Source organism: Melospiza melodia, chromosome 4, assembly GCF_035770615.1.
Source record: "Melospiza melodia melodia isolate bMelMel2 chromosome 4, bMelMel2.pri, whole genome shotgun sequence".
Classification (NCBI taxonomy): Eukaryota; Metazoa; Chordata; class Aves; order Passeriformes; family Passerellidae; genus Melospiza; species Melospiza melodia.
This window is the reverse complement of record NC_086197.1, coordinates 97,044,624-97,116,712: the sequence shown is the minus strand read 5'-3', so window position 1 is coordinate 97,116,712 and position 72,089 is coordinate 97,044,624. Positions and strand designations below refer to the sequence as shown.

Here is a 72,089-nt window from a genome sequence, read left to right as displayed (position 1 = left end):
GCCACCAAAAAGGAATACAAAATTCTCTAGGGAAGCCTCTTCCCTGCCCCTTCTTCTTCACATGGAAAAGGGCTGTATGTGCCTGCCACACCTGTAAATTCCCAGAGCCAGGGGGTGATGGCCAGCAGGACTGTCACAAAGCTGCTCATGGTGACAAAACCCTTTTGTCACAAACCCTTCTGTCTGGTTCTGCCAGCCCAGCCTTGCCCAGCTGACACAGCCCCAGCACATCCCCCAGGCTGGGGATGGGTTAATCCCAGAGGTGCCTTAAACAGCTGGAACAGAGGCTAGACAGAGTTAAGGGGAATAAAAGGATATTTACTGAAGAGCTTTCAAAGGCCACACCCTGGCAGTACCAGAGCCACACTTGTGGCTCTGCCTGGATGGTTCCAAGATGGAAGGAAAGGAGGGTTTGGTCACAAGATCTCACATTTTTATAAGTTTTGTCCATTTGTATATTGCAGTTCATTGTCCCATCCCAGCTTTAGCCCAGGCAGTCCCACCCTGCTTGTTTTTCTCTCTCCAGCCCACGGGGTTTGTGCTCCTGGGCTGAGATTTGGATAATTTGTCCTTGGTGCCCAGCTGGAACAGGAATTGTTTTGTCTCCCTGCTCTGTGCTCAGAGCTCACCATCCCCTAATATAAAACCCAGACCCACACACCGAAGCAACACAGAATCAGAAAAGGAAAAATAAATTAAAATAAAATAAAAGCTAAAACCCCGAGGTATCACCAGGACAAGAGGAGTTTGTGACAAATCAAGAGCCAGCCTGAGAATCCCGAGCGGAATTTTAACGTGTCTGGCCTGGGATCCTCAATCGCTGATAATGACAGGCATTACCTGACCCAGCCAGCTCGGGGATCGCAGAGCTGTTCTCAAGAATTTGCAAATCCTTCTCCAGTTCCTGGCTCCTTCCCTCTGACTATCTTGGCAGCCTGTTCTGGCAGCCAGACTATCTCACCTAAGACTTCTCCAGCTGGTGAAGCATCTTGGCGCTCCTGCCTCTCCATGCCCACACACTTTCATCAACTTCAGCAGTAACCCTTTTAAGTGTTATCTCTTAGCAGCCCTAATTACTTCAAATACATTTTCTACAGCCGTCGTGGGACAGGTGGAAACTGAGCGCCATCTATTGCTGACTGAGAGAGGAAAGGCTGCTCTGCTGGGGATGGAGAAGCAGCACGGAGCTCCTGCGATCCAGCAGCAGCGTCCAGAAACAATTCCACTCTCAACTGATGCTTAAAGCCTTGCTGTTTTACAGAAAATACACCCATACATTCGGGATGTGTCCCTAGCTAATTTTTTCAACCTGGAAATATTGTGAGAACCAGCTTTCCCGTAATATTTGTGTAATTATGTCATTATTTTTGCCCTGAAATATTATGGCAGGAAACTCTCTCTGGTGATTATATTTGACACAGGTGAACTATAGAGCTGGTCTTTACACACTTTGCAATCCCAACACTGGCTGTACCCCCTTTGCAACTGTGAGCAACTGATGTGGAAGAAGGGAGTAATCCCCAAGGCAAGCATCTTCCCCTTCCATTTTCCTTGGCTCTTTCCAGCCCAGGAGCACTCCAAAAAGCTGAGGAACAGAGCAGTGGGCAGCACTGCCACTGCTGGGAGGAGGATTTGGTTTGTAACAAGGCTTCAATGTGAAGCCAAAGGTCATTTTCTTGTCAAAGGTCTTGGGGCTTCCCTGCATGATATGAAATAATTTACAAACCATCCCCAACAGGACAAAAACTCTGGAAATACTATCAAGAGCCTAGGGTGGGTAGAATTGCACGACAAAAGCAAAAGCTGTATCTTTTCTGAGTCTCACTCACAGCTTTTGAATGTATCTGAAGGGATGCTATTTGTTAGCACTGAGGATGATGCTGTTAATTTCTGCTTCTCACTTTAAGCAGCTAATGCAATCTTTTGCACAAAAACGCAAAGGTTTGTAGTGGGGACAAAGTTAGGAGAACTGATGGGAGGAGATCTGAAAACACTAAAGCAAAGTGCTGCTGTACACAAGCTGCAAAGACCAGGAGCATGTTGTCTAACTCTGTGATGTTTCCAATGATCTGGCTGCAAAGATTCCTGAGAAAAGGAGAGGGTAAAGATGACAAAAAAGATGAGCAACACCACTTCAAAGTATCTGCAGCCATAAAGTTTGGACATCATCAAACTTAGAAAAAAAATATCCCTGATACAGTGTAAACAGCTGTGTTTGTTGCAAGCTCGATAATACCTGCTACCTTTTTTTCTAAAGCTCTACATGCCTTAGAAGGGAATAAATTATTTTTAAACATCATTTTTTAGCACATATGATGGAGATGAAAGGTGAAATATTTGTATCAGGCAGTTTAAAAACAGTGAAGCCAAGGAAGACAGATGTTGGCTTTACTTAGCAAAATATCCTTAGGATTTTCAAGGTTGTTCTGAAGGGTTCTAAAACCTTGCCTATGATTTTGGCTTAGGCTTTATTAGTGATTCAAAAGTCAACTTAAACTGTATAATCAGCGCATAATAAGTCAGGTATAGTAAGTCAGGAAATGACTCCTTGCTTTTTGCAAATGAATGAAACTGGTTTTCCTCATAAATAACAGAAAGGGAAGCAAGAAATTTTAAAAAAATAATTAAATCATTCAAATTCAGGTGTGTTCTCCTTGAGCCTCTGGGATTCCCTCAATTTTATATCCTGTAGCCCAGATAATGATTCACTGCTGCCTAGAAGGTAGGAGACCACTTTTATCTCCCAAAATGTGCTAAGAGAACATGGCCTGGCTCACGTTTGCCTGAGGCTGAGCCTTTCCAAGCTCTGACTCTGCTCCATCCCCTGCTCCTTGCCTGAGCCCTGCGGCAGGGGCAGCAATCAGACTGCGCTGCCAGCAGTGCCAGGAGCAGAGCAGGTGTGAGCACAGCTGCATCAGGGGCAGATCCCACCCACCCACAGCTGGAATTGGAGCAATACAAGGGACAAGGCAGGTGTGAGCATTCACCTGCACTTGGTGCATTTCTATAAACACCAAAGGCAGCTTCGCTGGCGATCTGCAGGGAAAATTTGTCCCAGTCTTTATCCCAGTCTCTAAGTGGCTGCTCCTTCTAGCCGAGGAGAGGGGTGGTCCTTAGACAGGACCCCAGTGGGATGAGGGGACTCTGGAGGGCAGGGATGTGTTCAGGACACCACACATTGGCCCAGCTGTGACACACAGCCGGTACAGCCTCACAAAGGTGCTTGGCCAATCCTCCTCCCTGGCAGACAAGCACAGAGGGCTCAGGAGCAGCAGCCCCCCCATGTCTTTTCACCAGGAAAACATCACTGAACACACCATGAGAAGGGCTGGACTTAGCTGAAATCCAACCAGCAAAGAATTAAAAGTTATTTTGTTATGACTCTGAATGCTGCTGGGCAATAACCTGGGGAGTAGCGATGAAAAAACAGACAATGTGGTATAAGAAAATAAATTTACAAGGTAGCACTCTGGAGGTTAAGATGATGGTGCTTGTGCTCCACTCTTAGGTAGACTGTCTCAAATGCTCCCTTTTGTACATTATTTCAGTATAAGAGGAATTTTATATTGGTTTTTATTTGGTTTGGAAGGAACATAGTACTAAAGCTTTTAAATAAGTACAAAATTAATTAATACTGTTGTGTTTCTTGGCAGGACGAATATAGAAGTTTTAATGTTGAAATACACAACCTCTGTTCTCTGTATTTGGTTTTGCCTTTTTTTTTTCTTTTTTTCTTTTTTTTTTTTTTTTTTTTTTTTTAAGAGGACAGGGTGCTGGATGGAAAGGAAAAGAGAATATTTTTTTGTTTGGAGAGTTGACCTGTTTTTTTTCTACAGCACATTAAAGCCTGGAAGGTAACCAGAACAAGATCCAATTTCCCAACCTATTCCAAATTCTGGTATCAGATAAATAATTGGTTATGGGTTAAAGCAAAAATGGTTACAAATGAGCTTCTGGAGAGGTACTGCAGTCTGCTCCAGAAAGGAACGTGGTAGGAGCACTTAGGGATGAAGGAAGGATATTCTGGTTTGAAACAAATCACAGAACATTAGAAAAGCTCTGCAAAGCCTGCTCTAGCTCACACAAGCTCCCAGGGCTGTCAGGAAAGCACCAAAGGCCTGAGTTGCCTGGGATCAGTGAGTTTAAAGGCAATCTGTTCTTCCTGAGCTGGGAGAGCCCTGTGAGACTGGGACTCTGTTCCAAACTTCTGCTAACAGCCATGCCAGCTAGGAGCATGGTGAATTGTGATTTTTGTGATTTCCCCAGCATAGCTGTGCCAGCCAAAGCCCCAAATGACTCCGTTGTTCTTGCAAAGAAAAAAAGAAGAAAAAAGCCAAAAAAGTGAATTTCCTTGTACAACTTTTCCTGCGTGGGGCTGTGGCCAGGTATGGCTTTACTGTGCAAACAGCAAATGCAGCTCCAGTGGCAGATCTGCAGCGCTCTGTGGGCACTGATGGAATGGCCCTAAGCACTGGCACAATGTCACACTTGGGCTGTAAGCAGGGCTGAAGGCTGATTATGTACAGCAGGTCTCACAATCCTCACAGAGGCTTTGCTGTTCTCTTTGTGGCTGTTGTGTCGTGAGCTTAAAATGTGCAAGGTTATCCTGTTTTTCTTTTGTACGCAGGAAACAACTTCTTTCATCTTTTCTTCTACAATTTCTAGGGGAGGAGACAACTGCACACAGCCTTCCATGGATGTCTTTCTTCACGTAGAAGAGCCAAGCAGGCATCTCAAGTGAAAGGAATAATTTGCTTAGAGAGTTAGAATTGTGATAAAGAACCTAGAGTCATCCTGCCGGTGGAGATCAGAGGGGTCACAACATGATTGCTGGAGACAAGGCAGGTTTTAGGTGCAAGCTGAAGGAAGAAAAGTTGGGAGTTCAGTGTTCCATCAGGGAACAAATGTTCCTGCAGTTCAGGCACTTAAAATCGCATTAACCTGGAAAAGCAAAAGCAGGAACAAGACAGACATGGATGTAATAGACACTGACTGCAGGGGCTCCAGGGCAGATGCCAGCTCTTGCTTCTGCAGTGGAGGTCACAGAAGAACCTTTCTGATCCTTTTTCCTCCTTTTTTCTTTCAAACCAGCATTACATTGTGTGTTTAAGCCACAAAAATAATTCACTGGTGAGCAGGAAAGAAGAGGCCAAGCACAGGTCTCACTCTGTGTCACTGTCACATTTCTGGAAAATCCCTTCACCAGGATTTCTGCTCCTGGGAAGCTGAGAAGCCTCAGAGAGAAATGAAAACAATAATTATCTGATTGCTTCTCCTGTGTTTTCTGCTTTGCAATGTGGTCTGGAGATTGTTTATCCAACATGTGAATTGTTTTAACTTAATGACCAATCCCAGCCAAGCTGTGTTGGGACTCCAGAAGCAGTCACAAGTTTTTAATTGGTATCTTGTTAAGCCTTCTGTAAGGATCCTTTCTCTATTCCCTAGTATAGTTTCAGTATAGTATTCTTTAATATAAGCACATAAAATAATAAATTAGCCTTCTAAGAACATGGAGTCAGATCCTCCATTCTCCTTCGTCCTGGGGACCCCAAAAATACCTCAACTCTGTCTCAGCCACTTCCCCACATCTTGCACACCCAGAGATTAATTATCTGGTCAGTTGGACGCGTGTGGTGACGCATAAAGGAGCAAGAAGGCAGCCATGGAATAACCTCCTTGTGCAGGCACAGTGAGCAGAGCCAGGCAAGAGCCACAATCCCCAATTCTTCACTAACACACTCAGGCTCCTGTGGTATTTTCAGGGTCCCCAGGATAAAGGAGGAATTGATGATTTTGACTCCATGTTCTTAGAAGGCTAATTTATTATTTTCTTACACTATATTATGTTAAAGAATGCTATACTGAAACTATACTAAGGAATAGAGAAAGAATACATACACAAGGCTTAATAAGAATGATAATGAAAACTTGTGACTCTCCAGAGCCTTGACACAGCTGGACATGATTGGTCATTAAGTTAAAACAATTCACATGAAACCAAACAATGACCAGTTGGTAACAATCTCCAGACCACATTCCAAAGCAGCAAAACAGGGAGAAGCAATCAGATAATTATTGTTTTCATTCTTTTCTGAGGCTTCTCATCTTCCCAGGAGAAGAAAACCTGGCAAAGAGGATTTTTCAGAGAGTATGACAGTGACAGGCACCAAAGGGCTCCTGCAGTAACAGCTGCACATGCAGGCAGGCAGTTCTGTAGCTGGAAGGTTTTGGGTAAGTCCCTGAACTGCAGCTCAGCCCATCCTTTCTCTCTGAAGCAATAACTAAAGTGTTTTGCCCACAGATGTCTGCAGGGCTTCCCCATTGTGTGGGCTTGGGTCAAGATCACAAAGCTGAACACAGTAAATGCTTCAAGTCTCACCTGTGTGTATTCTTTTGTGCTGGTCAGTGACATAAAAGATCTTTGTATTTGCAAAACAGCTGGTCCTCAATTAGGAAAAGTGAACATGCAAAAATTATGGGCACCAGAAACCTGAATTTCTGGAACAGACTCCAAAGCCCTCCTTGCAGCTTGCCTTCCTCCCCTGAGGTTCAATTTATGTTTGGTCCCCATGCACAAAGGAGAAGGGATTAAAATGGACATTCTTCTGCAAAAATCATAGCTCTGTGTCCAGATGCCTGCTGCTGGCATCGTTAATTTGCTTCTGAACACTCAGAATCCCAGAAGATGTCACCTGGGGCTGGGATTAGGCAATGCAAACTCTCCCAAGGTTAGGTGAAAATGAGCTGGGTGTTTATTTGTTTAAGCCAGAATCCATACTGTAGGCTGACAAGGAATTCTAGAAGGCTTGGCCATGCATGAGCTTGATTTTTCTCGCATTTAAATGTCACTGTCAGCTGTAGGCAGTGCTCCAGCTTGTGAAGTTTTACTGAAACTGGAGGCAACACTGAACTTGGCAGAGATGTGATCACAAGGTTTAATTGAAAAATAAGCCTACTATTACAAATTAGTGTGGAGAAGGCAGCCATGGTGGAATCTGAATTCAGGTCCATCTGGCCCTCCCCTGCTCGTGGATCACCCAGCCTGCCATGCATCTACCTCTGTCTCCAGGGAGCTGTTACCCCCTTTTACAGCTGGAAACAGCAGCTAGGAGGGTCACTGTGGAAACCCAGGGCACACAGGGAATATTCCTGTGTCTGCTCTGGAGTGCCCTGAACCCAGGGCAGCACTGACTCTGACCCTCGTCCATGGAGAAAGCTTCCTGGACTTCAAGACAGACTGGAACCCACAAAAGTGTGAAATAGATTATAGAGAGCAGTGTAGGTATGTCACTGGGTGAGAAATTGAGGTTTTGGGATTTTTAGTGGGTTATGGATGGAAGCAAGATGGAGGGCACAGGGTGTCATCCTGGGTTTCTTCTTCACACTGCTGCTGCTTCCTCCTTCTCCATGGGTTTGGGTGGCATTTTGTGATTGGGCAGAAAAGTCTGCATTGTGGGCTCTTTGGGATCAGTTATTGGGTTAAAAGGGAAAATAATCCAGGTGTCAGTTCTTAACTGGATAGTTTAGTCTGAAAAGACCTTTTACCAAGAGATTGTTGGCCATTCTGTGCCTTCTAATGAAAAGCTGCTGAACTCACAGCAGTGGGACTGTTTTACAGATAAGAAATAATAAACACCTGAGTGTGAACATGAACTACTGTCTCAGGTGCCTTCAATCCAGACCCAGAAAAACCAACAACTGGTACCCCACAGGTGACCTGTCCTGCTCCAAGGCACAGGAAGGAGCTGAGCAGGGATAACTGCTGATCTTCCCTTCCTTTCCAGATTGCTTGTCATTTTTCCCTAAAGAAAATCACTTCTCTGATAAACTTACATTATGGGTTGCAGAGAAGTGTGTATTATGCACACCAAGAGAAGCAGTGTCTTTTAAAAATAAATCATTACAAGCCATCCTAGTTTTTGCAATTTACTGTAATTGCAGTTTGATTTTCAGTTTTCCCATGAAAGATCTAAAACTTATCATCTGATGACTGAATGAAGTAGTAACTGTTACAATATTCTTGGTTGATTACTGATTATCTGGGGGTCATAATGTTATTTTTTTCCCTGAATTACTTTTTTTTTTTTTTAATGAAAACCATAACACTTTCTGGCTACCAGCTCTACACAAACACAAAATTATTTTTCCTGATGATATCTGTTTTCTCAGAGAAAAAAAACAGGTTAAACAACTCTACAGCAGATTAATTTTGCCCTGAACTTCAAATCTAATTTGATGAGAGTTTCACTGAGTCAAACATTGGCTCTCCTTCATGCTGCTTAAATTGCAGTAACAGATAATAAAGCCTTGTTCATGCTACTTTCTCTTTCCAGGAAAAAGTTGCCATAAAGAGGCTGTGAGGCTTGGCAGGGACATGCACATGTTCAGAAAATAAGGTTGGATTTTTAATATGATCTTATCCTGTAAAACTGGGGAAACTTTCCCTTTTTTCAGGCTGAAACTTTCATTTATTGACACCTCTCTTAACTCCTGGCTTGTTTTAGTACTAAAAAGCTTGACAATATTACAGGCATGCAAAAATGGGTAAATAACACAGATGTTGATGTTCTGTTGCTGTTGAAATATGAAGGAAATGTGGAATAAGGAGTCTTCCTTTGTGCCACTCAGATATACCATAAGGGAATGTCCTCAAGGGACCCTGAGAGCCAAAGAGGAACCATCAAGCTCTAAGATTCACCCCAGGAGATGTAAGAAATTGCAAGGTAGGAACTCAACAGCAATTACCTCTCCAAACCAGGCAGCCATCTGACCTAAAACTGTGCTGATTGCTGATGGCCCATATGCACAATACCAGTCTCAGTTACAAGGCTTTCATGCACATATTGTTAAATAAGCCTCTGCCCAGGCTGGCAGATTGCAATCTGGATTCCCTGAAGTCACAAAATTAAATATACAAATTGTGCCTCTTTAGGAAGTCAGACTGCAGAAGGGAAAAAATGCAGCTTTTGGGGTCTCACTGGATTCCTTCCATGGCATCAAAAATACAGGCAGCCAAGCTAGGTAATAGTGTCTTCAACTTCTTTTTTAAAAAGAAGCCTCATTTCAGCAATGTGAGGGGACCAAAAGGTTCCTCAGACAGAATTCTTCCAGTGTGCAATACAAGTAAAGCCCACATCCCCAAAACTGTGTTTCTTTGGTCCTGAGGAAAACACACACAACACAGCTCACTTTGCTTCCCACCTCAGCACACACAGAGCCTACAAACCCAGCAGTCTGAGAGGCCCCTGAGAAATCTGAAGGGTTTTTGATTAGAGACTCAGATTTGGATTAGAGACTCACCTGAGAGCAGCCACCAGCACCTCCCAGCCAGGACAGAGACACCAATGGATGATGGAGACACCAAAGAGAGCCCAGGGAAATGTCATTTCTCTCAGCAGGACAGGGTGTCCCTCCAAGCACCTTTCCACCACCAAAATAATGGCTTTGCAAGGGGAACTGTGAGGTGATTGCAGCCACCTGACAGCAAAGGAAACAAAGTAAAATTCTGACCACAACAAACTGAGCACAGGTGGGATCTGTCCCCACTGACCCACTCCTTCCGTGCATGGAAATGGGATTAGAGAGGATTTTTAACCTTAAAACCTTTCTAACCTTACCCTTAAAAATATTCTACCTGCAAAAGGAGGGAGTAGCAAAGGGTACCTGTGCTATGAGTTGTGCTTACAGATTGGTACATGTGGGAGTGCACTTCTAAGACAGGAATACGAACACCTGACAAACTTCCCAGATTTTCTGTCCTTTGTATGATACAAGGATAGATTCTGCCGTGGAGGGTGGGGATGGTATGAAGGTTTTAAGCATTTAAAGCAATGTGATTCTTAGGAGGATCCAGAACAACAGGATGGTCAGAACCCCATCCCTAGAGGTAACAAATCCTAGGACAGCAGGCTGATCTGTGACATTTTTCTGCAAATGTTAAAGCACTAAGGTTTCCTAAACAGATGGGCATATTTTTCACTGTCTGCTCTAGTCAGTTTTCAGACATGCCCTCATGACACAAAACCTTCAAAAGGTCCTTTCTTATCCAACCTGGGACTTCACAGTAAAGCAAATGTTACAGACTTCACTCACAAGGTTTGTATGAGCTAAAGGAAGGTTAAAAAAAAAATTAACCCAGAATTCAGCAATGACTTAAGCAAGGTCTGGTGCATTAAAGTTTAAGAGCCATAATAAAAGTGTCTGGCACCTGGGATATAAATCCTGATGTGTCATAGGGGCTGATTTCTGACTGGCTGCAGGTCCTTCAGACAAATGCTGCTGTGGGGAGGAGAGCAGCCCTGCTCTCCCTGTGCTGGGCACCTGGGCACGTCCTTTCTGCTTCCTGTGGCCAGGCAGGGATCTGCAGCACCCTGAAGGGACAGCAGGGACAGGCCAGCTGGGGAGGAGGGGAGCTGTTCCCTTCATCACCCTCAGAGCACAGAAATCACCTCAGGTGAGCTTCTGAGCCAACACCAGTTCAGTCTCTGCTGGAATTGGTGTTCCACTGGCTCTGCTGGGTGATGAGCTGTGCAAGTATCACTAAAGAGCAGCTGAGCCCCTGTCTGTTTTATGTATGCAAACCCAGGGCACTGGGAACACTTCTCTGTCTGCTCTGGGGTGCCCTGAACCCAGGGCAGCACTGACTCTGACCCTCATCCATGGAGAAAGTTTTTTCCAGACTTCAAGATAGACTGGAATCCACAAAAACGTGAAACAGATTATAGAGAGCAGTGTAGGTGCATCACTTGGAGAGAAATTGAGGTTTTGGGGTTTTTAGTGTGTTATGGATGGAAGCAAGATGGAGGGCACAGGGTGTCATCCTGGGTTTCTTCTTCACACTGCTTCTTCCTCCTTCTCCATGGGTTTGGGTGGCATTTTGTGATTGGGCAGAAAAGTCCACATTGCAGGATTTTTGGGATCAGTTATTGGGTTAAAAGGGAAAATAATCCATGTGTCAGTTCTTAACTGGATAGTTCAAAAGACCTCGTACCAAGAGATTGTTGGCCATTTTGTGCCTTCTAATGAAAAGCTGCTGAACTCACAGTAGTGAGACTGTTTTACTGATAAGAAATAATAAACACCTGAGTGTGAACATGACCTACTGTCTCAGGTGCCTTCAATCCAGACCCAGAAAAACCAACAACTGGTACCCCCACAGGACTGGTGTGACACAGTGGATGAATTCCAGCCCTGTCACAATGAGTGTCAGAACTGGCCGGGCTGTTTTACAAGGGATGGAGTTTCTGGCAGTGGCAGCCTCCCTGCAGGTATTCAATTTGCACACCTATAAAGGGCAGATATAAAATCAACTCCCTCACACATAACAACCCTGCAGAGCACACAGCTCCAGACCCTGCCACAGCTCCAGCTGCATATCCAGATCAGGGCTTTGCCTACATTGCCTGTGGGCAGACCCTGAATGAACATTTGCTGTGTTCTGAGGATGGGTGGTATGTTCTGGGCATTCTCACAGTGCCACTTCACAGATCCCACACAGCCAATCAGTATTTAATCAGCTTTGTCTCTGAAAGGCTGTGTCTTCTATGCTGGGAATATCCAAACATGCCTTATTCACACAAGTTAACTCAGACAACGTTGTCATCTTATTGGAAAGCTCCCATACCTTCTCAGTGATTTCTCATGTGCAGCTCCTCACAGCACAACAAACTCCAACTCTCTCCTCACCCAGCTCCCCCACTCTTTTGTAGCACTAATCTTCTTATTGGACACAGCTGTGGCCTGTTAAGGGCAGGCCTGTTTCTAATCTTGGTGATTAGTGCAGCTGCAACTCCTCAGGTGTGAGACCACCTTCTGCACCATCTTTATTTTCTTACATTCTATCCCTGCACAAGACAACTTAAAATATTATATTACTTATGTAGTATTGTGCACGTTATTTGCTTTCTGCTTTGCCCTCTCACTGTAAGATTTTAAAACTGTTGGTTTGGTTTTTTCTGGTCACATCAACTTTACAAGTTTGTATCCTGGATCAAAGCCCTCAGAATTGTTACTCTGCGGCCCCAACAACCCAGTGCTGGTGGTGATACTGCAAGTGCTTTACTGGACAGAGCTACTGCCAGCTGCTGAGATGTTTCGAATGGGAGGAAAAAAAAGTCTTTCAAAAAAGGTCCCTGAAGCCCACTCAGCACCTTGTATATCAGTCCTCAACTTACTACTACACAGGAAAAAAGTCAGATTCTATTCTGACATACTAGGTTCATTCTCCCAGCACTAATTAATAACTCTCAGTTATTAATCATACTTACCTATCTACAGCTTCCTTAAAGTGTCTTGTGTCAGCTTTCTCTGGAATCACTGAGAACCAATCCAGGTGGAAAATGTACCCTGATGCCTAATTTACCACAGCATGGATCAGTACTACCTTTAATCACAGTATTCCGTTCTCTGGAAAGGGGGAATACATAAAGTTTTTTTGTAAATATAGCCACCACACATGGCAAATGTCAAGATTTTAATGACACACACTTTCAGTACTTTCCATCTTCAAAAGGCTCCCCACTGGTTAAAATATTTGGGAGTAATGACTGTTGAAAAATGCCCTGTGAAGTAAGTGCTCCAAGTATAAAGCTGTTTTCTGGCATTCTCTCCCTTGACTTCATCACCCCCAAACCCTGAGAATGGGAGCTGCATTCAATCACTGCTACACAGTCCTGGCATATTAAAAACTCCTTCATGGTTAGCCGGTAGGCACTTTTGTTGCGTAATTTGTCCAGCATTTTACTGTAAGTGAGAGAACTGGCTCAGCCTGAAGGCTTGGCAGGGTAGGTGCATGTCTGCCACTGCAGCCTTGCTTTGCTGTCCTTACATGCCACACTTCATCCACATTTTATTTTTTCTTTTAGTCCAACCTTCAAGAATTTATTTCATAGCAGCTCCCATCTCTGGGATAATTACACTTAGTTAGCTGCACTCAACACCCATGATTTCATAAGGTGCCACAAACAGATGCCAATTAAATTCCTTTATTGGAGACAGAAACATTGAATTTGAATACAGAACATTTGAATACAGATCTGATGAAGGAAAACTGCAAATAGTATAGACTGTTTCTACTGCCAGCAAAATACAGTTCTTATAGGATGTACAGACACACAAATATAGTGCTTCTTTCATGCCAGATGGTAACTACGTAACAATGCCATTAGGAGCTCTTAATTGTGCTTCTAAAAACCTTTAGAGAAGAATGAGGTAGAGTTTCCTTTAGTTTATCCAGTACTTTTTCACACATCTGTCCTTTACTGCTTTTATATGCTTCAGATTCTTGTAAAATACCCAGTTAACTTTCAGCATGTGAGAAAACAGAGACCCTTCAGAAGTGTTTACTTCTCCCTCCCTAGGCTGCTAATTTCCCACTACAATTTCAGTAACCACTTCTGCACCCTCCTAAAAGCCTCAAAGCTCAAGTAGGTTGGGACTTCTGGCTTTCCAACAGAAATTGTCTGTAAACAGCTTCAGATGAAACTGTAACTTGTCCTCATTACGGCAAAGAACTTTCTGCATTTTGTCACCCAGTGGCCAAGGTGAGTCCAGGAGACAAAGGGAACAGATCCACCCTTTGTGAACTTTCTGGACTAGGAAATGGTGTTAATGGTGTGTTTGTCTCCTGCTTGCAGCTCCAGTCCACCACTGGGCTTAACACAAATGATGGGAAGAGAATCCACCAGTGACCTGTTAGATGGTTTGGAGCATCAGCTGTTTGACCAAATATTCCACTGTTTTACAAGATATAAAAGTGCTGCAGCTTTCAGTGAAGATATAGGGGCCCAAGCTGAAAATGGAGGCACAGATGGAGGTGTTTGAGCAGGTGAAGAGCATTAACACCAACTTAAATCCCAACATCAGTCTCTGATCCTGCTAGACCTGTGGTGTCTGTCAGTGGACTCACCAAGAGTGGATGTGATGTGCTGCTGCCCTCCTGCCTCACTGGCCTGAGGGGTATTTTCATTTTCCCTCTTGCTCCTCTTCCTGACACAGCAGATTTTCCACTCACTGCTCTGGTCTTTGCTGCCAGCACTCAGTACTCAGTTTAGCACAAGCAGGGTGCAGTTATGTCACCCAAAATGATCACAATTCTAGTGGTGACCAAGTCACAGTGACCAGGGGGTTTGGCATACACAAAGAAGGTGATTACATAAAGAATAAGTATGTTTAAGCTACTGCAATGTGATAGTGTAAGACAACAGTTCAGCAAACACTGCATCAGAACTCTAAAATGAAAAACAAAATTTTTATAAAAGGTGCAAAGTTTAAAAGACTCCATGTTCATACCTCAATCACTTGGATTGTAGGACAGCAAATCTGTTTCTGCAAGACAGGACCACCTGAGAAAAGCTTCTGAGCTCCTCTACCTCCCCCTGAATTCAAGAGGGCTCCTCCTCTAATCAAGCAGCTCTGAGATCAGTCCCAGCTGTTTTTCTGTCTACCTCTTGGAAGACAGACATTTCAAATAACTTGCACTCCAAATGACTTTCAAGTATCACATTTTTCCAAATTCCCATTCCTCATGCCTGAGGATAAATAATAAAACTAATACACAGGAAAGGATCTGTGATATCTCTGTATTGAATTGGGCAAACCCAACAAGAGGTTATGTACAAAGAGGAGGAGTGGCTGATAACTGATTTTGGCTTGAGACAGTTGAACAGGTGTAAACAATGGCTGGGCAGAGAGATCTCACTACCTTGCTTTTGTCTTACCACTCTTCCCTTCTATAGCCCAGAAAAAATTCTGTTTGCTTTGCCCTGCTCTGGACTGACCAGGTTATCTACCCCAGGAACCTTTATCAGCATCCTCACCTGGCTCTGTCCCTGCCATTCTCAAGGAATTTGCCCTCACTGCAGTTAACAGTCTGGTTAAATAATGCCAGTTGCTGAAGCCATAATTATTGGCACCAGAACAACTTGCATGAAATGCCAGTTTCATGAAAACGCTGTTATTTGAAGGACTTTTTTCTTAGTCATGAATCATGCTAACCAAACTTAAGATTAAGGACATGCTCAATACTGAAAATAATAATCAAAAGAATGCAGAGAAGAAAGAACATATTAGATTTCAGTATTATCATTTTAAAGTACAGTGTTTGTAAAACATAAGCATGTGAAAGGCTGAATCTCATTTGATCAACCCAATTAAACATTAAATAATCGCAGCCAATTATGCAAATATCACACAACAATATTAATTTGTTGATATTTTTTTGAACAGTTTCAAATTTTCCTAATGTTAGACTATCTTATGTCTTAAATGATCAATTACCAGAACCATAACTAAGTGATGAAGAATGGATAATTGCCTAGTTATGATGTACCATACTCTTTCTATGTAAATCTGTTGCAATTAAACAAATAGGGCACATGGAGAAAAGATGTGCAGATGTTCTTTTACAATCTGTTACTAGCTCAGGGAATACCACAGCTCCCTCCTAAATTTTACGAGTAAAAACAAGGAGAATGCAATACCAAATACTGATTGTTATTTACACATGTTATTTCTTTCCTTTGGTTAATGGGATAAAATGCACTGCCACAATTCAGAGTAGGACAGCAGGCAACATCAGAAGAATTTCCTGTACTATACTGATCTGTCAGCTCTCTTATTTAGGTTTCAAAGTTTAGAATCTAAAACCTATTCCCCTGGATTCCACTTGGAAACAAGCATGGCCTTGAGCTAACACAGACAGAGCAAGGCAATAAACCAAGATGTTAAAGACAACAATTAACACACACCCACTCCACGTTTTCATTCTTCCCTGGGAGAAAAGACCACTCATTTCTGTGGGTCATTCCACTACCAAATCTCCTCATTTTGAGTCTCCATTAGCAGAAAAAACAGAGGTGTCTGTCTGGTCAGTGCAGGAAACAGTGCAAAACACAACAAATGAAACCATCTGGTTCATGTTAAATAACTTGCAACCAATTTAACAACTTAACCAATTTAACAACTTTCAGGCTTACATTTCAGTAAAGTAATTTTTCTAACTGGTCCTTATTCATTCTGCCTAGTGAATACATTGCTGCTGGTATACTGAGGCCTTCATGGGTATTTCTGATATGTGGTATCATTTATCAGCTCTGTCAAAGCTGAGATGTTCAGGTATTGCACAACCACTTTGCCATGCATCTGAACTTAGGAGATTTTTACTTTTCCATTTGCTGATAAATCAAAGATGAACTTAAGGGAAGGAATAGATTGTTCAGTACCAGTAAGCCACAAATGGCTGCTCATTACAGAATCTTCAGAGAGCTCCACTCCACACTCCGGTCAAAGGCACACTTTAATTTCAATACTGGTCTCATTGGATAAAACTCTCTACCCCATGTTGCACCTTGACATATTCCCCATGTTTATATTCCAGCCATCTAATTAAATAAAAGCAAAGACTACTAGTTAAATAAAAGGAAAGACTACCAGCAGCTTATAACACATAGTAAGATACTGAACAAAGACCAGCACGGGATACAAATTCAAACGTCACAACGCTATGGCTACTATGAGTGAAACAACATTTTGTGCTTGCAGTTTTAGACTAAAGAAAAAATTATCCATCAATTTTTAACAACAGTTACATTGTCAGAGAGAACCTTCAACTGTTCTTCATTAAAAGATCGGATTGGGCTGCAGTCAAAGACAGGAAAAATCATCTGAGGGAGCAGAAGAAAGTGATGGCTAAGGAGGGGTCTTCAGAATGTGATGAAAAATGAACAGGAAGCCATAAGGCTGCTCTTTAACAGCTGCATAAGGCATGGATGGTCCACTAGAAATTGTATTTTACTTTTTAACTATGTTAACAAATGCCAGTAACTACAAAAGAGAGAGATACTGTTGGTCTTAAAAAAATTAAAGTGCTAAATGTTTCCCTTAATACTGGTGCATCTCTACTGCAAACTAGAACAAGAAATGTTTCACTTCTACTTCTTATAGGACTCCAATAAAGTGTCAATAAAGTTCCACCAGTTTTATACTGAAGTAGCACTTTGGAACATCGATAGAGAATATGGTTATCCTTTTTGGCAAGAGGTATCTTAAAGCTGTTCAACAAAGCTGTGTGCAGAAGGAGAGAGCTAATAAATATTACAGGATGGTCGTTGGTGAACATTTGCAGAAGTTACTTCCCCAACTGTGGCTACATGCTCTGTATTGCTTCCAAAGAATCAAGGCTGCATGTGAGAAAGCAGCAGTCTATGAATTATCTGCTTAACTAGAATGAAATCAGGGTTTGAATGAAGCCTCTTTCCTCCCAGACATGTTCTGCTGACAACACTGCTTGCTCCTTAATGGGAAGGCCCTTCTGCAGTACATGTGGCAATAGAGGCTGGATACAGCAAGTATGTGAAAGGGACAAGGAAAACATTTTTGTGATCTAAATTACGTGAGTTGGTGATGGAAGAAGCTCCTCAATCCAAAGGTTTGGCTTCTTTGAAGAATGGTTCAATTTTCACAGCCAAAGTTGTCTAATCTCATTTTTCTGGACACTCACCTGTAAGGTAACACTGTGTCTGCAGAGCCCAGCTCTGCTAGGCCAAAGGGGAACTTTTATCTCATTTTTAAAAGCCTGACACAGCCTTTGAGATCATGCCTAGGAGGATGTACTCAACTCTCAGAGAGAAATGCACTGCCCTAGCAGGAACTGCAAATCCCCACAGAGGGAAGGGCAAGAGGCCAACAGGAACCATCCTGCAGAATTTTGGGCTAAAGAACAAAGTTATTGGATAGAGTAGGAGGGCATCTAACAGGCTAGGCAAACTCAGCAATCTCCCATAGCAGCAGAGTAAGAAAGGATGGAGTGTATGGCTAATTTTGTTTCCCAAACACAGAGCAAAAGGCAGAATAATGTCAACAGAACCCTGTGGGCAGCTAACAGGCAACATCCTCTGTTGGTGGAGGCAGTAAACAAACCAAGCTGAAGAGCAGTTGAAGAGCATTTTACAAGTTTCCAGACTGTATATAAGGAGGCACTAAGAAAACCACTGGGAAAGTTCTACTGCTAACATTTAGCACCTCTACCAAGAAGACAGGCTTCTACCAAGAGGATTACGGTAGAAATCAAAACGATTGTGTTCACGTTTGCCAGATTGTGGAAACAATCATCCTGGGGAGCAAATTGATACTGGGACTATGCTACACACTGGCAGCTACAGAATTTGTCACTGTTCAGATGTCAGGTGTGTCTGGAGGCTCTGGACTCTGCCACCTTCATGGCACCACCATTGCCCAGTCGCTCTCTTCTCTTCCATACTGAAACAAAGCAAAAAATGAAGTTTAAGAATAAAAGTTAAAATAATCAGTGTATGTTTATCGTAACTTTTTAGGTCTATCCATAGAAATGTTCATTTTCACTGCTCTTATAGTAGTTTACATTATTTTTTATGCCTTTACCTGCCGCTGATTTGGGCACAGACTAGAGACAGCTTGCTTTACCCATATTACACTAGCTGATTTAGGAAGGAGCAGAGATGATACTCAGCACACATGACACAGAACAGCCCTGCTTCACTTCCATCAGTTTAATGCAGTTACTCCCTGAGGCCTGCTCACTAATTCACTCAGAAGTATGCCTCTGCTCAAGCTCCAATAAACAAACACATTTCATTTTATTTCTTTTTATTGTCAAGGTGGCTTTTTATTACAGCATTCTGATTGAATGTAAAATAAAACCATCACAAATACCACAGAGTGCAATTAGGGAGAATTGTAATCCAAAATAAAACAAGTTGTCTTTCTGTACACAAGCAAATGGGATCACCAGGCAGAAATGAAGGCAACCTATGGCACGCAGCCACATCCACTTCCAGGGGAGCATTCAGCCCCAAGGCAGCACTTCCGACAGCTAGACTGGTTCCATGTTCTAAAGCTCTGTCAGAAGTCCTGTAAACAATGCTCCAGAGAGACCCCAAAACACACACAGGGCTCAAGCAGGTAAATAATTCAGAGGTGGAGGGGCAGCAGCAGATGGGAGTCCTTTCCCTTAGAGTGTTATATTCAGGGAGCTTAAAAACACCTTCAACCAAGAAATGAAAACTGATTTTAGAGGCTTTATGTAGGCCAAAAAGATCACTTAATTTCTCCAGAGTGGAAAAAAGGACGTTCCTCCAGTACAGGTTCTGCATCAGCAGGAAAAGTGATAACAGGTCACTTAAACAGGGAAAAGACAAAAGCTCCAAGTCAGGATGAGCCAGAAGAAACGCACTTCTAGATCCACAAAGGAAAGATGTTCAGTGGGTTTGTGTTTTAGCCTTACTCTAGCAGGCCAGGCTCTAACTGACCTTCAAAATTATCACATCTACTTCTTCTTTTCATTATTAATTCTGCTGCTCCTTTTCTGCAGCTGCAGTTATCTATAAATTTTGTTATCTTTAGGCAGCAGTATCATCCAATGCTCCAATACAGAAATTGTGGCAGGGACCAGTCTGAGTTGCCATTTGATAGAGTTTGCACCTGCTCCCAGAATTCAACGGAGAATGAAGCTGCAATACCACAATGAAAATAATTTCTTTCTGCAAATAACATCAGATTTAGCTTCCATTTTTAATTCTGTCAAGGGCTTTGTGATCTCAGTCTAGTCAACCGAGTCCCTCTTCCACTGCGCACCACTCCTTGAACAAATTTTAATTTGTAAAAATTAACACGTACATGGTCCTTTCCTGGTTGTTTTTCACTGCCCAGAGAAAGAAAGGGGCTTTGATTAAATGTCTCTTCTCTGCTGTCTTGCCTGCAGTGTTTAAATGTATTTAATATCATGTAGCACAAGCAATATAGCATATTCTCTATCCATCCCTTCCAAGTTGCAGCTTAATCCCTGTCATAAAGGGCACAGCAAAACCTTGCTTATTCTCAAAGCATGGGTGCAAACCCACAGAAACATGAGTGGTATTTCAGTGAGTGTATTCCCACAGAAAAAACCTCATCCCTAAATCTTCTAACTCAAACAGCTATGGGAGAGTGTACTGTTACCAATTCATTCATAAGCACACCATTAATTTATATAATGTATGTTCTTCAATTTGAAGTCTTTATCAGGCTTTAGTAACCATGATATCCATTCAGTGACAGGAAGGGAAATGTGCACTGCAGTGCCACCACTGTCTCTCTCAAGTGGCATGAGAAATTGAATCAGTTCTGCCCATGAGGTTCTAATTTGTCACTCCAGCTCTGGTTGCACTGAGCAGCTGCTCACATCTACAGACATCGCACTGAACAGGGCAGACTTGCAGGAGAGCAGCATGAAACCACACTTGGAAACACAACAATGGAGAGAATATGGAAATAATAAAAGCAGCATGCGGTCTACCCAAGGGAACTGGTATGAAAACAGTGGATATGGAGCCTGCACCTTTGGTCACAGGTTCACATGCAGAACGTGGTGGTGCTGAGAATTTTCACTTTTTTACAAATTCCCATGGTTCAACATGAAATGGATACACTGCCCCAGTTCAGGCCACAAAACAGCACACAGACCAAAGCTGTGTTTGACTGTGATTTCTATTGCACTTTATGCTTCAAAACTGGAAGATTCTTTGGAATAACAGCCTCAGGTTGTCCAAATGATTCGACAATAATCCAGTGATAATGCAAAGAGATCAGTTATTTTTCCTCCTGGTAGAGAATATAGAAGATCTTGGTTGAAGATTCTCCTCTGACATTTTAAGGTTATTATGTAGTCCCTTTTTTATGTCACAGCATTGTTTTCTGCGCAACATCATGGGGTCCTTCTGGATATGAGCCCAGCTCTCCACAGATAGAAGGGTGCAGAAACACAACCAGCAACCACTGATTGACTCTTAATGGGGAAGCAACCACCAACCTCTTTAAAATCAATTATTTTAAAAATGGTTTTCAATGATTATGTGTTCTAACTCTCCTGAGTTTTTTTTTTAAAGAAGGAAGAGAATCCAAAATTAAGCATAGACATAAGAGCCCAGCATTTTCCAGGAGTAACAAATTTACTCCTGGCATGTAACTGATGAACACAGACTGGGTGCACAGCTAAAATGTGAAAAAGTCCATATCAACAGGCAAGTGAAGTGAAAAGGTCCCAGAAAGATAATGTTCAGCAACAATCCACATTTTCCAGCCTCCTCCTGAGCCTTGGCTGGTGGTGGAACACCAAGGTGATAAGGCAAGAGGCAATGGACAGGAACTGATGCCCAGGAAGTTCCACCTGAACATGAGGAAGAAATTTCTTTATTGTGCAGTGACCAAGAACTGGACAGATTGTCCAGAGAGAGTGTGGAGTCTCTCTCACTGGGGATATTCCAAAACTGGACACAATCCTGGGCCATATGCTCTGGGATGACCCTGGTGGGCCCTTCCAGCCTGACCCATTCTGACCTCTGTGATCAGAGAGGGCACAGAAGGACCCTCAGGAAAAAGGCTGGATACCTTTTTGTCTTCCACTGCTCACTGTCTCAAGGGAGAAAGACACAGATCACAGGATTACTGGCAGGAACACAAAAATTTTAGTGGCAAATCTAAGAACACTTGGAGCCAAAATTGTAGAATGGAAACCATCAGAGTCAATTTCAAGAAATCCTGTCAATACTGCCAAGCAACCCCTATCAGATCTTAAATTAAGGGGCTTTGTAACTTGCCAAGCTCTTCTCCTATCCCCAAACTCCCCACATCATAAACTACACTAAATAAGGAAAAAAAACCCCAGGAAACTTTAATAAAAAGGACCATCACTTGCTGCTCACTGACTTCACCTGAAATGGTTTCTGAAATGCCCAGACATGGAGATAAAGCACAGATTCCAAACAGACTTTGATATTTAGCACATGACAGAGGATGGAATTGCTTTAAGAATGAGAAGTGATCGTGTGATTGAAAAGATAATGAGAAAGGGAAATGGTGATGAGCTGGCTGTGCCCAGTGAGTGTTTAACTGCCTCACTGATTAACCTGTACTCATTTGTGATTGTGGTTAAGATGCTTCATAATCCTGTCTTCTTCCCCTAAAAAGCAACCTCTAACAACACTCTTTGATTTCACTGATAACAGTAATATCTTGCAACTCTTACCCACCTTCCAAGACGAGTAGGGGAAAATCACACTATACTTCATCTCTATACTTCATCTCTACCATACTTTCTCCAGGAAAGAAAACTGGCAGAATTATCACATTACACAAAGGATCTACACTATTATATAATGCCATCTCTAGCAGCACTACCAAAAATATTATTTTCCATTCATTTCAAACGTTCACCTTTTATTATTTTACCTGGTTACAGAAGAGGAAACACCTTACCTGGATATCAGTTAGCTTATTCAGGAAACGGGTTGTGACTTCAGGCCCATTCTCCATGGTTGGGATGTGCAAGTGCTGGCATGGAACAAAGGAGAGGAAGAAGGGGAGAGAAAGAGAGCAACATGTTATTACATGTTATTCTTTATAGCCTTACGTATATGAGAATACCTTATGGTTGCCAGAAGTTTTAATAAATATTTATCATGCTGGCCAGCCCTCCTTATGAGTAGGAAAGGGTGGTTAGTTTGGGGTTTTGTGTTGGGTTTTTGGTTGGTTTTTTTAAACAGGAAGGTGTTGCTAAGCCAGTGAAAAGTCAAAGAGTTAAACTGTTATGCTCTTGTTCAAGAAAGGCCAACCTAAGCCTTCCAAGAGGTCTGTCCAAAATGGAGGGAATATTGTGCAGGCAGGAGAGGTAACATTATATACAGCATTTCATTTCAAAGTGTATTGCGAAGAAATACAACACTTATATTTACACTCAGAACCTCCATGTCTCATATTATGTTAGCACCAGGTAATGTCAATACATTTAATCTACTTTATTAATTCAGAAAGTATCACCTAAGAGATATTTATTGTACTTATCATGTTGAGTGGACAAAGCACAACCTTTTATGCAGCTGCACTGCCCCATGTGCTCTGAACTAACTTTGTGCAGACTAAACAGCACCAAATCAGCTTTACAGTCTGAATGCCTGGGGAATTCCACCTGTGCAGGAGAAATCTCCCACACTTGCAAATAACTCTGAGAAAATTCAGAAGAAAGAAGGAAAGGGATAAAAAAAAAAAAAGAGACATTTCCTTACCTTGCCCTTATATAAAATTTTGGAGATGGGACATACAATGCAGGCTGTTCCAGCACCAAACATCTCCTTCACTCTGTTCTTTTCCAAGGCAGCTGTCAGGTCACTCATGGTGATGTATCGCTCAGACACTTTGAATTCTCCCTGCACAAAAAGCAGCAACCATCAAAATTAGAAAAACTTAAAAAAAACCACTACTGTTTTTGTTTTTTCTGAAACATTTCCAATAGGACTTTAGCCTAGTGACAATAAGTCAAATTTTGACTCTGATCTTGTGATGATTTTCAGTCATGCCAGTGTCACACAAGATGGATTTTCATCAAAAGAATGCCCTACTACAAAGGTGCCAGTGGTTTGCCAGATGCAATGCTGATGATTAAGTGGCACTTCCCTCTGGTTTGGTGCAGAGTATCACATTAGGGAATAACAAAGAACAATTGTTATGGGACACTGGATCTCTCTCCTCATGGTCTCTAGCATGTTAGAGTTTGTCCAAAAATCACTAAATTATATCAACTTGCATCCCACTCTCAGATAATTCCTAAGCAAGATACATTCTGTTGATTAATTTCACCTGCCAAGCCAATTTGTGTGATGTATTTTTTTAATCCCTAGTGAAACATTCCACTGTAGCCTGCACACAGCTGTCACATGCAAAAATTAACTGTACTACAGGTATGAATAAAGCCATTTGCACTGCAGTCTTAATACTGGGAGTGTTTTACCTTCTACAAGGGTTGAAGAATGCATAGGAATCAACTGAAGGGATGTGTTTCAGGAAAAAAAATGAATGTCAGACTGTGTAATTTTTATTTCATGTACATGGTACTCCTGTTATCCCACTCCGAGCATAACCCCAGCCCAATCCAGGAGACAGGATCCTGGGCTTGATGAGTCTCTGGCTGTGCAGCATCCTTACCCAGGCTGCAATAAAACCTCTGAACACAGCAAGGCAGAGTTTGCTGCATTTCAAGACATGACCCAGTCCAAATAAGCTCTTGGACTGCTGCACTACAGAACAGGAACAGGAGGCAGACAGATGACTGCAAGACTGTGGCTGGGCAGGCTGCATGCTTGTTAGCAGAAACAAGGTTAGAAGCATGAGAACTAAATGCAGAAATAATGAGCTGATGACTGAAGTGCAGCTATGGTCATGCAGAGTAATTCTTTGTTTCCTTGCTCTAAGTGTTAAATACTGCATGGAGCTGCTTTAACAAGCTTGGTATTGTTGTGTGTGACAGGTGTGGGTGTTCTGGTGATGCTCCTGAGAATCCCTGAATGAGCACACCCTGAGTTCCCTTAGGTTAAAGGACTGAGTGCATGCTCAGCCAGTTCTGTCAGCAGCACCAAGCTGAGTGGAGGGGCTGACAGGCTGAAGGGAAGAGGGGATATCCAGGGGGATGAAACCCCTGAAAGCAGGGTTTCTGCCAGGCTGGACACAGCTCTGAGCAATCTGAGCCAGCGGCAGATGCCCCTGCTCACTGCAGGGAGGCTGGAATAGATGGCCTTCAAAGTCCTTTCCAATGCCAGGCTGGATGGGCTCTGGGCAGCCTGGGACAGTGCAACGTGTCCCTGCCATGGCAGGCGCTGGAATGAGATGATCTTTAAGGTCCCCTCCAACCCAGGCCTTTGTATGATCCTAGGAAGCCAGACTGGTGTATGATTGCATGATATAACCAAATCAGCTGAACTTTCACCAGAAATGTTGACTTCTGCTGAAGTTATAACCTGACAATTGAAACCACTGCTGCCAAAGCACTCACCCAGCTGCGTGCCAGTTCCAAAATGCTCTGCCTTGTCACTCCTGGAAGGATGATGCCATCTAAAGGTGGCGTGGCCAGCTCATTTTCTGCCAAATAAAAAAGCATTGGTTGAAAAACAATCTAAGAAACAAACACAAGTTTACTGATATTACACCAAACACGTGGGTCCCTTCCAGCTCAGGATATTACATGATTCTGTGCCACCAAAAACAATCCCTGCCCTGTAAGATGCAACATTTCTCAGAGTTCTGCAAGAACACAAACAGATACTCAGTTCAGTAAGTTGTTGTTGAGTGTTTAGAACATTTTATATTCACCTTTTATTATAATCTTTAGATATTAATGTATTAAATATGTTTATTCCTCACCTTTTGGGCAGGGAAGAAACATTAAATACATTAATATATACATGCCTAATGCCTTGGAGGTGGTTTGATTCCTCAGTGTATTGTATATATAATTGTGTGACTTTTTAATGCAGCCACCTCTGGATTCATTCATTTGGACTCTCCTATCAGTGCTTCCAAGTTCCTTTTATGAGGATCCATACACACACCAGTAATAGGTGTAACCTGCCATGCCAGAATGTACAGAAATGGTGCCCTAGAACAGCCTGTATGCTCTGCTCTGGTTTCACTACCCCAGTGTCACTCTACAACCTATCCCAGACTTCTATTTCCATCAGCCATCTCTTCTTCCTCATACAGTCAGGAATGACAGCATTCCCTTTTTGGAGTCTGCCTACCATCACTGCTCTTTGTGATGCATGCCTGGTCCATATTCTGGCAAAACTATCACAAGGGAAAGACTTTAAAAACTTCCATGAGCCACAGGACTCACCTGACTCTAAACACTGCAAGCCTGAAATTCTGCATTTGTGACCCAGTCACAATCTAATGCACACCTTTCTTTAGCAGAAAACTTCAGATACTGTGGACTTTGCCACCAAAGACTGATTACACTTCTCTGTCTGGTGATGTTGCCTCAGATCTTGCCCAGGACCTGTTTAAGCTCAGTAACATATATTAATTGATTTGAGCTAGTTTGAAAATGTGCCAGGTCAAGCCAGCTGCCAAACAGCACTGAGCAGACAGGACATGAAAGTCTCAGAATGTTCCCAACAGGCTGCTCTGTAGAATTCTGTAAGAACGCATGTGATGCCTCCCAGCCTGGGGCCAGCCAGGGAACATCTGCTCCCCTGGGATCCGGCAGGGATGGTAACACCATCCAACAAGGCATGCCAAAGCTCATCCTCCCTGGGAACGGATGCCAAAGCAGGCTCCACATGACATCAGTGTGTCCATCTCCCAAAAAACAGACTGTGAGCTCACACACTCCACTTGCCTTCTGAGTTATTTTGATAGGCTTGAGATGTATAGCTGCAAAAAGCAGGAGGAAAGCATCTGAGGGGCAATGTCAGGGTTTCTCTTCAGCTGCCTCCTGTTATTGCTCTGCTAGCAGCACTGCCTGCCCAGTGCCCTGGTACACCTGCTACAGGCTTGCTCTAACAACAGAATTCCGTTAGAGAGTTTAAAGGGGTTTTTTAAATGAGCTCCTCCATGTTACACAACTGCAGCTTTGCCTATGAACACAGAGCAGGCAAGACTGCACTCCTGGGATGCCTTCAGGACTAGCCAGGCAGTAACAAAGCTAAGAAATTCACCCAAATATGTATTTTACCAAAGTGAAACATTCCAAGTGAACTTCAGGATCCAGGACAACCCAGACAGCCCCGTTTTCACTGATATTAACAGCAAATTTCTTCTACCAGCTTGTCCTGGGTCTTTGTCCTTACTTCCCTCAGGCTTTTCTTCAACTCTTCCCTCATGCAATCACCGCTTTGCATCTGTCTGTTAATTTGCCTTCCACAAGTACTTTTTCATCCTTTGCTTTATCTGCCACCTCATGCATTTGCTGCTCTCCCCTCCATTCTGTTGCTGGGGCTCTCTACTAGAGCAGAAGCTGCAATCCCGATTTTGTTAGCACTGTAATTGTACAAGACATTCCTGTGGCACAACTCATGTTCCAACTACAGAATACTTAGCAAACTTGCCTTAAATGTTACCTGATTGTTTCAGAGAATCTTTTAAAATATTTACTTTTTATTTATGTAATTCTGAAGTGGGGACCTTTAATCACCATTTCAATTGCAGCACACAAACATCAAATAATGCCCAAATACTATTCCCAGTGCCTTAACATTAAAGATAGAAGCAGAGCCCAAATGTTTGCAAATCATTTTGAAGGCAGGGAATTTTTCAAAACTGCACACAGATTTCATAGCTAGCAATCTCCAGGTTGGACATATGTTTAAATTTTAAGGTTTTTTAAGGCTTTTTTAAAGCCAAGCCTATGTTCTAGGCAGAAGAACAGACACTGTGAGAGGAAGTGAGTTTCAATGTCAAGAGCCTGCTGGGACAGTTACATGCTCTGAAGAGGCATGTGGAAGGGGGTGACTACATTTTTCACTTAGTGAATATAAACCATAAATAGGATTTGATGGATGAGGTATTTCTGCAATAGCAGGGATGCAGTTTTGGCTGTATTATAATCCTCAGAGCAGCAGTGGGAATACATGAACAGTATGGAATAAGTCATGCTGTTTCACCAAAAACTGAGCAGTTTTTTTCCACTACTCCCCCCTTTATGTTACAAACAAAATATTTTTCCAGGCTCCTCCTGCCATGCAGGACAAGATGTCACCTTTAGGCACAAAGGCTGCAAGAAAACCTACTCCTCATGGCTGTCCTCTAGACCAGGCTTTAGTGGGATAAGCCTCTGCTTATAAACCAAGGAGAGCAGCTCAGCTCCCAGCAGCACCTCAGAGCACACAAGGATGGGCATTTTCTTTTGATGATGATCTGCAGTTTCTGCCTCACTTTTTTGGATCCCTCTCAGCTGCAGCATTTGCAGAACAAAACCAAAGCACAGCCTGAGTGAGTGTCCTTTGTGAAGTGACAGAACACAGTGACAAGCAGTTCCAAATCCCCGTGCCAAGCCACAGGCAGGTATGTGATGGCACTGGGTGATTCCCAGCCAAAGATCCCACACATGAAGAGTGACTCAGCACCCTGGGAGACAGCAAAGTGCTCCATGGGGACAATGCCCATGTCCTGTGAAAGGACAGGTGTGCCAGCATTGAGCCCCTCCTGGGTGGCAGGAATGCCAAGCTGTTTGCCACAGCCACCTGACAATGGCAGCATTGAGCCCTGCCCTGGCAGCTCTTTGGAACAGCACAGGGCTGCATCTGCACCATTCCAGCATACTCCTGCTTCAAGTACAATGAGAACATTGAATTCTAATTATGTCCTTGCTTCAGTGTCCTTCCCTGGGCACAACGAGCCAAAATTCTCGTTTTTATTCTCCTGTTTTTCCAGCTAAGCTCCAATTTGGCCATCTATCGACACTGACAAATCAACTGCTGCTTGCAACAAGAACATGTCTAATATTTATCACTTCATTCATAAAGCTTCACAGACTCACTTATCACTGAGGGACTGTTATCTCCCTTCTTAGAAATGTGGTAAAGGTTTTACAGAAGAACAAGCAACAGAACTGGAGATAGGAATATGTTGCCTTGTTCTTTTAAGTTCTTCTAAGCCTTCTGATGTTTTCATTCTTGTAAAGAAGTTTCTCATGCACTTTTATGTAAATAATTATTGTTTTTACATTCTTCTCTGGAGGAGGAGAAATTTGATGGACTGTTGGTTTGTCCAGTGTCATTGGAGAGGTGGCACTTTCATCCTCCAATCCACTGTCACTTTTGAAAGTCTATAAATGTTGGAGTCAGAAAATAAACTTCCCATCTTTTTACCTGGGAAGTTCCAGGGTGCATGTCGGTTTATTTCATGTCCTATAGCAAGAGGAGTCAGGTAGCTGGATCCCAACCACACTAAATTATCCAAGGCACACTGCTTTCCCCACAAAATGCTGCCTGTTCTCTGCAGAAAGCTGACAGTTCACTAAGGTACCCATGCTATCACAAACACTGAATACTGGCATGCCCAGTGGGTGCTTTTGAGATGCCCATATAGTTGGCTGGTTTTAATAGTTAGTTCTAATAGTTTTAATAGTTTAATCAGCATGTACCTTGCTCAGAGATGACTGTGGGTAGAAAGAGGTAAAAACAGCTTAAAGAATGATGATCCATCTTGAAAGCACCTTTTGAGCATTATTGATACCTGACACCCACTGACGTGTTTCTCTCGCTGCCACCACTGGACAGAACTTTAAATTCTTCAAAGAGTTTTGGACTGCATGCTGCAATACTTCTGGAGATGGTTCAGGAATATCTGACTGGCCAGCAAGTGATGATGAGAGCCACTCACACTCAAAGCTACAGAGCCTGAAGGGTTGCACAGCCCTGAGCTGCCTTTTAGCACGTCTGCACTGCTTCTGAAACAACGGCTCCTGGAGCCCTAACACGCTGCTGGCACCCAGGCTGATGTGTGACCTTGTGCAGGGCTGAATTCTGTCCTTGTGAGCATGGGGACAGCCCAGCAGTTTGGTCTGTTACCAGCAGGCAGCACTCACAGCTGCTCCAGGATCTCCTCTCTCACAAATAACAGCCACCCAGTAACTTTCAGAATGGGCATTCCCTCTAACTTAAACAATCTTCATTAAAAAGATTATCATCTGCATTCTAACAATCATTTTGTGGATTACAGACCCATTAACCTGCTCTGGTAAAGTTCTCACACTTTATGTTACCATACCTCCCTTTTCATTTATCCAGTAGAGAAACAGATTCATTGTTCCAACTTCAGTTATTTGGTGATCTTCTCCATAGAGCCACAAAACCTGCTGGCAGCCCAACTCCACAGCTTCTTGCTGGGCATAAATAGAAGAACCATAATTCCTTCAGGGGAAAAAAGAACCCAAAGAGTTATGAGTACCTGGCTGGGCATCTTCTCAATTTAAACAAGATTTTTTGCGCATCTACCTCATGAGCAAGTGCTCTGCAACAGTCACTGCTTGGCCCTGGGATATTTTCACTAGAAATATTCCAACAGGATTTTATTAGATTGTTTGTACCTACAACCCAAAAACTTTGAAGGGCTGAACAGCACCAACAACTCAAACATATCCATCCAAACTGTATTAAACATACCTCTTGTTCCATGTTCTGGACACTGTAATTATTGCAACTGAAAACCCTCAAAAATTATTTATCTTTATTTAGCAGTTGGCATCCTGGAGAGGGAGCAACAATTCCCCTCCAGGTTTTGGGCTTTTTTGGTGTTTTTCTTGGGCTTTTTGGTTGGTGTTTTTTTAAATTCATCTACCTCATGTCAGGTGGATGATATCCATTAGATGAAACTCTTGGAGCACAAAAAACACCAGAGGTGAGGGGGCTTTTTTCTAATAAAAGATATTAAGAGAACTTTTTCTAATAAAAGATATTAAGAGAACTAGCATCTTCAGGAATTGCAAGGGCAAGAGCCAAAGTATTACATGGACACCAACCAGGTGCACTTCTTCCGCTTGAGATGCTGCAAAAAAATCAACTGGCTGTAATATTCAAACAAAAATATGCAAGTGAGTTGCAAAAATAATATTAGCAAAGTACAATTTTGAACTTTTCGTTGTAGTATGTTGTTTATTTAACTACTAAATTTAATGTCTATGTTTCTGCTGGATTAGATACTTCACTAAAGACCAAATCTGCTTTGGGAGCTGTGTAGAAAAGGCAGGATGATGTTTTCTTACCCTCCCACCTTGCAGTCTCCTGTTCCCCCTTTCCACGCTCTCACATACTTTGGATCTGCCCACAAGGATATTGGATTAAAGGTTCCACTTGCAAAGTAAGGGCCCACAGGGCTCAGAATGACATACAGCAGGGCTTTAGATGGCTTCTTCACTCCAAGGGAAGGCTGAAAATAAAGAAATGGAAACAAATCCAAAGTTACTGGTGTCCTTCAAACATCAGGGGCTGCACCATCAGCTTCTGAAACACTGCTCTCAGTGGGACTGCAGCATGAGAGTGCTTTTACCAGGACACTGCAAAGTGCTGCAATGAATAAAAAATATTTCTGTAACCTTCCCCTTATCCAAGCAGCACACCAACCCTAATTTTATATATACTGTCACCATTCACTTGCAGCCATTCAATTTATCTATAACTTATTCTAGAACTCTCTAATAGTTAAACGTTTTTGAGAACTTAAAGATTAGCTTAACAAAGTGCTAATATATACAATTATATTAATATAATACAATATGATACAAAATAATAGAATGGAATACAATAGAATATAATACTATATATGAATATAATATTAATTGATCATACCAGAAGCTCACAAAGCCTTCTGGGGGAAGGAGTGGCAACAACAGCAGCAACAGCAGTGGAGAAACCACTGTCAGCTGCATTAGTGACAAGAACAGTCCAGTGCCAGCCGGCATTGCCAGAGCTGAGTGCTGGCTCTCTGAATGCCTGAGTGACAGCTGAAATTATTTGCCTACTAAAAACAGCTCACACAACAGCCCAGGAAATAACCAAAAATGTCAGAGTTTTTTCTGCCCCTCCTCTCTCAGAGATTGGTTCTCACACTACAAATCATCATCAATTAAGGTGCAGGTAAGAAGTTCTGGTGCTGGCCAAAGTTCTCCAGGTGCTGAAAGGGCTCCTTTGGTTTCTATCTGCCCTGCTGCTTCAGAAAGACTTCTCACAGGGTTAACTGAGATCTTGGTATTTTTGCTGATGTGATCATTCAAAAGATTGTGGTGCCTGGGTTTCTGATTGATAAAAGCCTAGCAGGACATGCAACCTGGGTTAATGGAAAGGCCACAAGGGTTGGCTGTCCTGAAACAAAGCTCAGAGCAAAAGAATTTCCAAATACAAAACCAGGGGTAAACACCCCAATTTTAATATCAGTACCTTATAGTCACTGAGTGGAGATTCCTTAATCTGAAAATCTGCAACTAGTTTAAAAGTATTAAATTAATGGAGTCCTAGAACCTGTGGGAAATGTAAAATGCTCACTTATGGTAACTACTTACAGATAGGAGTATTGTAGTAGTTTAGTTTATATAGTTTGGAACCTACACTCTTTAGCTTCCTTGTCCTATGCTCTACCATTGTATATTTCTCTCTTGCTACTGCTGAAAAAAAAGAACCCTGAAGGATTTAATGAAATAAACTCTGTTTCTTTATCAACGCTACAGAAATGACTCACACATGAAGCTCAGAGAGGACTCATTAACAGCTATTTGCTAAGGAGGTCAGTTTTCAAGAATAATTGACAGAGGGACTAGTCCTTAGCTCTGCTGAAAGTGTTTCTTCTGAGACATCTTAATTTACAGGGTAAAATCTTTCAAAAACTTCTCTGTTCAGAAATAACTTGAAATTACAAAAATGTACACAGCAAGCTGTGATCCATCATCTTCTCTCTGAATTATTAGGGTTTTAATATTACCATGTCAGATACAACTATCCTTTCAACACAACCCCAATTAACAAGCACTGCTCCATTCCCACTGTGAGTAGTGGGAGGAAACTCCGTTTATTTTCTGTGCTCTGAGCCAGTGTGCCCACTGAGTGGCACTGTGGTCAACCTTAAATTCGTGCTGGGGACTCCCAAGCAAAACCACAAAACCGATCTGCCTTCAAACTTCATCCTGTCACCTACTGACTGCTGAGTATTGCCCGGTGTGGATGGAGGGCTTTGCCTTGTACCTAAATAAACAAAAAAGAAAAAAAAAAAAGGGGAAAGAAAATATTGCACACCTCAGTTCCAATGAGGGTAGGACGGATGTAGAGGCTGGCATCGGTTGAGTAGGGCACCCACTCCTGCTCCAGCTCCACAAGCTTACGGATGCACTCCAACAGCTCCTTCTGGTCAAAAGTCTGGCAAAGAACAGAAAGGGAAAAAACAAATGGAGAAATAAAGCTGGAACACTTTGTGGTCCTCACAGATCCACGTGCTCCAGGGAACACCTCCTCAGGATATGCAACACTGACACACTGCAGAGGTTCACATCTTCTTTGGGTTCATTCCTTACAGAATTTAATATCCCATGGTTTTAGCTACTGTGCCTTTTTGTGCAGTATTCTGAGCGACCTCCTCTGCTCCACAGTGTCCTCCTGAGATGGCAAAAAGGAGCCACTGACCCTTCTTGCCTCCAAAGCATGTGGAGAGCTCCCTGTGCAGCCAGCTCAGCCAGGCATACAGCACCACCTTTTCTACAGGAGAGTGCTCTGCTTTACAGCTCCAAGGGCCAGCAAGTCTCCCAAAGCTCGCAAGGTCTTACAGCAATTAAGCTAACAAGTCTGGGAGGAAGTTCACTGGCCAAGATACAGTTGCTAAAAGCAGTGTTAAGTTACTGGCATGACCAAAACCAAAGGCACTCAAGAGGCTGAACAACTTAACTAAAGTGTAAAGAAGAAAAGGGAGAACATCAGCACCAGAGCAAATCAGACAGCTGCCTGCATGCAAATACCTGCAGAACAGCACCCATCCCTTGTCACTGTCATATTTTCTGGAAAAATCCCGTCACCCAGGATTTCTCTCCTGGGAAGCTGAAAAGCCTCAGAGAAAAAGGAAAACAATAATTATCTGATTGCTTCTCTTGTGTTTTGCTGCTTTGGAATGTGTTTGGAGATTGTTTCATTGGTTTCTGCTGTCAATTATTTTGACTTATTGGCCAATCAGGGTCAAGTTGTGTTGAGGCTCTGGAAAGAGTCATGAGTTTTCATTATTCTCTTTTTAACCTTCTGTAAGTATCCTTTCTGTAATCTTTAGTATAGTACAGTATTCTTTAATATAATATAGTAACATAAAATAATAAATTAGCCTTCTGCGAACATGGAGTCAGATCCATCATTCCTTCCTGCATGGGGCACCCTGCAAATACAATAATACCTCAGAAACACTCTGAGGCAGCAGGGAGGCAACAATGAAAGCAAAACACCCTGTTTCTGATTTCAGCAAAACATCACTACTCTGATTTTAAAACAATCACTTAAAGGGTTTCCTTCAATAAGTAAGATCTGTTAACAAAGTCTGACTGTGCTATCGGACTAAAGAGTGTTTGATAAACGCTACCAGTGCAAAGCTGTAGAGATGTGCCCAGTGACAGTGAGAAGCTGCCCTGAGGAGGCTGTCTGAAGGAGCAGGAGCTGCCCTGGGTACGTACTGGCAGGGTTGTCCTCAGTGCTGACCGTACCATCCTGTCCATGTTGAGGGTGGGCCGGAACAGGCGGATTTTGCCATCCACTCCTCGGTACGCCTTCATCCCTTCGAACAGCTACGAGCCAGGGAGGGGAGAAAGCACACAGTGACTCAGACAGCTCACCCCTGGGGATCCATGCCAGCTGGGGAAAGAAAAGCTTCACCCTCCTGCTCACAGCACCCGAACACCAAAATGCTAACTAGTGAGTTCTGGCAATACACCCCAGTGAGACAGATTTATCTGAAGTACAGGCAGGTCATCTTTGTAATATCAACTTCAATAATATCAATATTTAAAAACTGAAAATCAATAATTCCTCATTATAACCTCATTTTTTTTTCATAATTTGGTTACAGCAATTAAAATTTGTAGCATGTGTTTGACTTAACGATTCCTTCACATACTGACTGATACCTGAGTCAAAGCAGCATTTCTGCTTACATAAGGCATCTATATAATTTTGTTTTATATATATGCTAATTATTTTTAGAGCTCTGGCCAAAACACATCTTTATTAGGAAGTATAGAATAAGGTAATGGAGAGAATTCTTGTAAAGTTCTTGCTGTAGTTGTAGCAGGAGCTGGTCACTTATTTCCCCCTTATGCCCCTATGGTGTGGAATGGGATTTAGCCTGCATGAGAGAGATGCAGCCTTACTCTAAACATAAAATACATGGAAATATTTTCTCTATATACTTTACAGGAAATTTAAACATAGTTACCCCATCAAACTGCAGGATCCAGACAACTGGTGTTGACAATCAGAAACCCTTATCCTATCAATGCTCTCCCAGCATCTCCTAACCACATCAAAAAACTCACCCACCAAATATCCAGTTACTTTCAGCTACAGACTGGTAATTTCTGGTTATACTTATAGACAGAAACCACATGTACTATATAAGCTCACATTAATATATATGTATACACAGCTCTTATTTGGATTAAGTATTAAAGGCTCACTTATGCTTACAGACAAGAGGTCACATTCTCAGAATTTTATCTTCCAAAGCATTTCTTTGTACATTAAATTTCAGTGTAATTTCTATGAATTTAAGTGCATCACTGCTGTCAGTCTCCTCAGGCTTCTCTTTCTCTGACTGTTCCACAAAAAGTGGCTGGAACTGCATCCCTTGTGGTTGGAAGTCTAGACAGGCAGCTTTTTTATTCGGAAAAAATAATCCTATATTTGTGACCAAGTAATTTGAACAGAGTATTTCAGGTTTCACTGTTATCAAATTCTATGCTTTTCCATAAGGATCACTGAAATGCAATCTTTAGAAAACTTGTGTGCAGTTCCATGGCAGAGCTAGGTCCTTCCACATGACAAATTTTAATTGGGTTGTAACTGGGTTGCAGAATCCCAGCAATTTTCCTCAGGCTGTGTGCCAATTATGTAGCAGAACCAGAATTAGAACCCAGAACTTTTTGCCTTCCAAACCTGTCTTAGTCTTATGGCAATGCCAGCCTTATTAAAAGCTTGGCACAATTTTGAAAAAGAAATTGTTCCTAGGGTAGACATTGTAGCCACCAAAAAAAAAAGTCTTTAATAAAGAACAGCATTACATATATCAGATATCATTACATATATTACAGATATCTAGCTGATATTTTGATATGGTTTTTACCGGGCCAGTCACTAACTGACAGCACATGGCTGGAATGATACTTTCTTATCCCAGAACACATTTTTTATCCCCCCACCCTTCTCCCAAACACATTCACAGAACTTTTAATGAGAGGGAAAAGGGAGGAATGTCACTACTAAGAGTTGATCAATGGTTTGACAGAAGTAAGAATCACACCATTACTGAAACACAAAGCCTTCTCAAGATGTTAAATCTTTTTCTCCAAAAATAAATACTTTTCATCTTCCAGAGCTCAGTAAAACCTTCCACTCATTAAAAAAGGGAGACAGAGATGTGTTCCAGAAATGTTCATCTTTAATGAAAGCAACTGCTGTGGTTGCTTGATGGTTGGTTGCTACAGTGGTGTGAGAACAGCACTATCTGACACCTGTACATCACAGGAGCTGGATCTGGAGTTCAGCAGATCCAGATTAGCACACTGCATCATGGAGGGCAAGGAGAAAGGGGAGGGAATGCCAAACTCATCACTTTCATTATACCCACTGTGTATTCATTGAGCCACAGCAATGACACCAGATTCTCCTCTCTCTGTCCTCTTGGCTAGAGGAAACGTGATGCAATAAGGGTAAAAGAATAAAAAAAATGGAAAAAAAAAAAGAGCATATTCATATTAGCAATGATTTCAGACCAGGCCAGAGGCCAAGCATTAAAGCAATGTGCTACTAAGAGTGAAATACAGATTTGGGACTCCAGCGTGGTTTCTGACTTCCTGGGCAGATCAAGAGCTGCAGCCTCAGGCCCAGGGCCTGCTGTAATTTACACAGGACCTGTGGAGGCTTGGTGACTAGATGAGGAAAAAATCAGTCAAAATAAAAATGAAGGCAGGAACTCAGGGAAAACAAGCAGGGAAAGCCTCCCTAGTACAAGTGGTTAAAATACAAAAAAAAAAAAAAAAAAATTAAAGGAAAAAAGGAAAAATAATAATAAAAGCAGCACAAGCAACTCCACAGACTGTGGTGGAGACACTCCCACCTACCCAGAGTTGGGAGAAGTGGGCTTCATTTCAGGTTCTGTGCCCTGCTGGGGCTCCCATAGGTGTGAGCACAGCCCAAGCTGCTCTGCAGGCACCAAAGGCAGCTATGGGTAACAGTCAGCTAAGCACAGAAACTTTAACCACGCTGGTTTCCAGCCTAACATCCCACTTCCCAAAGTTCCCTGCTATCTGTTCTCCTCAAACACACTTGTATTGTATACACTGAGCACATCAGATCCAGCTCTGAGCTCCAGGGACTGGTTCAGAGTTTCAAACAAGCACCTGCCTAGCCTGTCCTGCAATCCAAGCTACCAACCTTTAAACCAGCTGCAAGTGACTTGTACAGAGTGCATGTTCAGCCCCCAGATTAAAGCTACTCTGAGATGCCCTGACACACATCAGAGACAGTAACTGGACCAACCCACTGTCAGGGAACAAGAATGGTTTTTAAGATAAATTTATCACCACTCAAGAATGAGCTCACCTTCCCTAGGCTAGGACCTTAAGTGTGCTGGCATCTCCAGGCCAAGCTGCCTCTGTGTTACATATAACCCTGCTGTAAATACTGCAATTACTCTGGAAGAACACCGCTTAACAGAACAAGATGTAACTCAATATTAATGAAATAAAGGCAGTAATACTCCTTGTATTATAAAGCTGTGGCTTCCATAGCTAATAAAACAAAAAAACATTTGGTTTCCAAATCAATGTACTACTCACTTCTACAGCATAGTGCAGGGCTGAGGCAGCTGGATGTATGGAGAGGTTCTCTAGAGGCCTGATGCAGGGTTTCTCCCATCCTGAAGCCAAGGACCATTCAATTGTCAGCATATTGTCAGTGAACACAGTTCCAAACACCAGACCAGTGGGGTCTGGCTTCTCCTTGAATGTCGTGGCCGGGGTGATAACCAAGTCAGAAGCCTGAAGGAACAAAGAGACAAAAATGAAGTGTATCAAAATAATGAAGTCAGACTCATTTAAAATTATTCTGCATCAGTGAACAAGGACAAGCTTTAATATTTTCTCTGCAGGAAATTAATATTATCTCTGTAGGGATATTTAATGACATGATGGTTAAAGGCAGCTAACCTCTAAGTAGCTGGCAAAATATTCATAAAAGGCACACAAACATATACACAGTGCTGTTGTACAAGTAGCAGCATATTTTGAAATTCTGTTTAAGAATTAAGTTGAAGAAGTAGTACAAGGTACAAACCCAGAAAATGAGCACATGAAATTTCTTGGACACTTAGGTTAACACCCAATTGCTGTACCTCTGAACATAAGCTGATCATCAGAAATTAATCACCATCACAACTAAATACATGTCACACTGATTTTTCTTTAATACATAAAACCAATGTGAGAGATCAGAGCCAGCAGTCAGAAAGTCCCTTATGCCACAATAACTTGCTCATTCAAACACTTCTGACCCTAGAAAGATCCCATTAGCAAAAAAGGCTAAATCCTTCCCTGCACCAGGGACTGCAGACTCTCTTATAAGCCACAACTAGCTGCAGACATGTGCCACAGGGTTTTGCACTGGTTCTGCCTGGGATGGAGTTAATTTTCTCTATGATAGCTCCTGTGGTGTGAATCATCCTGAAGAACAGCAGGAAAATTAGGAATGCAGATCTCTGGCATGTCACTCCCCTTTTATCCACAGGTAGGGGCTGAACAACCAGAGAGGGCTGCAAAGCAGGCAGAGCCTTGAGTTTCCCTCTCCTTTCCCTTCCCGTGCTTCCTTCTGGGCATTTAAACTGCTGCTCAGAGGCCAGGGAGAGTTCAAAAAATCATATTCAAAGCTCCATTTTCCTTCCTAATATAACCCAGAAAGCACTAGCCTTTATTGCAGACTCCCAGGTGAAATCCTGCTCCTCTGTGCTGGGTGCATATGGAATAGACTGGAACAGAGGTAGTCCAGAATACTGATCAAGTGATTTGCACAATTGTTATTTGATCTAAAAAGGTGCTTCTGCAAGAGATCTCAGTGTCTTGAACTTCTCACCCTCTGCATGCATTTTGAAAAAGAGACAAAATCAGTCCCAAGCTTTTGAAGAAGTGTACCCCAATCTCTGTAAATAACCTAATTTTCAAGATGTCTTTAATGAACAAAGACCTGTTTCTTATTGATTAGCTGTTTTGGTTGAGGTTTTTTTGCCTAATGGTTTAGATGTGAAATTAACTTAGAGCAGGAGCACATGAATAGCTAAAAGCTTGTTTCAACTATCTCCAATTATAAGGCTTGTCTAGATATTACAGTGCATTAGTCTGGTTGAATTAATACATAATCTGATGAAACAACAATTACTCTGCTTAACTCTTCCCTTTATTCTTCTGACAGTGAATGTTCCAATGGGAGAAGCACCACCTAATGATGTCCTGAAACTCATTTTACCTGGCAACCTCTTAGCCCTTTTATCAAGCTTTAGGAATAAAAGGTATCAGAGAAGATGTGGATCAGAATAAAAACCACAGAGGTGTGTTTGCAATTATCCACAGCTCAAGAAAACAATTACTGGGGAGCAGGGATGTCAGTGGGGCTTAAGTGAGTGTGTAGAACACAGCTGTATCTCTGGGTTTATCTCTGCAAAGAATCACAGCTGCTAAAGAATTCCCTGTTCCCGTGGTATCAACTGCTTTCCCTAGATTCCAGGCTCCTCAGGTCACTTTCATTAGGGTAATTACGGTACAATAAACTGGCCTGGGCACCATAATTATCATTTGAAGCCTCTTTTCCTAGAATTCCCATCAGTGTGCTGATTTCTGCTTTCATGACTCCCTTTGCTGCCTCCTCAGTGGTGGCAGCACAACTACTTGAAAGGCATCACTTCAAAACAGTTTATTAAATTTGCTGGGGTTAACAATAGCTTTTATTTAAGGATGGGAAAGGATTTTAACCTGGCTCTTCTCATAAATCCACAAGAAGTGTAGAGGGAGCAGCAAGCTGAACAGGTAGAGAAACTCACTCACAGCATTTCAGTTTGGGTCCCTCAAAGGCAGAAAGTTCAGAGAGGCAGAACTCTGACCCTGATCCAGAAAAGAAGCAGACAGCTCCCAGACCACAGAGCTTCCTGGAACTGCACAGTCTGACCAGGAATCCCATTTGTTCTTTCAGAATTTGGGCAAGCCAGCTTTCCTTCAGACACTGTGCCAACACCTGAGCCAACAGAGTCAGGTACAGCACCTGACCCGTAACAATTCCTTCAAACAGCAGGAACAGCCTGGCTAAGACCTTAGAGACATGCTGAACTGCACTGACCAGCAGGGCAACAATCACTCAACAGGCAAAAAGGCAATTTTCTCATTCTTATAATCCTGTGAACCTCTCTGGAGATCCACTTTTTTGGCCACTACTTTCTTAATACCCTTTCCTAGGACTCTATTCCTTCACCCATTATGTCCTTTTCTCAGTTTTTTTTACCAAGCAGTGTAAATTAACAGTGTGCAACAATCTTTCAGAATCTAAATTCTTTTTCTGTCAAGACAGCATCAAGTGCTGCAATGCATTTGGCCTTCTTTTTCCACGGAGGAGAACACACTGGGAGGAGGTTTTGGGGATCATCCTTGGAAAGTCTCTCCCACAGTGTGGTCTGCATGAAGTATTAGCTCAGCTTCTTCTGGGTCACTGTGTAGGACACCCTACACAACACCTCACCTGGCTCACAAACTCTTTGTTCAAGCAGCACCAGGAGGGAAATCAAACACTCAGAATATCCCACAGAAGGGGAGCAGAGCAAGGCCAGGTGACAAATGCCACAGTATTATCAAGTATCAATGCCTGTTCTGTTAACATCCCTCTTTAAACGATTATCACAGCACTACTCTGCTATCACCTGTGACCTTTACAAACAGCAATTTCCTCTCTTCCTTTGCCAACATTCCCCAAGCCCTAAAAGCAGCATGTTAAGGGTGCATTAGGGATTGGCATAAGCACCCATCCAGATCTCCACTGTTTGCACTGCTAACACAAAGGGGAATTTTCAGCTAGGCTTGTGTTGTGTTTGCTTTGTTTATCCAACATGCTGTCAAAGCACCTCCTGATGCTGTTGCCCAATAAAACCATTAACCTGGAAGGAAAACTGGTAAATGCCAAACAAAAAGGATAAGGGAGACTAAAAAAAGAAGATGATGTGGCACATGGTCTGAGTGCAGCTATTTGGCACCTGTTTTCTAAAGTAAAATGACAGTTCCAATCCTGCAAAATCTCCATGTCACGGCAAAAAGGGATGTAGAAGATGTCCCTCCAACATCCCAGCCCAGGACTCCCTAGTAAGGAATTGGAAATATCAAAATTGCCCTGCCTATGGTAGGCACAAGGGAGTGGTAGGGAAACAGCTGCATTCTGTTGATTTTCAGGGCTTTTATGGCAACACTAAACCTACACAGGGCTGCTGGCCCCAGGAGACACCTTCTGAGAACGCCCTCAGCTGGAAAGTGCCTGTTCATTCCAGTGCAGGTTCTTCCAGGGCAAAGCTTTACCCAGCCCAAGTAAATAAGACATATTGTGACATTTTGACACTAAAATTCACCATTTGATCAAAACAGATCTTCTCAATTACGAGCTGGGCCAATTAAAGGTGATGTGCTCATCTATGTCAGTTCTAATCAAGGCTGTGACAGCACATCCTGGTGCCTGGCTGAGCTGTCACTTCAAGGCTTGTTCCACCCCACCTCTGCAATGGCTTTAAGTGGACTTGGAGCTGATAGCAGTCCCTGGCCAGAGCTGCCATTCTCCTTGTTGCATTCCTTCCTTTCTAACTCTAGACAGCCATCTCAGGTAGGTGCAGATGGCAAGGACATATTTTGTCCTACACTTTCTAGCAAGTCTTGGCAATGCATTTCCAAATGATCCTTGGCTGCAGTTATTTGCACTGCACTGAAAATCCCAGACCATAAGCCGTAACAGCTCTAACTCATTTGACACACCCAAACTTTTCTAAGCACTGGGCTAGGCCAGGCATTTCTATCACTTAATTGAGTAAACCAGACCTAGCAGTCTCAGCTGTACAATAACTCACAGGTCACCTAAAAACAGCAGCAAGTTTCAGCAGAGATCCCCAAAACATTAACATGCACACAAGTGAGACTGACTGCAATCTCCTCTGATGAAAACAGTAACCTCCCTGACCTCCAGTCTAGGTGATTAATTCAAGATCACAAGCAACTGCAATAATTTTTTTATCGTATGCTGAATTTGTAAGCATATCCTAGCAAAGATCAAGGCCTTCTCACGCAACAACAAACACAGAAGCACAGACAAAATCAAGGAACTTGTTCTGCCCTTGCACTTGAGAACAGCAGTGGAACAAATACTGAGAAGGAGACATTACAAAAAGCACAAGGAATTACTGTGATGGGGAAAGGCAACAAAGCATAGTTGAGGAGAGTTGGAGAGAATGAATAAAGTAATATTTATATAAGCCATCCTATAATCCCTTTACAATCAATACTATTTTAAATTTACAACAGAGCCTGAGGCTTGAGAATGGAATGTGTGCCAAGATATTATAATAAGATTTGAGGAGGAAAAAAAGCCCTGTTTTTATTACTACTACTATCACCAAAGGAAAAACAAAACAAAACAAAAACCAGTCTTCTGCAATCCCAGGGTAAATATCAAAAATAACAGAAATCTTTCAACAGAAAGCTTCCTTGAAACTTCATCTGAGATATGTCAGCACATGTAATTGGACTGAGTGCTGGAACCATTGCATCAGGTTGGCTGTACATTGGGTAATAAACCACAGAACAAATGACAAAGCAAAACAGAGTCAAGGCTCTGACTCAGCTGTGAGACAGACATGGAAACAGCAGGAAATATGGCTGGAAGGACCATGTCCAGTCCATCCTCTGCAAGGCATCTCCCCCAAACTATTCATAACAGATATTGCTCAGATATCTGTCTCACCAAAGAATGAAATTCTGCTACACCCTGCAAGAAAAGGAGGGCAGCATAGCCCACTGCTGGCTCCTTTCACCTTTCCCCTGCTCTGACAGAGGCTCCAGCTCTGCTGCAGGAATGTTTGATCTGCAGCAGTAGGCAGGGAAGGAAACCTGTTCTGACAAGAAAATAGACAAGTGGATGGAATTGACACAAACTTCTTGCCTAAAGGAATGAAAAGGGCACCCAGGGCAGCAGCACAGCTGAAAATATATTCTGAAGCCCTCAAAACACAACAGAAGGGAAATGAAGACGTTGGAAAGCTACAGTCAGGCTAGATGATAAAGCATAAAATAAATTTCTTTTGCCCTAAAAACATATCATTAATTTCAATGGCACTAGTTTAAGAGTTTTTCCATGTTGCTGAAATGCTGCCTGCATAATGCCTGCCTTCCCACTGATTTGATCCAGAGACAATTTAAGTTAATCAAGACCCTTTCTTCCAGCTTTGTAGGAATCTAGATTGTAAGGCAGGAAAAACTACCTGAATCTTTACAACCTCATTCCTTTCTTCTGCTTGAGGAAAAATAAATGGATTTACAATTGCTAGGTTTGGGGGTTTTTTTTCTCTCCATTACTGATTAGTTTCTTCTCCACTGACATATTTCACAAGATGTATTTTTAAGGTTAAGAAAGATGCTGGGATGGGGTTCCTACAGATCTTAAGGAAACCTTCCACCTGATATTAAGGAAATCTTAAGAAACAAATCTACTTTATTTTAGTGGGGTCTACCTCCTCTACTCCAGCTATTTGTATTTTCAGATCTACAAAAAACAGTCACTTACTATCTCCCCTATAAAAAAATTCCCTAAAACATTTCAAATATAGTTCTCTCTATGCAATTCAGACAACAAAGACATTGATGAGTGTATTAAACATTAGAATAAAACCAGACCCACTGGCTGTATTTTGGGGCCATGAATCATTTTTTTGGTAACAGCTGCTCCCATCAACTGAGTGCGGTGAGAAGGGAGTGTGAGCAGGCTTGAATGCAGCCATTGCACCGGTGCGAAAAACACACTGGTGTGAAAAACACACTGCTATAAGCTCTCTGCTGCCTTTAGGCAAGTCAGCTAAAAACTCTATTTGGCCATACAACTTCACTTCACACCTGCAATGCAGACACACCTGGGATTCAGATTAGAAAGAAGCAATTCCATTTAGGGAAACACAGACTACAATTCCATAACAGCAGAAAGTCCTCTCATATGTCTGTACACAAATATTTCCATAAAACCAGAACTAGGACCATTCTTTGCTAAAGGCAATCATAGCTAGTTACCTAATTTGTGTGGTTCAGCATTAACACAAACTGCTTTTCTCAAAGATCTGGCAGCTTGGTTAATGCAATTGCTGATGCTGTGCTGCTCCTTGCCTCACAACCACTGCATTTCTGCACAGCAGCATAAACACAGTGTTCCATTTTTAGAAAGAGTTTGCCTGAGAGAAGGTTTGAGTCTAACACAAGCTGAGGCCTCACACTGGCCTGTGACACAAGACTGGAATAGAGAGGTCTGACATTTCGCCAATAACACATCTTTGCACCAAGATTCAAGACACTTCTGTCTCCTGCTTTGGGAAATATCATTTGTACTTCACATGAAGCAACTGGAACAAAAAAATGAGATTTATTGCATCTAACCTTCTCTGAAAGAAGTAGCCATGCCGAAGGAAGAAATGAACTGCAAACCTAAATTTCAGACAGACAAGTTGGAAGTGTTTTGCCTAAGTAGCCTGGCCAGTCACAAACATGTTGTGTGGAGCAGCCAAGAATAGAACCATAATCTCGTATGACCATGTCCTGAGCAGTTGCAATTAAATCTTCTTACCCTGATTTTAATAAGCTTGCAGACATGCAGGGAAGTGGATTCATGGAATGCAGGCACCCAAAACCTTTTGGAATATAAATACAAAATGCTTTCATGGTACGGTCTCTATATTGTACAGAGGTTATGGGAACCATTTCAAACACTCAGTTAACCACACCTGACTCTTGCTCAGATTCCATTTCCCTTTCACACTGGCAGACAGAAGGTAAATTAAATATTGCCATGAAATTCAGCGTCTGATTTGCCAATGAAAATGCCACAGTTTGCCATTTCATTCCACTCAGTATTTTCTTAGAAACAGGGACTAAATACAGGATTAAAATAAACCTCTTCCAACTCTCTAAGCTGTTAATTCATGGAAAGTTAGGATATCCTTCCAAAAAGCAAGCAGGAAGGAAAAGAGAATCCTATGGAAAAAAGCAACCAACATAATTCTCTTCCTAAATTGCAGCTTTTATTCAAGTGGCTCAGCAAAGAAAACATTTACTATCAAAACTGGGGACAAGAAATCACAATTACATGAAAACTTAAGAAATCCTGGAAAAAGGTATGGACACTATGGATTTTTTAAGTTTTGGAGTCAGTTTATAAATTTTCTTTGATCACTGACTGGTGCTAAGCCTTGCATTTTAAAATCAACTCTTTACCCTAGGAAAAACAAATCGAGAAGATGATACAAGCTAAATACAATCTCCAAAATTCCAGTGCAATTTCAGTGATTTTACAGACACATCTCAAGCTCCTAGTGAAAAAAAAGATAAAGCATCGCTTTCTTGTGCTATAAATCAACTCAGCCAAACTGCCCCTGGCTGTTTTTTTTAGCAGTTTCCTTTTATCTTGGCTAAAAGCTCCTGTTACTCACCCGAAGACAATTAGCTTTATTTGCAAATCCTCCAGCTCCAGATAACCCATCAGTTCCTCTCCTACAGCTCAGAAAATCTATTTGCTAAAAGCCTGCAACTGTTTGAAGAACATTACCCACTTGAAGAGAGACACAGAACCACTTCCCATCGAGCTGACAGTGAAAGGAGCTGCAAAGGGATCCCAAATTCTTTCCTAATAACTGGAATGAGAGCAGCAGATATGTGTCAGCCTGGTGCACCTATTAATAGTAATACTCAAGAGTTTGTGCCATGCCCACGTGGATGTAAAATACCACAGAAACCATTCAGCACTCTTTATTCTGGAACTGGATAAAGTTTTCCTATTGGCAGGTAAAGATGAGGGAATGGATTTGACTGTAAATCACCTGAAATAATTCTGCAGCATACACATGCCTGCTAGGATGCATAACCAGGTGGTATGAAAGTACAGTGATTTAACAGCATTATTACTCACCAATCTTTTTTTAATGCAACACATCATAAAAAACAAATACTTTTGTTACCGCTGACAATAACCCAAAGCAAACAGATTCAGCTGAAACCAAATTAAAATCAGAACGACCTTTTCTAAGGCAGTGCCCAGCCCACACAAGCTAAATATTTTATAACAATAACAGAGCTGGCCTCTAGCTGGGCATCCCTGATCTAACAGTGGCTACAGCTCTGTACTTCCTCAGATGTGATGCAGAGATGAGCTACCACAGGGGAACTGAGGGGCTTCAGCTGAAGGGGATCAGACACAGGAGAACAGGAATTCTTTAGGAGAGCAGCCCAGCTCTGCATTCAGCAAAGGCACAGAGGCCTCTCCAGGGCTGATGAGAGCCCCACCTCCAAAGCATTTGGATATCCTCACTGTATCCTGTTACACACACACATCCACTGGGATGTTTCTCTTTTACTGCTTCCAGACAGTTTATGTAACAGCAGATTTTCTATACACACATTCCAGGGAGCTACTGCTCATCACAGCATCAAGATGTCACTACTATAACAAATCTTTCCTCATACAATTTAATAGAAAGGAAATGCTCTATCTCACCAAGCAAAATTTAAAATAGAGTGTAATAGAGAATTTTAAATGCCAATGCAGGGCATTCTTCTAATATCCCCCCCTAACACTCACAACCCCTGAAGACTCAACAGCTGCAATGTGACAAAAGGCCTCACTGGGTGCACATGTGCTTTGGCAGGTAAATAATTTACTGATGTCAGCAGAAAATGATAAATTGAGGACAAGCTGTGGAGGAAATAATATATATTTGAAAATCTATAAACCATGTAAATTGCTTTATATTTATTAGCCTTGTGGGTAATATGGTAACTATGCCTGTGTATTTCCTCATTCCAAAAATCCTTGAGTGTTCCTTGATCCATATGCTCTGAGTATGTCAGTAACTTTACCTACTGCTCCTATAAAGTGAAAATAGAGGAAAACTGCTCAGTACTTCCTAAACTCTTCCAGAAGTGGAAATTTAACCCTGTCACACTCCTGTGCAAATGTGATAAAGTCATTTAGTTTAGACTTTAAGATGATGTTTCAAAAATTGGACTACTCAGTATTTTATACACTTTGATCTTTGCATTTGATGGGAAACAAGAACGATAGATAAAAAAATAATTTTCATCATTCATTTAAAAAACCCCTAGGATCAGAGAACTGTTTGTTTTTTATCACTGCCAGCAAACTTTTACATACCATATAGTTTCCTAAATTAAAGCTTAAAACTATATATTTTCTCAAAATGGATTGTTCTCTCTCCCAATTCCCAGAGTAAGGAATACTATATCTCACTGTATTTACCACAAATCACAGGCTCACTTAGTATAAAAATGATTATGGCTCACAGTAATGTAAAACTGTCACTGGCAGTCTCTCAATTTGAACCACATATGGAAATTTGAACCTGCACTGGAAAAAGAATTTCAGTTTCTTCTCGTGTAACATACACTGGAGCTTTAGATTCTGTGGGAAAACTGTCAGAGATATTTTGGTTGGAGTTTTTGGGGGGGCTTTATATATGTAGAGTAGAAATGATCTTTATGTTCAGATTTGTACAATACTTGGCACAGCACCACCTAATTCACAGATTAAAAATGTTAGAGCAATGCAAGAAACAAATAAGGCACCCATCCCTATGGAAAATTCAGCATATCCAGCACCTCACCTGGCTGGAGGTGAGACAGCCTGGGCTGGAAGCCATGCAGGTGTATCAGCAGAGCACTGCACTTTCCCTAACAAGCCCAGATGCCCAGAGGGGCCAGGGGATGCAGCACAGCCCTGCTCAAGCAGCTGCCAGGGCTCACATCTCACCGGCCCAGAGCCTGGCAGAAAGCTGTGGGAGCACTCACACATATTCAGAGCGGCACTGTGGCCACATTTCTCTTCACAGACAAAAGCAAGGCAGAACTTCCCAAGGATATTCTGGGATTCACATTCTCCGCACCTCAGAGAAAGGAAAAAAAATTCTTGTCTCATTTGTTGTGCCTGTGTTTGCTCACAAGTGGAATGCATTGAGGAAGATTGTTTACCTGAAGGGAATTGGTAACTGGATTCTGGTGTGGTTTGATTCACTGACCAATTGAATCCAGATGTGTGCATCAGGACTATCAGGACAGTCACAAGAAGAGTGCAGTGGAGTGCTTGGCAGATTCAGTTTACACGTAATGTAATATAGTACAGAATAATACGGTATAATAAAGTAATTAATTAGCCTTCTGATAAGATGGAGTCCTCACCATCATTCCTCCTGGACATATCACTGATATAGCAGAGGAGTTAGAGTGTTAAACATTTCTCCTTCTGCCACCACAAGCCTTGACATGAGCAACTCAATCCAGGCCCACTTGTAGGCTACAGCTACTCCATTCTGCTCCAATGTGGCAAACCAGCCAGTATTCCCTAGAAATTTCCTAGAAAGTCTGCACCACTTTGGCTCACTAAACAGGCTGTTAAAAAGTAAAACAAAAGTACTGAACTTTGCACCATTACAATGCCAATTTTTCCAGAGCTTCAGATCACTGAAAGTCAGAGAAGCATTACAGGAGTAGGTAAAACCTTTCTGAAGTGCTCCATGTATCAATCTCAAAGGCAAAACAAAGACAAATTCCCAGACAAAAGGCTACGTTAAGTCATCTTTCAGGATATGAAAGAAATAAAAGGCATCACAGATGCCTTTAGTTTCTTAACATCAAGTGCTAGGAATTCCAAGTCAGAATTCACACATTAAAAGAAACCAAATCAGAGTTACATATGGAAACAGACTGCTACATTCTCCAAACATTTATTCTGTCTTGTGACAGCACAATGAGCAGAATGAATGCATTAAAGGAACTACCAGATTTTTAGTCATAAAAATTAAGTGCCTTAGACATAATTGTGTGCTGTTTTGTGGTATTACTGGATGCAAGCATAAGAACAAAACCAGATATGTGCATTTCTTCATCCAACTTCCCACAAAACCACTCAGTGGCACAAAGGATGACTGTAATCTCCATTACTGGTGTGATAACTCCCTCACAGAGATCCAGTGCTGGCTAGAGACAAAAACTACAACTTAGGTGTGGCCACAAATCACCATCTGCTATTAAATGAACAAAATAATTTAGATAATTATTTATATATTTATAAGTGCATACTACAGTCAAGGCTGTTGTATGCACTTATATAAATATTTATAAGTGCATACAACAGGGAGGGAAGAAAGTTTCAGTCCCATGGAAGGAGCTTGGCAGATAAATTCTGGAGATCTGACACTCTCAGCATAATCACTGTTTCCTTCAATGTTTCTTAGCTGTTCCACGATCACTGCCCAGAAGACAACCCTAAATGCCATACATTAAATGTAACTACAAACCTGCCAGGATGAGACTTTTAACTGCAGAACTGAGTCAAATTAAGGTAGCTCAGGGGCAGTGAGGATGCAGGAAACGCTAATTCTGACCTGCTGCTTTTAAAAAAGCATGAGAACAGAGAAAAAGCAGCAGATAGAGGGGCTCAGTGCCTGCCAGAAATTGTGGTAACATTCATGCCTTCCCCCCAGTGCACAGGAACTTTCTAACTCCACCCTTCAAAGCCAGGCAGAAACTGCAGCAGAACTCAAAGCAGCTCACCCCACCTAAAAAGCTCAGCACGGCATTCTGAACAGAAATGTCTTCAGAGGGCTAATCTGGCATTCAAATGCTGGAAACAGTATGTTTTATGTAAGCTTTAACCAAAACCATACCCTGTTTTCTGCACTCCCACAATCTTGGATTGCTTAGGTCACTGGCAGAAAATTGCAGCTTTTCTCAGCCCCATGGGTCAGCTTGATGCCTTTGAAATATTATTAGCTATAGTTTCTGAAATTGTAACCCCATCACTGTCTGCCACAAAAATGTTTGAGAAGATCCCTAGAATGAATCCAGGCTATTTTATTTTCATTTTGTGTTGCTGGTTTTTTTTCTTAATTTATGAAGTTTTTCCTTCTTAATTTTACCAAGAAGTTGAAGAGGCTGAAAAATAATTATTATAATGCATGATACTGCAACCAGGACCTATCTTCTCACCTTAACTTTCATACCCACGCTTCCCACAGTACGGTATTTTCTTGAAACCTCCAGATTTCTACAAAAGTCTCAGCTCACCTTCAGAAACAGAGCCATAAGGCAGGAATGAAGTCCCACAAATTAGACTTCAGCCTGAGCCAGCTGCTTTCTCCTAGCATTATTCCCTCTATGACCATCTGTCCCACCTGTTAATGTGTTTTTCCCCCTCACCCACCATCTCCACTACCATGATCTGCCATTCTGGCTGACACACAAATATCAGTGCAAAGGAAGCTGGACTAAATCCAGCTTTGTGCCACTTGGTATTTGGAGCTTTGGTAAGGCACCTGCTTGACTGCTGGTATAATTAAATCTGCCTTAAGCCTGCTTTAGTTCATGCCAAGTTCACCTGTGAGCCAAACACAAGAGTTTGTTGTCCTTCCTCACACTGCCTCAATGAGTGAAAGTTTGGGTCAGTTTGGTTACACAAGGGTCTCCTCCTGTACAGCAATTCTTGTTTGCAAATATCCATGCACATTTTGCTGAATGAATCTACTGAGATCTGTTTGTTGAAGGTGAATCCACAAAACAGCCCCTGCACTCCAGACTTGTGAATTCTTGTGGTTTCAAAACTGGCTGCATTCCTGACTTTGTCAGCATTTTTTAAAACAGACCTTCAGGCTGAAAAGTCATCCTGAATTTTCCTCCTTGGGCAGAAGTGCCAGAGAGACACAACACGAAGAAATGAGGAAGAGAAGAACTGGGAAGGGCTGAGAATGAGGAAATACAAATTAAATGGCATGTTGCTACACAGTGAAATTCTGCAGTCATGGACTATCAAGAATTCCTTGCTGTTTTCAATGAGATTAACATCAGAATAAACCTTACCAAAGCTATTTTTAATAAATAAATAAATAAAATTGTTTTATATATTATATTATATATATTTTTTATATTTTTATTTTATAATATAGTTTTATTTTAGACTATTCTATTCTATTAATATATGATAATATAAACACTATCAAAGTATATATAACATATTACATATAATTATATATATTAAATATAAATATAAAATTATATATTATATCATACATATTATATGCATATATTATATCTATAATATAAATATTATCATATCAAATAATATGAAATATATTATATTTGATAATATAAATATTATCAAATATTTATTGCAGCATTAATTTTTCATATCTGTTTAGAGCCTGACAACTGAAGGGGAAATAATTACTTAAGCATAGCTCTGAAGACTGCACAGCTGTGGCAGTGCCCAAAAAAGTCAGGAAGAACACAACACTTACAAAGCACATCATCAAAATTTCATCTCATGTACTGCTGACAATAGTCAGAAATAACAGGAACGGAACTGCTGAAAAATCATGAGTTTTTCTGAGTACTGCTTTTGCATTTCTGCAAAACATAAATAAGGCTTTTTTGAAGACTGTAAATCAGGGAATAAGAGAAAAGGAATTACAGATGTGTGACATAAAGAATAAAGGCAAAGGACGTAGAAAAGGCAGGAAAAAGGAAATTAGGACAGATGCAGAATTCAAAGGAGCACATGCTGACAGGCTCTGCACTTCCAACAGAAAACTGGAAACTGACATCTGTACCCATACAGTTTTAAAATGAGCTCTTAGTTACTAGCACTGCATTCAGGAAGGAGGCAGAGGCAAAGAATGGCATCTTCACTGAGCTCATTCTAGGCCTAAGATTAAAATAAAAAGAGAGGGATGCAATTTCACATCAGCTCCTGGCAGCTGCTCAGCATTCCTGACTGTCCCAGCCTGGTTTGTTATGGAGTGCTGATAATGTTCCCAAGCTGCAGAGCTTTGGAGCCCTTCTGTGATCCTCAGCTCTACAGCTTTGGGATCCAATGGAAACCCCCTTTTTTATGAAGGCCATTGACACATACCTTGAAAGATTCAGTCATTTGCTTTCCTGCTTCTCCCGAGAGTCCTCCGCCCTAGGAAAAACAAACCCAGAGCAAATCAAATCCAGTGCACAGTGCAGGAAAGGTGATACACATTCACTTCATTCATTTCAGACTGAACTGAACCAGCAGGCTTTGCATCAGTAAATGTATTGGCAAGAACTCTGTGGTGAGTTCTTAGCACAACTTTCCATCTTCTGGGCTCTCAGTTTTACTTCAGTTCCTTTATTTTGTGCAACTGCACTTCAAGGCTTCATATATGAGACAAATATATACACACGTAATACCCTAGATTAGATCATTACTCTGTAGTGTAGAAGGTTATGGACAACATCATGAGTTTTTCATTCAGAGCTGAATAAATAAACTGAGTTTTTACTCAGGTTTCTCTACTAAAGTATCCAACTAACAGGTTTGCTTTTGCCTTTTATAAGAGAAGGTTGAGTAGGCAGAATGGAAGCAAAAAGAAAGAACTGGTTTTGTTAAATCCTTCATTAACCAAAGAGAGTAATAAGGAGAGTAATAATTTTGCATAATCTGCACTGTTGAACTTCAGGTTTCTGCAAAGAAACTGGGAGGGGAAAGAAGACAAAAAAAAAAAGAGTGCTAGTTCCAGACATCCTTCTGTTCAACAACAGACAGGGGGAAGCCATCTACCTAAAAATAAGATTCCCATTTTTCACAGCATCACCTCAGCATCTCTGTGGGCCCTCCTGCAGTGCCTGCACCTTCCCTGCAGTTACAGCATGGAACAAAGGAGACAAAGCCACAACAAGGTTCCTTGTTACCCAGCAGCCTTCAAGAAGGAGCTGAAAAGGTGAAGTGGGTGCAGAGGCCTGGGAAGAAGGACCAGGAGCAAGAGGCTGGGGTGATGGGCCATGAAGGAGGATGGCTGGGATGATGGCTTTAGGGAGCACAACTGGAAGGATGGAGAGGACTTGCTTGCTGCATCTCAGGTGGGAGCTCCCAGTCCAGATGGGAAAGCCCCAGATCAAAGGTACAATCCCCTGATGGAAAGAAGATGAAAAGAAACCCTTTCATGGTCAGCCTGTGAGATCCCAGCCCTCACTCCCAGGGAGGGCTGGGGCAGGTGAATGGCAGTGTCAGCAACACAGCAGCCACCAAACTGTGGGGTCAGGGCTGGCACCACATGGATCACAGGCTTACACAGAGGGCAAATAACATGATTCTTTTCCCTTTTTACAGATCTTGGGAATATGGTAAACAGACAAAAAATGAAAAGAAAAAAGAAGCAGTATTTTCAGTGGACCTTCCACAGATCACAGCCTTGCTACCAGCAAAAAATAAAAGGCAAAGTCCCAGCCACAGCAGATCTCACTTCCTCTCCCCTTCCCCCCAGGGAGCCCCCCACATCCCTCCTGCTGCCTCTTCTCAGCTTTAACCCTACTGTTCCACTTTTTTTGTAATTCTCTACAGCAAGGCAGGCAATTGTGGCTACAGGACCCTTCCTATGCACTAAAAGAGAATGGGCCAAGAGAGATCACAAATCTCTTTACAATATCCCAGAATGCTTTATCCTTCATTAAAAATATGTTTTATTTGCCTTAGAGCTGAGGGTTTTCTACTCCAGAAAGATAAGACTTTGGCAGAGTGGCAGACCCAAGCAGATCTAAAGTGTCACCCAAAGCCAAGTGTACAGTAACAGCTCCCTGCTTTACCTGTAATTTTTCAAACACTTCCAAACCCACTGGTAAAATCCTAGAAATCCTTTCTGACACCATCAGCAGACAGCAGTGAAGCATTCCACAGATGAATGGAGGCATCTGATTTTTCTCTGCACTGCAATGAATGAAGATGGAGAACCTGCTGGTTCCCAGCTAACAGGATGGGAACTGCCAGCTCTGGAAGAAAAATACCCTAATGCCATCATCCCACCTCTGGAAAAAAAATATCTCAGAGAGCTCCAGCTCCACTGCTGGCTCTTGTCTAACAACCAGCATGCCAAGCTGGATTTGCCAATAATAATTACTGGTGACAGCAAATACTGACAAGTACTTAACCACTATGCTTCATTTTCTTCCTGTTGCTGCTCCATGGAGTTGCCCTAAAGCAAGAGCTGGCATCAGCACAGAGGACTGGAGTGAGCTGGATACAGCTTAATATTCTCTTTCATGATCTTTCTTAAAGATACCAAGGCTGCATGTGAATTTGAGGTGCAGACCACCTACAGAACAGCCCCTGGGGCTCCATCACGAGTCTCTTCAGTTCAACATTACCACTGAACCCAGTGAAGTCACCAGCCCCATTTTGGGCACATGCCATGGGGCCAATCCTGCTCTCCATGAAGTCATTATTAATTTTTACAGATTGAACTCATATTTAAAGCAAGTAGCTAACTGCCTTTGTTAACCACACTAAAATTAAACTGAGTTAATCCCTCAGCACTAGAAAGAAATACCACAATTACTTTCTAATTAACAGAGTCATATTTTAATGGCTCCATGGCCTACAAATCTGAAACATGCTGCTAAGTGCAATATGGAAAATTGCTCCCTGGTTTAGTGCCAATGTTGCCAAGAGATATTCCAAACACAAATGTGCCCTTTATGTTTAACAGCATGGTAGATTTAAACCTGCCCCCATTAAAACACTGATGTTATCCTAAAGACACACTTGAGCCACTGGGTGAACAACTTCTCAAAAGTCACTCGAGAGTGTCTCAAGTAGCTGTACAATCACACAAGCATGACATTATTTCCTATGTTGTGCTGCAGAGAGATCAGTGTTTTCTCTGTGATGTATATAACAGGAAATAGATGAGTATTTCAAAGGTTTCCTTTGAATATACTGAAAACACACATTGATTTTAACATTACTGAGGTGTAAAAATCTTACAACAGATTAAACTTGGTTGGAAAATAGGGTTTATATGTAATTTCATCACTGTGAAACACCACTGAAATAAAGACCTGCTGGGCAGTAATTCTGTTATTACTTTAACTGAGGATCTCAATGCTCTAATGACCATTACAAATCCTTTAGCACTGACAGAGTAATCCCAATGCACTCAGCTGGATAACAGTGCTCCCCACATCAGCACTTAGCTCCAACCTAACTCTTCCACAAGGCACAGGAAAAGCCTCAGTGGCTATTTGTGCATGGAACACTGCACTTGTGGGCAATCTTGTGCTAAAAAGTTGTCACCTGCCTTCTGCCAGAGCTGTCCCAAACCTGGACATCCAGCTCCTGCACTTGGTGGTCAGGCTGCCTTAGACATTCACATCTCCATCTCCTGGCACCATGGTGCTGCAGTCCATGCCCTCCCTGATGCCTTTAGCACACCTCCTCTACTTTTGTGCAGTCAGATCACTCAGCCTCCTGCTACAAAACCAGGCTCATCTCCTCCCTAAACCCTCCAGGCTTCCTACACTGCCCGAGTGTGCCTCAGCTGCTCCTGTGCCTTCACTGTGGTATGTTCAGGGTCCCCCATCGTAGGGAGGAAAGAGTCTGACTCCATGTTCTTAGAAGGCTAATTTAGTATTTTATGTTCCTATATTATATTAAAGAATACTATAGTAGAACTACACTAAGTTTTACTTCAGCCTACTAAGTGTCTAAGAAATATTTCATGCTCTAATTTGCACTGGAAGGATGATGAAATGAGAGCCCTTGCCTGGCTGCAGGAACACAGCACATCAATAAATCCAATCCAGGACTCACACTGGCACAGGAAAGCCACATGAGGTGTGTGTGACAGGTACCCTGTCACTCACAGGCACACAAAGCAGAGCTGCCCCCCTGCTCCAAGGTAAAACACAATCCAATGTGCACAAATGCCAAATATTCTGTATTGCGACAGCCAGGCAGGAACACTGCCATGACTTCAAAACAGCTTTGATCTGTCCCTAGGAAACAGTAATACAATTTGGCAGTCAAGTCACATAAAAGATGAATTTGCAGAAAAAAATCCACTAACAATGTTCACAGCTAAACAAAAAAACAAAACAAAACAAAAACAAAACAACAACAACAAAAAAAACCCCACACAAAGTCAGAGAAAATTTGCTAATTTTGTGATATCATATTAAAAAGTGATAGCATATTATTTTTACTATCAACTAGAGTTTATTTTATTATTTTAGTTAGTTATTACTTATTTATTTTAATTTTTTATTTTTAATTTCCTTTTATTTTTTATTTTATTTATTTATTAAATCTTGTGAAAGATTCCCACAGTTTAAGAAACTCATTTATGGAAGCCAAGAGCCATAAAAGCACTTCAATCCTGTCCCGATACTGCAGGTATGTGAACACAAACATATCCAACACATCTGTACCACAGTGCTAATTGTGACACACAATTTACAAAGCTAATTTCTGCACTTCCAATACATTTTTCAGACTGTTCCTCCTCACACAGATCCTCCCTGGTGCCCTGTCAGCCTGGCATTGTCACCTCTCTGTAGCTGCCTGTCCAACCTTGGGCTGGCACTAATGTTAGTTAAACAGAGACTGTGCAATGACAGCACACAACAAACACAAGGCAACTAGTGTAGCAGAAAACCAGGGCTTCCACACTATTTAATAATCATTCTGCCTCACAGTGAGGGCATTGGGGCACAGAAAATACAAAGGTTTTATGTACAAGACAGCTGCATTGTATGAAATAAGGCTGAATTGAAATAGATTGTAATTAAAATAGTCTGAAAAACTGTGCAGGCACTTATCTCTGACTTGAGCAGTTCATTGGCTTTAATTTAAACCAGTTTAATTGGTTTGAATAAAACTTAAATATGCTCCTCTTAAAACAAGCATCACTGTTTTTATGAGGCTTAAATAAAAGACAATTCAGATTACATGAGCACAACTTGCTGGTTAGAAAAGCCTTGGAACAGAGATCATCAAGAAGCAGAAATATTCAGTTAGTCCACCCCAGATTCATGTTTAATAACATTTACAGCTGAATCACATCTGTAAAAGCAGACAAACTTGGTTCCACAAGAGCAAATAAATGCAGAACAATGTTTGCAAAGTAAAGCCATTACAAGCAGCACTCTGGTGAGAAACCTCTTCTAGAACTAATGTCAATTTTTTGACTCAGTGCTTAAATGAGTATTTGAGTAAGCTCAGTAATGTCTGAACTGATGCAGAAGAAAGCTTGTCTCAGTTCACTTGAAATACAGCAAGGCTAGGGAAAGTGAAGGATATCTACTCCTGAAGTCCAAAAACAACATGGGCTTGATAAAGCTGAACTATCAAGAACACTAAAGGAAAAAAAGAGACCAGCAGAAGCACAAAACAAATTAATTTGCTGAAACTAACCCTAAGGAGAACCTGACCAGGGATCCATTCAGCTTCAGGCTGAATTTATTTTGTCACATATTTCAGAAAAATTTACAGTTTGAGCTGTGAATTGAGTCTGAAGTGTGATCCCTCCCAGGTGAAAATCCCTGACAGCCTCCCAGCAGTCCCATCCACCACAGGACATAAAGCAGCTGTAATCTGTGTGCTGCCCCTTTATTCAATACTCACTTGGCTCTAATACATTTCCTGCACATCCAGACAATTCTCTTTCCTATTTTCTTAGCAGAAACAGGCAGGGACTCTAAAGCAACCCTCTTCACCAATGACCCCCAGGAGCTGTGTGCTTTAACATTGATTTTAAAGGCACTGCTCACACTGCTCCTGATTGTTTTCCTCCCTGTGACCCTTCTGCTGCTCTGTCACTCCCCAGTGCCATTTCCTCTGTCTTCACAGTTTACTGCCCTCCTGATTTGGGAAAACAGCCTGGTACAATGAGGGGAAGAGGCAGATGACCTCATGGAGCTCTTCCATCTCTAACTCCTGTGAGCAGTGCTCTAAGTGACTCTTTTGTTGGTTTGTTTGTCCCATCCAGCATTAATTAGGTTTTTAACAAATGCATTGTTTGCTAGAATGGCATGAAGGAAAACATGTTAAAGCAACCAGCTGGATCTAGCTGACCTAAAAATATACCTGCCTGTTTTCTAACTAGACAGTGTCTCATGGCTGTATGATACACTGATTGCTCAAACAAAATGAATTAAATTCTGAAAGACACCACAGTTTTCTTGTGTTTAGGCCCAGTTCTTTGACAGGAGATCTTCTGCATCAAACTGGCAACAAGAAAGGCCATAAATGCTACTGCATGCTTTCCCCTAACACTGTAGCAGGGCTTTGCTCTTTACCACAAGCTTGTGCTCATTATGTTTTCTCTAACATTTCCCTTTCCTCATGTGTTTTAAAAGCCAGGTAGTAAATCAGCATTTTAAGAATTTATAGTAAAATTAGGCAGGATGCATTTTTAACTGCACTGTTATTCCAGAAAAGATGAGCCTATGCACAATAAACACTAATTTGTTTATTTTCCTTGAAGATTCAGTTATACTGGCTATATTTTTTATTCTGAGACAGCTGCACTGAAAAGTGACAGATCTGATTTAAAGATGCATAAAACGTAGCTTGCAATTTATTTGTGAAATTGCCTGAAACTCCACACAGATTCTGCAGCTGATGACCAAGGCAATTGGCTTTATGCAATTACCAAATGAAAATATAAATAACATGAAGACATGAGAGCAAAAACAAATCAAATCATTGTCTGAGGAGTTACTGAGGGCTTAGAACTGGAAGCAAACAATTTAGTGTGGGAGACCGAAGTTTCTTCGGTGGTTATTCTTGCAAACAAATCACTAGAAACTGCTGGGGGGGAAAAAAACCCAACCAAACCACAGCAGAGACAGTGATGGATTCCAAAATGAGAACTGACATGGCCAAAGAAAAAAGCTAGCAGACAAAAACCTGTTTTTAAGGACACAGCCCACAAGTGCAGCAGCAGCAGGAGGAGCACGAGGCCAGCCCTGAATCACTGGCCTGTGTCAGGGGTCACTTGGAGCTATTCTCAGTGCTCAGACTGTGTCCCATTTAAGCCCATTCTGCCCTGGAATAAAGGTTTACATAAGACACTGAGGAAAGATGAATGGCACACTGAACACAAAGGCTCTGTGGAGGAAGAGAACAGAAGAGCTTTTGGAGGAAGGAGGAGTTACTTTTTCCACCATAAGTGCTGTGTAAGTGCCACTAGAGATGACAGAACTGTGACTGACACAGCAGGCTCAATGCAGTGCACATGTGTGGCTGCTGGTGTGCACAGGGCTGACACCACATCTAGCCCTGGTGACTCTGCATGGCCTATTTAATCATAGCCCATCACCAAATGTCACTGCTGAAAAGCACAAGGAGCACGACCGTGCAGTGTGCTGGCTGTGACTCCTGTCCCTGCTTCCCAAGAGGCTGCTGTGCCCCTGCAGTGCCCAACAGATGAGGCTGATAAGGCATGGCAGCAGCTATCTAAGCCATCTGAATGGGCTCAGACCACTCCTCAGAGCGCTCCTATAAACGTGTTTCTCTGCTGTTGTTTCTCTCCCATGTCTGAGCAAAGCCCATTTCCCTGCTTGCAGGCACAACCCTGCACACCCAGATGTGGGCTCTGCCTGGACCATGCTGCAGCAGGACCCTGACTCCAGTTTCAGGGCTCACAGTGATTCTCTTGTTCAGAGATGCAGTGAAGTTATCCTGTATCTCTTTAATCAGGTCATTGCCCCAGTCTAGACCAATTTTGGGAGAAATCAGGCTTTTAACAAACACATTGTTTGCTAGAATGGCATGAAAGAAAAGATGTTAAAGCAATCAGCTGACTTTAAAATATACCTGCCTGTTTTCTAAATAGACAGTGTCTCATGGCTGTATGATACACTGATTGCTCAAAATAAATTAAATTCTGAAAGACACCACAGTTTTCTTGTGTTTAGGCCCAATTCCTTGATATGAGATCTTCAGCATCAAACTGCAACAAGAAAGGCCATAAATGCTACTGCATGCCTTCCCCTACCACTGTAGCAGGGCTTTGCTCTTTACCACAAGCTTGTGTCATTATGTTTTCTCTAACATTTCCCCTTTCCTCATGTGTTCTAAAAGCCAGGTAGTAAATCAGCATTTTAAGAAATTATAGTAAATTTAAGAGGATGTATTTTTAACTGCACTGTTAGGCCAGAAGGACAGCAAAAAATATTGCAAAGATTTCTTTCCAGAAATACTGCAAATACTGTGTTCTCCTGGATTCTGATGGTGGGCTTGAAACTGCTTGTTCCAGATTAAGAATGAAGACCTTCATTATTTATAAGCTTCAAAGGAATCTTCTCACTGTAAGCCTGGCTCTACAGTCCCAACAGCCCGGTGAAAGAAGGCAGAAATATTTATTTCTTCTACAAGCAGGAAACTGAGGCACAGATTGTCCCACTGGCACACTTCACCCTGCTCAGCAGCTGCTTCAGGGAATCTGCTGGGGGGCCAGAACAGGGTCTGCACAGCTCCCCAGGAACTAAAACAACAAATCTGTCACTGTCATATTTTCTGGAAAAATCTTTTTGCCCAGGATTCTTCTCCTGGGAAGCTGAGAAGCCTCAAGAAAAAAAGAAAAATTACTTGATTTGCTTCTCCTGTATTTTGCTCCTTTGGAATGTGGTTGGAGATTGTTTATCCAACAGGTGGTTGTTTCATTGGTTTCATGTGAATTGTTTTAACTTAATGGTCAATCAGTGTCAAGCTGTGTCAGGGCTCTGGAAGGAGTCACAGTTTTCATTATTATCTTTTTAACCTTGTGTCTGTATCCTTTCTGTACTCTTTAGTGTAGTTTAGTATAGCATTCTTTAATATAATATAGTATAATAAAATAATAAAGTAGCCTTCTGAGAAAATGCAGTCAGATTCATCATTCCTCCCTTTCTCTGGTGGTCCCAGAAAATACAAGATCAAATCCATCCCAGCTCTTCGCAAGAAAGACCAGGTGCAAATGACTGATTTACAATAGGTTTGGCTGTTCACTGCTCACAGCTGTAACCTATTGCAGTTCTTGCCGAACAGCACACAGGTGGCGGCTGCAGAACTCCTGCCCACACCAGCTCCAGCGGGGTTCAGGCCTGCCATAATTGGTTTGAAGCAACGGGAGAGCTCTCCAAAGCCTGCCTAATGTGTGATGTGTGTTTTGCTGTGTGCTCAAACACTGCCCTGGTCTGTTTCAAGTGGACACAGTTCAACAAAGCAGAAAGGAAACTGAAGCTTTCCTCTTGATGTAAAGGGCACCAGGAGCAGAGCTAAGCCAAAGGGAAGAACCTGGGGATCTGTCTGAGGACAGCATCTACAATAATGTTCTTGTTCCAATAACAGAGAGGGAGCATAACTGCATGATAGATGCTTACTAACAAGCCAGGAAAAGCTGGGCACAACTACAGCATCACTGCAGTGTCACACACTGCTCTCTTCAATGTGGTACAACAACAAGATAACACCGAGAAACTGTTTTTCTTCAGATCATCTGCTAAAAGAGGTAAAACATTCCAAGCTGGTGACAGAACCAGATATCCCACCCATTTAATACGTATTCAACTGTGAAACAACTGTATGACAGGGAAAAATAATGGATTATAAAACTGCAAAATTCTGGAGCTATATTAACCTTATCCTGTGTGTCCTTTCTAAATAACATGAGCAAGTCCTTCATCTGAAATCCCCTATCATTTGCTGACAGTGCCCAGAGCAAACTGGAGGCTGCCCAGGGAATTTGAGAGCAAAATATCTCTCAGCACATGAAAAGTGGCCTTGGAAGAAAAGGGTGAGCACAGATGAGATATTTGTAGAAGTGTCAGCACTAAGCACACACAGAGCACACAAAATGCAGAGAGGAGCTTTGCCCAAACCATAGCATGGTTAAAGCTATAAAAAACATAAATCAGGAGTGATGCAGTCTCTGTTAGAAAAATGACAGCTTTGAACTGGTAAGAAATGGAAATGAAGATAATAAACTGGCCTATGACAAGTACTCTAGGCTCGTCCTCCTACAATTCAACACCTGTATCAATGATCAAACAGTCCTGCTCAGCTCCACAAATCTAAACTGACAAATGACTCACTTATAACACGAGCAAAGGGTCTGGGAGGCTTCAGTGCACGTGAACAATGTTTTTCACATTTCAGAAGGTATGAAGCTAATCTTGAGCCCCTTAAAAGCTTAGAATTGCATCTGAAAAAATATTCATTTCATATGTATGCTCTAAGAAATATTTTGCCCAATTAACATGATGAAAACATTGCTGGCTACAGCACACCACCTCAATAGAAAATTCAAAAGAAAACAAGTGTAAATGCCAGTTTTCAGCTTAGTGAACAATCAGAAAGGAATGCTGTTACTGAACTTCTATCTTCAGGTGTCAAGAAGAGAATCAAACTGTAAATGCCAAAAATGGTCTTTCAAAAACTGTCAAAAGATAAAGAATAACATTAAAAACACCGATGACATACTCAAGATGTATAAATGCCTCAAATACATGAGCATGTCAATAGAATTATGGTTTTTTTCTGCATGCATGTACACATGCATCTGTGGCAAAACTGTGCCTGTGTAGCCATTACAGTAGTAACACCTTGTGCTAAGGCTATTTCTTCATTTTTTCTATATTTACCCTCTATTTTTCAGGCAATATTTTCCAGCAATTAGGAAGAGGTTTATCAAATTTTAAGCAGGCATTGCCACAGGGCAGAATTCAGGACTGTGATATTGATAATTCAATAATAAATCTTCATGTTCTGTTCTCAAAAAAATAATCATGTTACTCTGAACTATAATTGTATAAAGACAGTTTATAACAAACAAACTGTAAACTATGGAGCCTATTAAAAAATACTTAAACTTCCCTTCATCCAGGATCAAAAACTTAGCCTCTCCACCAGTTTCTTCAAACTTTAAAACCAGGGAAGTAAAACCTGTATCGTGCATCTGCTAAGAAATTTACTTAGCAATTGACCTGGCAGCTATGTTGACAGTAACTTCATAGTAAATGCTAACACTTGAAGATTCTTTTCCATAGTTGTTTGATTAAGAATTTCCTTTATTTTAATGGAGGTTGAGAAACTCTACATCAAAAGAAACTGTACTGTTACTGCTGATTTTAGGTGGACTACCTATAATTTTTAATTAATTGCATGATGATAAGCAATTGTATCACTTTATAAGAGTAGAATATACAATTTTGTGTGGTAACCTTATAGACTGTATTTCAGATGCAGCAATTTCAAGTTCACATTCCTGAAAATCAAAAATATCTCCTTTTATTCAGTGCTTTATAGTTTTCCAGCTTACACTCTTCTGTTAAGCACATGGATTTCCTCAAGATAATAAAGAAAATAACACTGCTATACTGACTTGTTAAGAATATACGTTCTGCAAAGCAATCTGCCTACAGTGGTGCCTTTTAACACCACACTTACACAGACTTCTATGTGCTGTTAGCACATAGTATTCAGGGCTCAGGGCAAATATCTGAAGGTCCACACCACTGGGTGTGTCAAAAAAACTAAGACTGCATTTTAAAAAATTTAGTTTCTAAGCTTTTTTTCAGGACCACAGGAAAACCCAGGCTGTAAGGAGCCTGAGGGTGTCTTTAATTCAACCTCCTGCTCAAAGCAGGGCAGGCTCTGAGCTCAGACCAGGTTCTTAACCTCGACCCAGCTGGGTCTTGAGAGCTGCCAAGGGTGCAAACTGCACAGTCTCCCTCGGTAACTCACCTCCCAGTTGTGCTTGTGGAGACAGCTTTTTCCTTATACCCCGTGTGAACTTCTCCTGTTTCAGCTAATGCCATAATCTCTTGCCCTCCTGCCACACAGCCCTGCTGAGCCTGGCCCCATCTCCATCATCTTCCTCTAGACTGTGGAAGGCTGCTTCAGCACCCCAGAGCCTGCTCCAGACTGAACACACTCTGTTCTTTCAAACTGAGTGCTAAAGGTTTAAAAAAACTCCATTTTCCATAAGAGTAATGTGAATTCAAACATTTATTACAGAGATGATGACTCTTAACCCAACAGTCTAAACAAAATTAAACAAGTGGACATGATGTCTCTGAATCCTAGTGGGAATTATTCCGATCAGAACCTCGTGGAATTAAACCCTGTTTGTATACCAGGCAAAACACTTTTCTGTGCTTGCTAGAAATGTTTTCATTAATGTGGTGTGTGATATGCTCTAACAGACACACTGAATTAGCAGGAGCTGTGTACCTGCAGAGAAGTTACATGCTGCCCTTCATTAATGTTTCAGGTATATTCTAAAATAGAATCCAAAACACACCGCAGACCTCAAGGGAAGAAGTTAATGAGCAACTCTGTTGGAATGACATTATGACATTAGTTTCCAAAAGATGCACAAAAAGCCCCAGATGGACCAAGATGCAAAAGAAGCCCCAGATGGATAACACTTACTGATCATTTTTAAAGATAGTTCCAACTATTTTCATGTTAAGTTTTGGGTGCTGTGATGTACACACAAAGGGTGCTTTCCATAAGTGCAACACCGGATTTTGCTCTGCAATAGCATATGGCAATACTTCCTAAATTGCCCTTCTGCAACAGGTGCTCTGTTTAATGATGTAATTTTTCCTGGACCTTTAATGTGTAAAGCCATAAAAAAATGAGGTTGTTTCCAAGGTAAATGGGGCCACCCATTGACTTCATCCTGTTTTAGATTGGGAGGCATCAAGGTGCAAACATGGAAATGACCACAAAGATGGTATATTAGGGTCACATACTATTGGATTTATGCTCAACCACCACCTACAGCCAGGCTTTTAAGATGCAGTTTGGGCTCCACTGCAGCCATGGTTGCATGTGGGTAGCCACAATTGATTATCAAAAGCCACAATCAGTGCTGAGTGCCTGGAGCTCCCAGAGCTGCCTCTGAGAGACGAGCCTCCCCAGCAGCACAGAGACCGTGGTGTGCCACTGTGGGGATGTGAACGTGCCAGTCCCCACATCTGTGGCCTGAGAAGGCTGATTGTGCAAATTTCACTGGGAGAATTTACAGCCTGGCTCCTTCATTCTGACACTGAAGGTCCTGCCCTCAAACCCACTGGTAATTTTCAGCATTATACATTCAGCTGTGATTATTAATTTAAGAAAATGGCATAACACAGGGAAGCAATGAAAATGTCTGTTTCAATACTTTACCAGGTCTCCTAATTTGTTCTAAAATGCCTGAATAAATGCAGAGCACCTGAGTGTTTACACAGTTAATTAACTGATTTACCTGCCTTCCTAACACTATCCTCCCAGGGACAAATTAATGACTAATGAAATCCACCTGAATTATTTTCATCTGTCTAATTAAACAAAGGATACAGCCTGTGGACTATTTTAATAAGATATCAGTTAAAGCTATCTCCTGACTCTGCAATCTTCTCTTTTACCTATGGCTTTGCAGCATATTTCAGTGCTCAATTTCCATGGGGAAAAACCAGCATATCCACTGGATCACAGACAAGCGCCAGGGCTGTCAGTAACAATCAGTGCATGAGGTGGACAAGGCAGAGACTGCAGAAACTGGAGGCACAATTCATTTCTTATACATCACTTTAAACAGCACAGAAAGGGAGGGCTGTGGTTGAGCTGGAAATAGTTCAAGGAAAAATGGATGCTTGTGACTAAACACGGGAGAGAAGGGAGAGATGAAGGGACAAGGAGATGGAATGATGCTGTTGATTGGGTTATTTATTAATGTATCAGGTTTTATGTAAGTATGGTGATAATCAAATTGTAATTTTCTGTTCCTTTGACACATGCTCCACAAACACACAGTGACAGCCAAAACCCTGCAGAGCTGACAGTCTGAGCAGATGAGGCAAGGAAAGGGTAAAGGGCTCAGACAGCCCTGACTTGCCCAAGGCTACATCACTTCCAAGTGGCAAGAGGGTCCTTTCACTGCTGTAGCTACTGCTACGGCAAAGACAAGAAAAAGACAAGAAAAATACAAGGGAAGGTCGGGTTTGTGCAGGTGAGAACCCAATGAGATGTCAGTGCTGCTTTGAGCAGACAGGTTGATAGGTCCATGGTTTCCCTGTTACTTGTTCTTTATGTAAGACCAGAGCATTCCTGGCAGGTACGGGATATTATAAATATATAGAGGTAGAATATTATATATTAATATTATCACTAGTATATATTAATATTCTACCTTTATATATTTCACAGTATCACAATTTTGAATTCTGACACCCTGGAAAGCAGCACCCTGCCCTCTTTCCTTGACACACAACAGGTACATCAGAAGTGATACAAAACACAAGTCTGGCCCTTCCTTGAGACGCTCCATTCTGTCTGAGCACTGTGGCTGGGTGAGCTCCTGGGTATTTTCCCTGAGTAGTTTCAGACCAGTTTCCTGCCACGGCTGGTGTGCCCCTCTCGGGGCTGCGACAGCATCCCAAGGCTGCCCCATGCCAGCCCTGCCGCCAGGAGTAGCAACCGCAGCACTGCTGGTGTGAGGAACACTCACCACCAGCAGCACAGAGGAGCTGGGGAGACACCTACCAGTCAGTCACCTGCTGTGCCCGTACCCCATCTGCTAACGTGACCCAGGAAAGCAAACACCTCAGCCGTGGTTTCCTCAGCTGTTAGCTCCGGCACAGACTGCAGCTGTGCAGCTCCCAGCCTCAAACCCTGGAGCATTGCTGGAGCCGCTGCACAGCGTGGAACGCGGCTGGGATGCTCCCTTGGTACTCCCAGCGGAAAGGCGCCCGTGATAACTCCGTGCCCTTTACCTTGACCAGCAAGACTTGGTTTTAATCCCCAGATCAGGTCACTAAGCCGAAGAACATAAACATGGCATTTATAAAAGGACAGTGCCCATAGATGCTCATCGGCCACGTTAGTGTTTGCTACCGAAAACTCCTCTTCCATGATTCAAAGTTTTCTCTGAAATTACTCAGCACATGTTACCGGATTTTACCCAAAGTCTATTTTAGTACGAGGGCAGACATAAGAGCTTTAACAAACTCACAGGCAAAACAAAAAGCCTTGATGTCTGCCAGGACACCGTAACCTTTGCGGTTTGATGTCTTTTTGTCAGTTTTATTTGGGTTTTTTTAAATCATTGAGAGTCCCATAAACATGAAATTCACCCCAGAGGAAATCATACACCTTTGCTTCCCCTTCCCCATCCTCCCTCATTATTTCTCTTCCACACGTGCTGTCTGCAATGAAAGAGCAAGGAAAGAGGCAAAACCGCACACAATCTGCCTCTGAATCTCAAACAACAAACCCGCCAGGGACAGAAATCCCCTTCTCACAGCACAAACAAATCGTGGCACTAAAATCTGCCAGCACGAACCGGCGAGCTGCCGAGGAGCAGCCCCGGAGCCGCTCCGCGCCGCCGGAAGGACACACGGACGGATTGGGCAGCAAACTCCGCTTACCTTGCTCATGCTGGCAGGAGGGGGAGATGGTCCCGCCGGGCTCCGGCCGGGATGGAGCGGGATCGCCGAGCCCCGGGGACGGAGAGAGCGGCGCGGAGGGGGACCGGGGCCGGCTGGGGCTGCTCCTACTGCTGTGGCGGCTGCTCGGATGGCTGAGGCGGCTCCTGCCGATGCTGCTGCTCGGGGCTGCTGCCGGGCTCGGATTGCATCAGCGGGCGAGGGCGGCGCGCTCGGCGGGCGCTCGGGGAGCTCGGCGAACAGCCGGGACCGCCCCGCCCCTCCCTCAGGCACCCACACCGCCCCTCGCACCCACACCGCTCCCCCCGGCACCCACACCGCTCCCCCCGGCACCCACACCGCTCCCCCCGGCACCCACACCGCTCCCCCCGGCACCCACACTGCCCCTCGCACCCACACCGCTCCCCCCGGCACCCACACCGCTCCCCCCGGCACCGACACCGCCCCTCGCACCCACACTGCTCCTCCCGGCACCCACACTGCCCCTCGCACCCACACCGCTCCCCCCGGCACCCACACTGCCCCTCGCACCCACACCGCTCCCCCCGGCACCCACACCGCTCCCCCCGGCACCCACACTGCCCCTCGCACCCACACTGCTCCTCCCGGCACCCACACCGAGCCCCCCGAGCCTCGGGCTGGCCGAGCCCCCGCTGCTGCCGGGGCACCCCCGCCCCAAAATGGCCCCGCATGGTGCGCGGCGGAGACATTCAGGGCTTGTGCTGTAATTCACACTGAGACACGTTCTCCGCAGCCCGCACTAAGCAATTCATCGTGCTCTGAGTCATTTCCTCTGTCTCGCTGTGTCCGACTCGGCTGACACACCAACACCTCGCAGTCATCATCCCTCCCTGGTGCTGAGTGCCCCGGCACTGCCACCCAAGCACAGGGGCACAGCACCCATTGTACCTGGGATTACTGGAGCTGCCAGATGTGTTTCCCTGCCCACCCATGCCCCAGCACTACCACCCATTTTATCTGGGATTAGTGGGGCTGACAGAGGTGTTTCTTTGCCCACCCGTGCCCCAGCACTGCCACCCAAGCACAGGGGCACAGCACCCATTGTAGCTGGGATTTCTGGGGCCCACAGAGGTGTTTCCCTGCCCACCCGTGCCCCAGGCCATGCTCAAGGTCTGGGATGTACCTGCAGAGCTCTGAGCCACCTTGGAGTCCTGGTCCCTGGCAGGCAGCTGGCCAGCACCCGAACACAATAAATACAGCAGCCTGTCCACTGTGTTACTTCTACCCGTTCCTGGGAAACTAATACAAAAAAAGAAAAAAAAAAAAAAAAAACCCACTCTTTTTTTCAGAGAAAATGCTGCTGTAATGTTCACAAAGTGCTTACTTTCATCATAACTGACTTTACATTTTCTTCCTCTACTAATATTTTTGTAAAGGTTTTCCCTCTCTGATCTCCTTCAGAGTTGCTGTAGGAAGTTGTTTCATCTCAGTGTGACTGTCACAAGTGCCAGGTTCTGCTTTGCACGATGTACATGAATTATTCTCTGCTGTACAGTGCAACCAGAGATTGGTTACATAAGCAGGTTTTTGCTCCTGCTGCTCTTCAGCCAGGTAAGAATGCTGTTTAGTGGATTTACAAGCATTTTGGATTCCAAAAGAACACAGCTGAGCAGCACTATCCAAAACAGAACTTCACATGAAGAGTGATATTTCAGCAGCTATTTAGGAGAGGAGAAAGATGGAGCAAAAAACCAGGAGGCAGAAAAAGCAGCAAAGAAGCTTTAGATAGGTTCAACTCATCAGGGCAGTGCTACCCAGTGCTGATAAAAGCAATTCAATCCATTCACAGGGAGTTATCTTCAGGTTACAACCACACATAGGAACAGCCAGGGTCAGGCCATTTAACTCAATGTCCTGGCACTGTAATAATGCCTGCAGAACAGTTTCAAGAAGAAAATAAGCACACAGAGGCACTTTGCTTCATACACTCTTTCCACTATACACTCATCCTCAAATGATTTGTGCCACATCAACTTCCTGAAAGATGAATTCTCTAGGCTTAACAGCTCCTCCTGGCTTTTTGTTCTATTCATTTGTTCCTACATAAAATTTGATGGCTTTCAGATCTTGTGCTCCATCAGTTCCACAGTTTAGCTCTGTTCTGGGGGAAACCTCATAATTTTGCTTTATTTTGAATTTGCCACTTGAAAACTTCACATCATTCTCAATTTTTCTGATACTGAGAGACTGCAAACACAAATGAAGAGCACTTTACCCCCTGCATATAATTTGTGGTTTTACAGGCAATTGTCAAACCGTCTGTCAGCCATCTCCTTCCTCCAGCTGAGTTCTAATCTTTTTTGTTTACTATAAAACAGTTCAATAATCTTGATCATCCTTGATTTAGGATGGGGACATGAGCTACACAACAGTTTCAAAAAGTAGATCATAATATTTAATTTTAATTTGCCTATTTCTTTTCATTATAGTTCTGTTTCGTGTTTGGGATGTTCATGAGCACTAAAGTGAACCAATCTATTTCTGAACTACTTAATTCCAAGATTTCTTTGCTGAAAGGCAACACTCCATTCATAACCCACCCATTTATATAAATTTAGCTTTTTTTTTTTTTGTTATGTGCATAACTTTATACTCACAGACATTATTATATGTTATTTTTACAACTGTATATTCAGTTTCATAAGGTCCTGCTGCAGATAGCCCTAGTTTGGCTGAATTGTTTTAACACCCTTACCCTGAAGTCTTTAACTCTTATCAGCAAGCTCTGTCTTTTCTGTTTGCCTCAATTTCCCCTTCTCTCAATTGCAGCCTCTCTTCTGTTTCTTATCTTTTACCCAATTAAAGACAATAACCATAAAAGCACCTTTCTTTTCTACGAGCCTTTGCTAAGGCACTTCGTCAAATGCTTTGGAGACCCAATTTGATTTTATCCCTTGGAGCTTTCCTTCTTCTGAAGCTCAGGATATCCTTTCAGAAAAGCCATGCTGAGACTGCCTCTCAATGGCATATTTATCCATATATCTTTGTGCATTTCTCATTACACGTTGTGCATTTTCTCCCTTCAGTAGCCTGAATCCCTTTAAAAAAAAAAAAAAACAAACAAACAAACAAAAAACCAACTCCAACCTCCCCCCCCCCAAAAAAAAAAAAAAAACAAAAAACCCAACCAAATAAAAAATAAAACCAAAAATAGAAGCTGTTTGAGTGCAATTTGACTGTTTCCAGAGCTCAGTTTACCAGTCTGAACAATCAGCCTTTTACCAAAGTTCTGTGCAACATGCTCACCATAGAGATGCATTTCAAATTATCCTTAAACTGCTGCCAACTACTGAGGTACAGAGCAGAATCCATGGCCTGGGCAAAACTGAGAAATAGGAGGAGGAAACGGGAAGGAAGAAATATTATCTGAACTACAGAGGATTCATGCAAAGCAAAACCACCGCTTACTACCTATCTAGGATATGTTAAAAAAAAAATCTTTGCATTGATCTTTTGCTTTTATTCAGGGCCAAGCTGGCCCTGAGGTTGCAAGTAAGTCAGAAAAAGAAGACCAAAACTCAGAGAAGCTGTAGAACTTACTTGAAAAGCTGCATCTTGCTGCAATATCCCCAAACCTGAAGTTGACACTGGCAAATGGGCCACAAAGATGTATTTTTGAAGGAATAGTTTGCATTGCCTCAGTCTAGTTACAGTCCTTTATGTAATACTCCACAAGTTACAAGGCAAAGGACATCAGGACATTTACCTCTGGTGATTCATTCAGTTGTGTTGCTCCATCAGTAACAAATTACATTTTCTACACTCTGAGTATTTAATTTTGATAAAACATTATTCATTTCAACACTAGTTTTTTCATTAACACCAAGAATTCCGTGAACGCCCGACAGCACTGTTAAACTTTAGAAGTTTTAATGAGTAATTTCTTCATACATATGAGAGATTAAGGTCATTTATATGCTCCAAGTCCAAAGTGTTTGCACAAGTTGTAGGGATCCACGAGGGGAAGAATCTAAGCCACATACATTTTCCAAACCAGACCTGAATAAATTCACTTTTAAGCCACTGAAATATAAAGAACCTCTGTTGTGGAAATAAAAAGGCCGTATGATATAAAGCCACATGGGAAGTGTTGAAAGAGGAAGCTTGTAGATCAATAATTCTGTAAGAATAAAGAGCACAAGCCCTTCTTGATAGGCTGCAAAGTTTCCTCTACAACCCTGGTGACATCCTCTGAACAGGATAGGGAGAAGGTGGGTAGAAACCTGGTTTTCTATGTAAAATGTCTAGGATTCTGTGGATTTCTTTTTTCTTCTGAAATGGCATAAAATGTTCCTGTAGAAGAATGTGGAGATACCAAATTCGATCCAATCAAATGGTATCATTTAGACAAAGTCTGTGCTTCAGTTTGATCCTGATCTTTTAAAACTTTCAAAGCTCTTTGTAATATAAGCCCTTTTGAAATGTGTTCCAAAGCTTATTAAAAAATACATAGCTCTTCCAGAAATACCAGAATGCCATGGTTTCATCTTTGTGAAATACTTCACTTCTACATTGGCTTTTGTACTAAAACTCAATCTTGCATAACTTCTATGACTGCATGTACATGCATTAGCACAAATATTTAAAATAAGGAAACATCAGCTTTCATCTACAATATTCCCCAGGGAAAACCTGTGACTGATTTCAGCCACAAAGCTAAAACTCCTAAGAATTATTAGGAAGGTAACTGGAGTACAAGACTCCCAAATGGCTGCCCTGCAGATGTGGAAATATAGTTGTGGAAAGCTTTTAAAGTGAGGGAAAAAACAAACCTTTGGTTAAGGATCAGGTTGGTGCTGTAGAAATTTCCTAACAGAAAAATTATTATGCAATTATTATATGTATATATAAATTATTATGTAATTATACACACAAACGTGTTCAGATATGTACAAAATGTTAGGGTGGGATGATTTTTTAAACTGTTTTTATTTTGGGGAAGGAGAGATCCTTCAAAGACTGGTCAGGACTACCACAGTAATAGGAGAAGCTGATGGTTGCAATTACTGCT

At 42.2% G+C, this 72,089-nt stretch overlaps 1 protein-coding gene across 5 annotated transcripts; it reads right to left on the bottom strand.

The window, feature by feature from the left end:
• Positions 1 to 12,967: 12,967 nt before the first annotated feature.
• On the bottom strand, positions 12,968 to 67,198 carry BCAT1 (branched chain amino acid transaminase 1). Of its 5 annotated transcripts, none has more exons than XM_063155706.1 (11): positions 67,040 to 67,198; positions 51,750 to 51,800; positions 37,349 to 37,549; positions 34,001 to 34,081; positions 32,562 to 32,681; positions 30,542 to 30,705; positions 29,548 to 29,690; positions 24,833 to 24,918; positions 23,073 to 23,213; positions 22,267 to 22,341; positions 12,968 to 18,255 (listed from the first exon to the last, which is right to left on the bottom strand). In XM_063155706.1, the coding sequence occupies exons 1-11, from the start codon at positions 67,046 to 67,048 to the stop codon at positions 18,214 to 18,216; spliced, it is 1,113 nt and encodes a 370-aa protein (XP_063011776.1). In that variant the 5' UTR covers positions 67,049 to 67,198; the 3' UTR covers positions 12,968 to 18,213. The 5 variants fall into 5 exon arrangements, with proteins under 5 accessions (XP_063011776.1, XP_063011775.1, XP_063011777.1 ...); XM_063155705.1 differs by having other exon boundaries at positions 33,971 to 34,081; positions 67,040 to 67,195; XM_063155707.1 differs by lacking the exon at positions 67,040 to 67,198 and adding an exon at positions 57,261 to 57,356 and having other exon boundaries at positions 33,971 to 34,081.
• Positions 67,199 to 72,089: the final 4,891 nt, after the last annotated feature.

Bases quoted from the DNA above. Each gene is read 5' to 3' on its own strand.
- BCAT1 (XM_063155705.1), bottom strand. The intron at 34,082-37,348 runs GTGAGTAGTACA...CCTGGCTCGTAG, and splicing joins CCCTGCACTATGCTGTAGAA to CTGTTCGAAGGGATGAAGGC. The intron at 32,682-33,970 runs GTACGTACCCAG...GTTCTTTGCCAG, and splicing joins CACTGAGGACAACCCTGCCA to ACTTTTGACCAGAAGGAGCT.